General features: G+C 41.6%; 2 protein-coding genes across 3 annotated transcripts in view; both read left to right on the top strand.

The window, feature by feature from the left end:
- Positions 1–28022, top strand: part of dis3l2 (DIS3 like 3'-5' exoribonuclease 2) — a 40919-nt gene extending 12897 nt beyond the window's left edge. For both annotated transcript variants that reach the window (XM_036596085.1, XM_036596087.1), the window contains exons 7-22: positions 4736–4901; positions 9054–9142; positions 9554–9783; positions 11918–12091; positions 13506–13585; positions 13707–13819; positions 16818–16925; positions 17431–17664; positions 19056–19135; positions 20650–20833; positions 21598–21684; positions 23694–23841; positions 24450–24580; positions 25836–25940; positions 26164–26268; positions 26822–28022. In XM_036596085.1, coding sequence (XP_036451978.1) covers positions 4736–4901; positions 9054–9142; positions 9554–9783; positions 11918–12091; positions 13506–13585; positions 13707–13819; positions 16818–16925; positions 17431–17664; positions 19056–19135; positions 20650–20833; positions 21598–21684; positions 23694–23841; positions 24450–24580; positions 25836–25940; positions 26164–26268; positions 26822–26923 — 2136 coding nt within the window. In that variant the 3' untranslated portion in view covers positions 26924–28022. The remainder of the gene's footprint in view (positions 1–4735; positions 4902–9053; positions 9143–9553; positions 9784–11917; positions 12092–13505; positions 13586–13706; positions 13820–16817; positions 16926–17430; positions 17665–19055; positions 19136–20649; positions 20834–21597; positions 21685–23693; positions 23842–24449; positions 24581–25835; positions 25941–26163; positions 26269–26821) is intronic.
- Positions 28023–34277: 6255 nt separating this feature from the next.
- Positions 34278–61492, top strand: si:ch211-168b3.1 (arf-GAP with coiled-coil, ANK repeat and PH domain-containing protein 2). Its single transcript, XM_036596084.1, has 24 exons — positions 34278–34382; positions 39446–39503; positions 39855–39974; positions 40085–40138; positions 41772–41830; positions 42015–42198; positions 43386–43430; positions 43570–43665; positions 44258–44332; positions 44621–44632; positions 45653–45765; positions 46590–46641; positions 46932–47032; positions 48328–48436; positions 49155–49357; positions 51447–51516; positions 53449–53543; positions 53950–54143; positions 54380–54481; positions 55639–55731; positions 56360–56574; positions 58066–58175; positions 60933–61043; positions 61293–61492. Exons 1-24 carry the CDS (start codon positions 34330–34332, stop codon positions 61441–61443), a joined length of 2475 nt encoding a protein of 824 aa, XP_036451977.1. The 5' UTR covers positions 34278–34329; the 3' UTR covers positions 61444–61492.
- Positions 61493–62085: the final 593 nt, after the last annotated feature.

Genomic DNA, 62085 nt, shown 5'->3' with positions numbered 1-62085 from the left:
GCCTCTCTCTGCAGCACTTCCCCAGAGAAGCTTTCAATGGACGGATTAATAAGCATTTTTCTCAGTAACAAAAGCTTAAAAGGCTGCCAAATGTTGTGAATGTCCTCTATGTAAGATACCCTCGCAACTACCTGAAATAGCATGGAAACCACACAGCAACACCCTAGCAACCACCTGGAATACCATATCAGCAGCTTAGCTTCATGTTGAAGAGTCCTGTTCACCTGATACCATAAACAAACAGCTTTTAAACACAATAAAAGCACTTTTAGAAATGTTGAGTTGCTCACCTGTATTAATATTAGTATTCTCCATATCGAGTCGTGCTTTCAAATCCTGTTAGACTTGCAGTGGAGATGTTCTTGGGTGTTGTATCTCTTCTGGATCCTCCAATGGAACCGAATCGAGTTTATAAATCTCGTGTCTAATGATCCTCTAATGTAGAAACCATGAGTTACACATTACACAACAGCTGTTTTTTCACTGGACACGTTTACATGCAGCCTGATAATCTGTTAATAATCAGACTAACAGCTCAATCGGAATAGAATACATACATGTAAACACCTCAGTCGGAATAGTCTAGTCTGATTGAGGCCATTCAGAATACAGTTTCTATCCGTTTGATCGAGGTGGGTAATCCTGTAAATAATCCATTAAATAGAAGAATAATATCCGTGTAAACGCCTGTATCTGATTACATTCCCTATCGGAAAGTTTAAGTCCGGTCTGATCATGTTTGTCACGTCATAGTGAAAGTTTATACCGTTCAACATGGCGGAGCAGAAACTGGTCTGCAGAGGAGACGAAGTTTATGCTCTGATCTCTGATCTTTAAACGTCCGGCTTATGTGTCTCAGAACGCGACGTCTTCCTCTCGGCCTTCTTTAATAAGGACATGTGAAGGACGTTTTCCTGAGTCTGACATCATTTTAAAGTCATTAAAAACACAAGCACTGCTCACTGCTGCTCATCTCACTCTGACTGGACTCACGTGATGCTGGTTGTCATGGTAACATCTACACTAAAGATACATTTACACAGCAGGTAAAAGTGGGCCAAATCTGATTTTCCTCACCAAATCCGATTTCTTTGTTTGGCTTTTCACATTATCTTTTAAATGTGATCTGTATGTGACATCAGTCTGAACAGATCAGCTCCTAAACTGACCCGCATGCGCAAAAGAACAGTGCTTCACGCGGCGGCTCGTCCAGAGGTAAACAGTCATGACGGCCAGCGAGCGCCAGTCTCTCCCGGAGCTTCAGTTTCGTCTTCACCAGCATCACAGGAACCATTATAAAGTTCCAGTGGTTGACAGCTGGACTCATCACCCACAGTGTGTTTGAGTTCGCTTTAAAAAGGGCGCGTTATTCGGCCACTTCTTTGGTTTGTGTCCTCAGATTCTTTAAACTGTTCGGACATTTCTTTGGAAATCTCTTCAAACACGGAGGGGTTTGATGAGTCTCTTCTAATTTTTTAGTACAGAAACATCAGACTAAATGTTTATGAGTCTCAGCAGCGCCAAATTATGACGAATGTCGAGCTGGATTGACGTAAAAGTCGCATGAATTCCGATCTGGCTGTTCAAACAGAGTCGCATTGCTGCAGATCGGATACATATCGGATTTCAGTACCACATATGAAAGCGTCTCAAATCAGAATTGAAAATGACAGATTCAGTGTGTTTATCTGTTCACACTGACACACAGACACACATCTGTGTCACAGATGAGGAAAAAGATCGGATTTGGGCCACTTTTACCTGCTGTGTAAACGTAGCCTAAGTGGTTCTCTACGCATGCACATCATTTTGGATCTGATTACTTGTAGTGAGCATGTAAACAGAGATTTCCCATCAGATTGTTGAGTAGAGTGAGAATAAACACCTCAGTCTTAATCTGTAATCAGAATGGATTCAATCAGATTGGCAACAATCTTTGCATGTAAACACAGCATTTTAATCACTATTTATCTATATTTTCATTACCATATAAATCGTAGCTCCAGAGCTAAAACTAAAGACGCAAACTTCAGACACCAAACACGTAAATTCTTTTTCCTCTTTTTTTGGTGAAGTGTTCCTTTAATCGTGCAGTTTGAGTGAGCGTTTAATATTTTGCGCAGTCATCAGTAGCCGTCAGACATGCCTTGCGTGTCGCCTGTTTATTTTAGAAGGTTCCTGCCGTGAGCTCAGGTGTGTAGGCGTGAGTGCTGCGCCGCTGCGGGGCAGGTTGTGTCAGGAGAGGTTTTGTAAATAAGCGTAATTAAAGCAGAAGGAAACGAACCCTTTTCCAGCCCAGCGGCACAAACACTCAGCCATTCTGAGATCAGTCATTTAAGGTGAGCTGACTCTTACAGGTGAGGTGAGATACGGAAATTAAAAACCTTCCCCCAGATCTGTTTCAGTAACTCAGAGATATGATTGATATAAAAACGGCTCTTTTTGGACAGAGTTGTGGTGATGATGATGTGTTTATTTGTTCCAAGAGATGAGTCAGATATTCTGAAGATGACATGTAGTGAGAACTCTATCAGCAGGGCTGTGCTTTTTGAAAAGGTGAGGTGGGAAACCGCTGAAACACTGGAATAAGTCGAGCTCCGGTGTGGGGACGAATCTAATTCTATTCTCTTAACAGTTTCAGTTAAACTGTGCTTCTCTGAATGATTCGATTGTCAGTTCAATGCAAATAAGCAGCAGAAACTCAGGCTGAATCTCAAATGGCTCCCTAATGCCTGTGTACTGCACTGTATACACCATGAAGTAATGGATTTTACACCCAAACAGGGTGTTATGTTCAGCCTGTATATTCGGCCGTTAGCTGCATGGTGCTGTATCCAATATTTAGTTCCCTGTTTGGTCTAAAAGCCTCTGTTTCATGACTGACGCAGTGCACTATGTAGGGAGTAGGGAGCAATTTGAGATTCAGCCTTAGTCTTATTAGAAATGTTAGAGCACTGGGGGCAGAACTACCCAGAACTACCCAGAATTCATTGTGGTTTAGATTTCTTTTAATTACTTCTTAAGTTTTGTATTTTTTTTATTAGTTATGTTCATGATAATAACAATCATAATCCCACAATTTTGATACTTATGTGTATATGGTGGATCATTCTCAGCACTGCAGTAACACTGACGTGGTGGTGGTGTATTAGTGTGTGTTGCGCTGGTCTGAGTGGATCAGACACAGCAGTGCTGCTGGAGTTTTTAAACACCTCAGTGTCACTGCTGGACTGAGAATAGTCCACCAACCAAATCCAGCCAACAGCGTCCTGTGGGCAGCGTCCTGTGACCACTGATGAAGGACTAGAGGATGACCAACACAAACTGTGCAGCAGCAGATGAGCTATCGTCTCTGACTTTACATCTACAAGGTGGACCGACAAGGTAGGAGTGTCTAATAGAGTGGACAGTGAGTGGACACAGTGTTTAAACACTCCAGCAGCACGAGAATGATCCACCCCCCAAATAGTACCTGCTCTGTGAGGGTCCATGGGGGTCCTGACCACTGACGAACAGGGTAAAAGGGGGCTAACAAAGTATCAGAGAAACAGATGGACTACAGCCTGTAACTGTAGAACTACAAAGTGCACCTATATAGTAAGTGGAGCTGATAAAATGGACAATGAGCGTAGAAACAAGGAGGTGGTCATAATGTTATGCCTGAACTGTGTGTGTGTTATACACACACCACTGATTTCACAGTCAAAACAGGAGCTACAGTGTCAGCATCAGTTGTCACTGACCAAGCAGTATTGTATCAGTGTGTAATGATATGATGTTTCAGTTGATGATGATGATGATGATAATAATAATAATAGGTGTCTTTTTATGATAGTAGTAGTATTTAACGCCTTGAATTCCCAGGTTTACTATGTTATGAGGCATATTATTCAGTAACTACATAGATGGCATTTAAAAGTTAATGATCTATTAATAATTGACTAATCTTAATTATTAATAGCAGTTGTTTTTAGGTATCATGCTGTTGAATAGAAGCCTGGACCTGTCTGTGGCTCCTGCACATTTAAAACTCAACTGTATGGTAGAGAGTCACAGATAGATATGTAAGTAAAACATACACAGATGTACAGAGAAAAAGAATGACAGGAAAAATCCTACACAGAATAAAAAAATGATGCCAATACGCAAATGTAAATAAAGCACCGCAGATGACTCTGTAGCAAGAACATTACAATGTAGTACAAACGGCTACTGTGCCTCATGAGTGGAGCACCTGAATGTGTTGCATGCAACTTTGATTGCTTATGAATTGCTTTGTGTAACTGTCAGGGTAATTATGTTGAAAGCAGCTCACAGCATGCGTTGAGGTTTCATGTAAAGCCAGCCTAAGGGGAAAGAATAAAGAATAAAGGGCTCTGATGTTGAAAGTGATGCTTTTTAAATTTTTTTTGAATATTTTATTTTTTCCAGATATCCCGTTTTTCCTTTTAGTATATACAAGATATTGCAACACCCCCTATACTCACTCAGTTATAAGCCCAATACACACCACCCCCCATAAAAAAAAGCTGTTGGCGTTATAAGAAAAGGATTGCCGTAAGAATATGTTGTGAGGTACATGGTGAGAGAAGCAACTGACAAGATGAAATAAATAGTAGGACAATGGTGTAATGATGACACAGTATGGTGAACTAATTATAAGTGATTAGATAGGCTGTCTATCAGGAACAGTCAGTGAAAGTGATCATGATGTGTTGTGTTGATATGTTTGTAGGTGGTGAACGAAGAGGAATGTGAACCGACTCCTGCACGTAAAGGTCCAGCAGGTCAGGAACGGGCAGGAAACCCCTGCAGTCCAGATGTTATAGTGGAGGCCCAGTGTGACGAGGAGGACGGGGAGCTGGTCCGTAAACTGGAGTCCGTCAGTCTGCAAAGCAAAGGTACCAGGACTTTTTGACTACGTTCACATTACCAGGCTGAAGTGGCACAATTCAGATTTTTTGCCCTAATGTGACTCAGATCTGATCTTTTCAAATCCGACCTGAGCCACTTTCATATGTGGTCCTAGATCGGATACGTATCCGATTTGTGTCCATGTGACCTTAAAGTGACGCTCAGATCGGAAATCATGTGCTTTGTTTCCACTGTGCGTGTGCCGTCATTCAGCGTTACCATGGCAGCAGCAGCGAACAGTTAAAGTTAAAGCCTGTAAATGGTGGAAAAGCAGCTCATCTCACCTTTTTCTCCTTCGTCTCGCTCTAATAATGAAGCTGAGAGCTGATCAGAGTTAATTATCTTCTCAGCGAAGCTCGTTCTGCTCGTTAATTTGTGCTGATGATGAACGTGATTCATTCACGTGACGTTACTGAGTAGGATGAGCTCATGAGGGTCATTTCAGGACACCGGTTCACATTAATGACAGATTTGAATCACTTACCTAAACGAGTGTGAACCATGGTGTCAGAGAGATCAGATTTGAGCAAAAAATTGGATTTGTGCAACGAGGCTTGTAATGTGAGCGTAGCATTTCTTCAGGAGCTCATGAGCCAAAAGCTGTGCTGATAGATTACGTTTGAGGTGGAGCAGTTAGTACCCTGCTCCCCCTAGTGGCCACTTTATAGCATTAAAATAACAACCTCTGGAAAGAACAAAATGTGACAACGTCTTAATTTTTTAAGATGGTAGAATGATGTGACGCACAAATTATGTTCTGTATTTTTCTTCATTATAGTTATTATAGAAGATATTGATGCTCGTTTTGGTAAGTTACCGCAAATTAAGCATTTTTCAGGTTGTTGAAATATTACGCTCAAACGTGCTCATACATGCACACCACACGTGAGTGATCAAACAGAAATACCAAAGATGAAACTGATGAGCAAAATTTTATGATCAGATTTGACGGTACACAGCGTTGATCGAAAAGGCCAGGGCGTTTTTGTTGTGTAGTTTTTTTTTATTTACACTTTTATAGCTTTCAACGTTTATTCTGGAACAGGAGATGTGGTCATTCGAAGAAGTAAGTGCACCCTGTCTTCAACATATTTGGAGATACAGATATAAAATCTTCATTTAAACAATGTTAATAAATAAAGCTGACATTTGTTTTTTGTTCTATTACATAATGTTTACACATTCTGTTTTGGACTTTTTCACGTGACTGTACATCACTTATATAATCCAGTGTAGGCTCTGTTTTTTTGGTAACACGCCCTTCCGCAGCTTTAGTAAAACGGCAACAAGATTCAATCTGATAAAATACTCCCGTGTTCTATAAATTAATTAATTTATTGTTAATAATCAGTGTAATAAATAGCTTTCACGGCAAGAAGTGTCATTCATTAACAGTAGGCTGTAGTTGCCAACTATGACAGCGGTCAGAGATTACGCTGTGTACTGTGCAGTTGCTTTTAAAGGGCACATATCATGGAAAACTGAATTCTCAGTTCTTCCAAATAAAGAGGTTGATGTACACGCTAGTACATAGTGTGTACATCAGAGTTTCAAAACATACCATTAAAATTAAAGTTTAATTACATTATAGTCTCAAAGGTACCACCCTCCAGTCAATCCAGTCCATATATGGAAACTGCGCTGCCAAAATGTCTCGCATGCAATGAAACTAACACGTGCGTTTATCTGCCTGTTGAGTAGGGCCGTCCCGAATATTGTTTTTTGGGCTCTGGAGCTCCAGCAGTAATCAGCAGGCTCCTCAAGTCTCCAGGCTAGCTGCTTTCCTCGCAGAACGCTGCAGTGCTCACAGTGCGGCTTTACTCCATCTACCAGGCCTGCTCGCCTCTCTTAGCGGCAGGCTGGGGGGTAACAGCACAGTGCCTGCTCAGGTTAACCAGCCCTTCACTGAGGTGGTCTAACTGGAGGTACAAAGGTCAAACATCGCGGCCCTAGTGAGGGTCCAGTACAGCGGTGCGCTGTTTGCAGCCATATTGGGAATACACGTGCCAGATTTCAGGTGCCCAAATTAAAAATAAAAGTTGCGTTATGGACTGCGATGTCGAGTCGTCCAGGTTTCTCCGCTACAGTGTTTTGCAGTTCGCCTTTGTTAGCTCACATTTAGCCAAAATAACGAATATCTGAATCCCGAAATTAAAAAAACGAATACCTACCCAACCAACGAATATGTGAATAGTCGAACATTCTAGTCCAGACCCAGAATTCAGCCAACAGCAGTTTAGCCCCGCCCACTCAAACTGAAGTTATAAACAGTGTTTCAGTCTAAACTGCTTTCTGAATAAGGGCAACCAACTCACATCAGTCTTCAAGGCACAGTAACAAAAACGGCCTGTTTATTGAGAGTCTGGAAAATGGTCAGGTCAGAATGAAATATGGCTGTTTTTGGTTTATAAAGCCACACAGGTTTTATAAATAGACCTCAGTGGAAAAAAATATGATGCAAGAAAATTGTATGACAAAAGCCCTTTAATAACTTGGGGCATTAATACAGAATTGTTGTATGTGGTCATTGATGGCCAATCAGTTTTCAACATCAGTTTTATGAAACACCGTAAATCTCGTTATGAGCCCAGCGCTGACTCATCCGTCCAAAGGTTCCAGAAACGTCCTTGCAGTCAGATAAACGGCTCCAGCATGCCAAAGGTCAGGGATATCAGTGATGAGGGTCGGTTTCTGACTGCGGTCTGGCGCGGGTTTCGGTGTTTACGCTGGGTTTACTCGGCTGATGTCAGCGTGCTGAGCCACTCGCTGATGACTAAACAGCCGGAGGTTGAGGGAGGATGTAGAAATGTGTCTATTTTTCTGTTATCTGCTGTGAGACCCAGAAATATTTGTTCATACCTGCCTTCCAAAAATATCCACAGATTAAATCATTAAACACTTTAAAGCACAACAGTGAAGGAGATTCCACAGAGTCTGCTCCGATCAGGCGTGTGGAAACTGAAGGAAGCGCTGAAAGACCCGATTGTGTTGATGGAATGAATGAGCCATTCTCTTGGTACGCCTTAATGAATCGTTGTAGCAGCCTCGAATGACCCCTTTCTTTCGCTCCACTTTAGGTTTCATTTACAATTCAAATTAAAGAGCACAGAAGGTGTCCATTTCTTGCATCTTGATTGTTCTACAACAGGGGTGCTCGATCCTGGTCCTGAAGATCTACCGCCCTGGAGAGTTTAGTTCTAACACAAATGCCTCTATTCACATGCCTGTGAAGGCCTTCATGACCTGGATCAGGTATTTTAGATTAGGGCTGGCGCTAAACTCTGCGGGGCAGGAGATCTCCAGGACCAGGACTGGGAACCCCATTTCTGACAATCAGCATTTACATGGCTAAAAGATAGAATTAGCCTAAAATGTCCCAGTCAAACTCCTGCTGTGGTGAAAAGTCTCCTGTGGTCCAGTCAAACTCAGATACTGTGGTGAAAAGTCTCCTATGGCCCAGTCAAACTCAGATACTGTGGTGAAAAGTCTCCTGTGGCCCAGTCAAACTCTGCTACTGTGATCAAAAGTCTCCCATGGCCCAGTTTGACTCAGCAACTGTGGTGAAAAGTCTTCTGTGGCCCAGTCAAACTCCGCTGCTGTGATCAGAAGTCTCCCGTGGCCCAGTCAAACTTCGCTACTGTGATCAAAAGTCTCCCGTGGCCCAGTCAAACTCCGCTACTGTGATCAAAAGTCTCCCGTGGCCCAGTCAAACTCAGATACTGTGGTGAAAAATCTCCTGTGGTCCAGTCAAACTCAGATACTGTGGTGAAAAATCTCCTGTGGTCCAGTCAAACTCAGATACTGTGATCAAAAGTCTCCCGTGGCCCAGTCAAACTCTACTACCGTGGTAAAAAGTAAAAATCACAAACAAATAAAGAACAATAATCTGATATTAGGTGGCAGCAAAAATGGCATAACGTGTTAATAATATTTTAGACTGTAACTTAGCTGTTTTTAATAAGAGTGACAGATGGGACCTGACAGTCAAATCAATCAGCAAAGCGCTATTTGCCCTAAAGTACCAAGGCGAACCCAGTCCAACTCGCCCTCTGAGATGCTGTGTGAATCCTGGAGCTACTTGGTCACTCTCCTCATTTCACATTCAGCTTTTCTCTATCTCTGTCCCCCATTTGTTTCAGCTCCTGCCACTCCGAAAAATGGGAAACACTCGAATGTATGCAGTACGCCTGGCTCTACAGCAGAAAAGACTGTTCAGAGGACTGGAAAGGTAAATTATTTGTTTGAAAAGGCTTGTTGTGTGTTTATTTTACTTCGAGGTAGTCCTGCTCCTTTAATTCAACGTTGAAGTCAGTCATGTATATGGAGCTGAAGGGCTTAAGCCAAGAACATCTCGTCCTGTTTAATTTGCCCATTATGAAAGGCGTTGGGGCTCTGTCTGTGTTTGTGTGGAGTAGGTATATTATGTGCCAACATAATTCATTAAAAAGGCTAAATGTTTTGTTCTGATTCAGTGACTCAGAGTTAGTCACTGGTTTGTAGTTTGGAGTTATCTTGATCTATACTTGAACATGGAATATGATCTTACATTGCTGTATCCTCATGAATGTGAGCAATAGTGGACAAAATTGTATAATACTCACTCACATGTCATTTAGAGTCTTGCCTGTTTTCATTTCAGGTGGTTTACATTGTTGAGGAAAAGCACTCGAGAGCAGCTTCAGGATTTATAAAGTTCCTCCCAGACAAGCACTTTGCCATGTTCTCTCCTGTTGATCATCGAGTTCCCAGAGTGAATGTTCCGCTGACAGATTGCCCCCCAGAGTTTCCCTCTCGGCCTGGGGATTACACCAACACGCTCTTCATCTGCAGGATAACGCACTGGCCTTACGACAACACCTTCGCAGAAGGGTATGTACCCGAATCAGAGTCTGAATATGTAAACAGTACAGATGACACAATCCCACTTTTTCATTTCTTATACTGATATTGAAACCTTGACACGTACACACTTCTATAACCTCCGTTAGTTTGCATTGAAGTCCATGTAGTTAATGAATAATACACCCTAGCATGCAATAAGCCTGGCATGTTAAAGGGGTCAAGTATCGGCTGATACCGATATTGAGGTTGCACTTCATTTTACGGTACGGTAAATAGCCAGTACTTAATAGGTAAATACGTGGTATTTTCTGGTACATACTTTACGTATACATAGTACAGGGAGATTCACTCGAAACAGGCCCCGAATATTCTGTTGCAACTCACGTTAGGATGAAGCAATCTGAACCAAAAAAATACACTACATACGTTGACGTAAGTGTGATCAATTGCATTACATGCGATGCTGGAAGTGATCTCCGTTTTCTGCCAGACGCATTTCGACGCGGCGCTCAAGCATTACAGAGGGTAAACATCGCGACGGCTGTCCGGCGCCTACCTCATCGCTCCGGCACAGGGGCATCCCGGCTTGTTCAAAGCTCCATATACTGAGGAGCTCATTGCACCTTGTTTCGTTCAGATTGCTTCATCCTAGAGAGAGTTATTACAGAATATTCGGGGCCTCTTTCGAGTGAATCTCCCTGTACATACCATGTATACAGCAGCACTTCTGCAGAATTTAATGTCACAGAGCAATCATGTACTTACAAGTAATACTGTGTGTGTACTTTGTAAGTGTAATATAGAGATAATACTAAGGTGAGAAAAATCGGGTATATTTCACCAGTTAATGCTAAGAAGTTACATAATAGTGGACAGTACTACAGACTGCTTTATGAAGTACTTGTCTATGCGATAAAGAAGAGTAGGTCACAGGAACAGGTGACAAAGGTGTAGAAATGACAGGGTACCTACCACTGAGTACACAGGAACTACCTTTTTTTCCAGTACAGTAATTCTTTTCATAATAATTGGTATTTTGATGTTTGGTTATGCTCTGCATACCTTAAAGACAGGTAGTTACTACAGTGTTATTACTTTGTACCAAGTTACACCATCATATTACAGAGTACTTTATGGTATGTACCTACTAGTATGTCTGGTTCATTTCTGCATATGATGATGATAAGAGAAGAGGTAGTTACTGTGTAAATATGATGTACAGATTTTACCACAGTATTACAGACGACTTACTGCTAAACGTACCAATTAATATTTAATATTTACTGGACTGGACAAAAGGTACTTACTCAGTTTTTCTGTGCTTCTCTATAGGTATGCATGCATGTACTGTGTATATGCAATGTATGTACTAGAAAAATTGTAAATACTTCATATTTATCAATTAAATACAAGTTACTTATCTTACCATAAGAGAGACTGGTACCAGTGTCTGCTGGTCCAATATTTAAAGAGTTCATTTGCTAAAAGACAATAAAATCCATCCTTTAAAAAACGAGCTGACTGTGGTTAGTTATTCTAACACAGAGTGTTCCGAGCCCTAAATATGTTTCGTCACTACAAAGTCGGCAATGAAGGTTGAATGAAGTTACATGTATTTTTTATTTTTTTTTAACTTAATCAAAACAACCCAACTGCAGTTTGATTGACATTACATGGAATGCACAATAAAAAAAATTATGAAAATGAATTCAAATTGAGATTTTTTTGCAAATGAACTAATTTCTTCATTAAAATCTACAGATGTTTAAATTGGGTTTTCTAATTAAACAATTATAGGCTTTTGGGCTGAAACTACTTAATCACTCTTATGAACCCCACAGGAAGAACTGCACAGCTAACAACACACTAACAGAGCTATTTTAGGATAGATTTGTTACCAAATTGGATCACATACTTTCTTTCATTACTTCTCATAACTCACCTGGTGTTTTCTGATGATATCGGCCATATCTGGTGTTGAATCGGTGGCATCTCTGATAAGCAGCTTCGTCTGAAATTTGGAAAATGTGCTTTTGTTCTGTTTGTTTTGTCTTTATAAAAAATTGTCTTTATAAAGTTGGTAGTTGTTTTAAACAAGCATTATTATTTCAGACCATTTTCTGATAAACTGAACCCCCCAAACCTCCCCCTCTGAATACAGGCGACTGGCTAAATCGTTAGGCCAAGCAGGTGAAATTGAGCCGGAGACGGAGGGTATCCTGATTGAGTATGATGTAGATTTCTCAGAGTTTTCAGAGGAAGCTTTGGCCTGCCTCCCTCAAAACCTTCCATGGACCATCCCAGCTGAGGAGCTCGCCAAAAGAAGAGACCTGAGGTGAGTTCAGGCTCTAAAGGAATGATAAAGCTGTGTCTTCGTATTGGAGTTCCTCAGGGTTCTGTATTAGGACCGTTGTCTTTTCCTCTTAACTGATTTTTGTTACCACCTTTGGCGTTTTGTAGGGTTTTTGAGGTTCTCTTTCATATGTAGCACAGCGTGAAAGGTGATTTATACTTCTGTAAACTTGTGCCGCGTGCAGATGTTTGCAAAGGTGTCTGCTGACATGTTTGCACATATTGTGAATGTGAGCACTTGGAGGCAGGATCTAAACCAGACTCAACAGGAATAAAAGAGGGAAGTCTTACATTTTCCTCTCTTTGGCCCAGTCCCATTTCACCACTTGCCCTATCACTCGACCATTCTAGGGGTAGGGTGTCCTGATTCTTGTTGCGATAGAGGGGTGGGACGAAATGTTTGGGCTACATGACCCTCCAAACTGAGGATTTTCAGAGACTCCAAACAGAGTGATATGAGGAAAAAAGAAAAACCGGTGAGATGGCTGAACAAACGACCAAAGAAACCCACAAATGTGAAAATTTCTTGGCTAAAAATTATGATAACCATCATATTATCTTAGTTTAATGTTGTTTCAGTGTATTATGGTCCTTTTCTTCATAACAAGCATAAAAATCACAAATAGTATGCTGATGTCTCGGTAGGTAGCTAGCTAACTTTCCTGTTCCACCTTAAATGGTGCAGCAGCTACATTCTGGTGCCTCAGGCCTTTGAACTGCTGCTCCATTTAAGGTGGAACGGGAAAATTCAAACAAGAATCTGGTGAATATCTGACTTCAGCTTCATATCACTGAAGAATTAGTGGTGGATGATAATAAATAATTGCCCCCCTCTTTGATCATATGATGCCCTAAATGTAACTAAAGCCCAGCAGTGAGGAGCTGAACTTTACCCTCCTCTGCTGTCACTGCAGACTGGCAGGGTCACCTACAGAGCAGCGCTGGTAGCTGTTAATGACGTGATGATCTTTTTATTTGAGGGTCTCATTTCAGAAAAAATGTTTCAACCAATTCCTCCTAATAACTCAGTTCTAAGGGGCAAGGAAACACTCGAAAACAAGGGGTAGGGGTAAAAATAAGAAATGGGACTGGGCCTTTCTCTCCAAGAGTGAGCGCTCACTCTGCTAACATTTTGACAATGAGTAGTTATGCAAGTTCTGATTTTGCTCTAGTTCCGGTTTGGTTTAAGTGTTGTTTGGGTCTTGTTAACAGAGAGCGTTTGCTTGACGCACAGCTCTGAGGATTTGTACAAAAGGTGTGCGTGTCGTTATCCCTACAAGCTGTGCTTACCCATAAACCAGTGCTGTACAACATACTAAAAATGTAATAGGACAAAATTCAATAGAAGGAAATACAAGTACTTAATACATTTGTTGGCGTTTTTATCTACGTTGTAGAAAGGAATGTATATTCACGATCGACCCAGCCACGGCCAGAGATCTGGATGATGCTCTGTCCTGCAAGCAGCTTCCAGACGGTTAGTGTGCAGCTTTTCTCACCTTTCAGTAAAGCTGTGTTTAACAGGTTATTCACTGCTGCTGTAAGTTTATTCATGTCAGTTTGATGATGCACTGTGTCTTTTTTCTTCTTTCGTTTAGGAAATTTTGAAGTTGGCGTTCATATTGCTGATGTGAGCTATTTTGTGGAGGGTGGCACTGCTTTGGATTTTGTTGCCAGCAGAAGAGCTACAAGCGTGTATCTGGTTCAGAAGGTATTTAAATCTGTTGGCTTTTTGGTGATTGTTAGTGTTTTCCCTTGTGGAGTGTTTTAAAAATCACTGCATACAGTTTAGTGGTGGACACTCTTGCCCCAGAGGCCCGAGACTTGACTCGACTCAGACTCACACCTGATGCCTGAGGCTCGACTCGGACTCGCGCCTTAGGGACTTGAATCAGACTCTCACCAGATACACAAAGTTGGACACCTCAGAGACTTGAGACGCCATTCAGACCGCATCTCAGAGACTTGAGACTTGACTTAGACTCGCACCCTAGAGTTTAGAGACTTAAGAGTCAACTTAGACCCGCACCTCAAAGACTCTGTACTCAACTCTGAACAGCACCTCAGAGACTCAATACTCAAGTCCGACTCAAACATCAGAGACGCAAATCAGACTCGCACCTCAGAGACTTGTGACTGAAACTGGACTCACACCTTAGAGACTTAAGCCTCAGCTCAGACTCACACCTCGACTCAGACTTGGACCTCAGAGACTTGACTTGGACATACACTTTAGAGACTTGACTCTGGCTTCCCCCTCAGGGACTCGAGACTCGACTCAGGTTCAAATAATAGAGTCAGCAAAAGAGTTCCAATCTACAATCTACAGTTTGGGTCCAGAAGTTGCAGTCTCCCAAAATAATAGTGAATTTTAGTAACAAAGTACAATTAGAGGTTTTCCTCCGCTCTGTTGAAGCAATCACTGCCTCCCTTATGATCTCCGTACAGGAGTACAGGAGGAGGCTGAGCTTTCAGATGTTCCTAATGAATGAAACCTCTGGTTTTGCTTCGGGCCTGAATGCTTTCCTCCTGACAGGGTGGCACTTTGTTGGAAAAACTTCCATTAGTGAAACGAGCTGAAAGATGATCATTGATCTGAAACTTGTTATTGGCAAGAAGATAATGATGATGGAACCCACAGCAAAGCTTGTTTAGATGGAGAAGCATCAGCGCAGTTCCAAGTCATTTCTCAAAATAAATGCTGTCTCACTGAAGGTTTTGCCACACCACGTAATACATTGTTCTCTCGTCTTTCTTTAATTATTTTAATATTTGTAGCAGAGGTTTTTGTCTTGGCTTGTTCTTGGCCCCCATCTGGATCCCACGTCTCCAGCATGGGGCACGTAAACACATTCCGGGCCTGTTTTGCAATCTCATTCTATTATTGCTGTCTCATCTGTGTGCGCTTTATAAATCTCCCCACCGCTTGCTCTATACATAGCAACTACATGTCAATTCATTGAACATCATGAGCTCACTTTTATATACAAAATAAGATTACTCAGTTCATTGACTAACACTGTAATAACTCTTCGGCTGATGTTCGGTTTTGAGTCTAATAATAGTTCTTTTGTGGGGAGGAAACAATAACTAAATTACAAATCACTAAAACAATACCAGAGATTTTACTCGCTGTGTCTGTAGCAAAGCAAACAAACCGTCAGCTTTTTCTTTTTTTATATTGACATTTTTCTTTAATGACATTTACTTTAAACGAGGAGCTCCACCAAACGCCTACGGTCAAACATCCTGTACGAGTTTCCATTCAGGCTTGATAAGCTGTTGCACAATCCAAGGGCACTTGCAAAAAATTACCAATTTGCTCATTATGAGCTGCTCTTAGGTAAGCTAGTGAAGTACTGGATGTCTTCTGTTATCCATATTATTATTTTTAATCATATTCCTATATTTTGCTGTTCCTAAATGAACTAAATTGCTAGTGATGAACCCTAAACTACAGTGAAGAATGCCTGACGTCCTCTTTACCTGTTTTTTTTTAAAGTTCATTTTCTTTCTGAAATTCCTGATTTTTTTTTTTGTCCTAACTGCTTTCTGAAGTGCTCTGTTTTGTCCCTGTCCCTTTTCAAAATGCCTGATTTTTTTTTTTTCCGTACTGCTTTTTGAAGTGCCTGATTTTGTCCCTTTTGAAATGATTTTGTCCCCATGAACCTGTTTTTAATCCTTGCTGATTTTGTCCCTGCCCATTTTATAAAACGCCTGATTTTCTGATTTTTTTGTAAAGCCTTATTTTGTCCAGTTTTATTCCCGTCCTTTTAATGAAAACTCCTATTTTGTCCCTGTATCTTTTTGAAATGTCCTATTTTGTCCCCATCCCCTTCAGCAAGTTGTCCTATTTTGTCCCCATCCCTTTAACAACTTGTCCTTTTTTGTCACTGTCCCTTTTTCAAATGCCCATTTTTTTTTTCCTGTCTCTTTTATGAAATGTCCTACTTTGTCCCTGTCACCTTTTGAAATGCCTGATTTTGTCCAATTTTGTTCCCATCCCTTTTTGAAAACTCCAATTTTGTCCTTGTACCTTTGTCAAATGTCTGATTTTGTCCCCATCACTTTTTCAAAATGCCCAAATTTGTCACTGTCTCTTTTTTTAAAACAACCTGTGTGTGTCTAGCCCACCTACTCTGCACACCCTCAGTTATCCAACTAAACTTTCTAGCTAAAGCTGTTTTTAGTCTCATGCTGTTGTTAAAACATTTCATACACATAATATAGCAAGAATGTTTACTGCGAGGGGCCTGGAGACTCTTAAAAAATAACTTTTGCAATTAAAGTGAAACCACAAATTTTGGAAATTTGGACTTTAACTCTGTCAACATTTGGAAAGCTGGTCGCCTAGAAAGATTTGTGTATTTAAAGCATACGGCATATCAGTGCTGTCAGAACAAAACCTCTGAAAACAGTAACTTTGCAGAAGAAGCACAAAAACTGCCTAACTTTCAATATAACTTAATATAAAAAGATTGTATTTCAAACAATTTCGGACCATTTCTATTGGTCCATTCATCATGAAGAGTGTGTTGGGCAAAAACTAGAAACTGTGTTTGTTTTTCTTCGTCGACTTGCTTTGTATCTTTCATCTTTGCATTTTTTGCCTTTACTTTGAAGGTTGCGGTCGTGCCGCAACTTGCTTTTGACTGAAAATGTCAGGGTTAAGTCTGTTCTGTCTGTGTTTGTGGGTGCTTGTGCTGCAGGTAATCCCGATGCTGCCGCGTCTCCTGTGCGAGGAACTGTGCAGTTTGAATCCTCAGACCGATCGGCTAACGTTCTCCGTAATTTGGAAACTTTCTCCAGAGGGGAAGGTACTTCAAACGCACCTGTATTATGCGTAATCTTTATCTGCATTTATGTGCAGTTTATTTGCTTTGTCACTTGACGCCATCTTGTCTTTGAGGAAATGATTGGTTGTCTGCTGTTCCGTCAGCTGTTAATGTAAACATAGGGTTGCTGTTTACCTGGGGAAGCAATTAGTCATCAGTTAGCAATGTATAATTTGCATAATGCTAACTTGTGGCTTTTTGTTTTCATAAATTGTTAGCATTTTTTAACTGAGCTATTCATATAGCTGAAAAATATGGTAGGCATGAGTACACCAATGAACAAACACAAATGTTTGGTTGGTGTGCGAAACCTGTGTTTGATTGTTTAAAGACTCTAAGATGTTGTTTCCGCGATTCATTACAGTTACAATTTTACTGCTACAAACTGTAGAATGACTCTGTTTTCCCCACTGAGTGTACTCTGTCTTTTAGGGTCTGCTAATGGAAATCAAAGTTGTGTTCATGGTGTGTATGTACGTTTCCTCAGATCCTGAGTGAATGGTTTGGCCGTTCGGTGATCCGCTCATGTGTAAAGCTCAGTTACGATCACGCTCAGAGCATGATCGAAGCCCCTGATAAACAATTTAGTGCGGAGGAACTTCCAGCCTGCTCCCCCGAACACCCACTCCAGCGCATCCACCAGGCCGTCCTGCACCTGCACAGCATCGCCAAACACTTGCGTGCCCAGCGCTTTGAGGGCGGAGCCCTCCGACTTGACCAGGTAACCACAAGAGCTTTAATTCTGTCTGGCATTTCGATCTGAATTCAAGTATATTGTGTGAACATTCTGCCTGTGTCTGACCGAACACACGGCACCACGTTTACAATATTTTGTCGACTGTAGCCCCACAAAATTCTGTCTGAACCGACTGTAGCCCACAAAATTCAGTCTGAACCGACTGTAGCCCACAAAATTCAGTCTGAACCGACTGTAGCCCACAAAATTCTGTCTGAACGACCGTAGCCCACAAATTTCGCTGAACCGACCGTAGCCCATAAAATTCTGTCTGAACCGACCGTAGCCCACAAAATTCTGTCTGAACCGACTGTAGCCCACAAAATTCTGTCTGAACCGACTGTAGCCCACAAAATTCTGTCTGAACTGACCGTAGCCCACAAATTTCGCTGAACCGACCGTAGCCCATAAAATTCTGTCTGAACCGACTGTAGCCCACAAAATTCTGTCTGAACCGACCGTAGCCCACAAAATTCTGTCTGAACCGACCGTAGCCCACAAAATTCTGTCTGAACCGACTGTAGCCCACAAAATTCTGTCTGAACCCGACCGTAGCCCACAAAATTCTGTCTGAACCGACTGTAGCCCACAAAATTCTGTCTGAACCCGACCGTAGCCCACAAAATTCTGTCTGAACCCGACTGTAGCCCACAAAATTCTGTCTGAACCGACTGTAGCCCACAAAATTCTGTCTGAACCGACTGTAGCCCACAAAATTCTGTCTGAACCGACCGTAGCCCACAACATTCACATTCTTAAAATAGTTTAAATTACTGAGTTCATCCATATCGTCAATATGGATCAACCCTCCGCAGCTCGGTCACTAATCACAGTGGGTTCTTCTGTTTTTTTGTTCAAATTGCTCCTGTTGTTTCTCGGCCCTCCAGATTCCGGTGATTAAACACTATTATCTGTTACCAGTCGAGCATTTTTACCTGGAAATAAGTTCCATCATCATATGAAAGCAGCGTTTTGTGGATGTGTATCTGCATGTGTTTTGTATTTTCAGCGCTTTGATGTGGCTGTGCGCGTGGGGGGCAACAATCAGTAATATATCTAAATAAGCAGCATCTTAATTAACGTCTTAGTGATGGATTATGTTCTGATTAGTTTTGTAATCCTGATGATCAGCCGTTATAGAACAGCTTAACATTGCTTTGTCATGTTTCCGCTGTGTTTTGAAGGTGTTTATAAATCTCTACAGGGGCTGAAAACTCAGTAAAAAGGCAAAACTTTGATCTTTTTTCCTGCTTACAAAAACCATTAATAAATCTCCATTATAAATACCGAGTGACGGATGCTTGGATAGTTGTTCTCTGTGATGATTGTGCAGCATGTTTAATGAAATGGTGGTAATTTATTGTTCTTTTTTGCAGATGAAGCTGGCGTTTAGCCTGGACGCGGACTCAGGCATGCCTCAGGGCTGTTATGTCTACCAGTACAGAGACAGCAACAAGTGAGTAAAGCCAAGCGATCCTGGACGAATCTGCCTGCGGTGTCTTGTGACTTCGGACTGGCGCCGCTGATCTTAGCTATACATCGTTCTCCATTTCTAGAGATAATAGATGGAGTTCTGTAGAAAACTCAGAGAGAACGTTTAAAACGAGCTTTTGGGACGTAAGGATCTGCACAAGTACTCGAGTACTCTGGTTATCTGTTCGAGGTGCCAGTACTCGAACGCTGAAATCTCTATTTGGGTGTTAGTCACGTTTAATCACAGGAAGATCGAGAACATATCCAGACCAACAACAGTGTTGAGTACATTGTTAGCTTTGAAGACAGTGTGTATTAGACACTGTATGTTAGTGTTGAGTACAGGATGTATTAGACAGTGTTAGTTTTGAGTACAGCATGTATTAGATATGGTGTGTTCCAGTGTTGAGTACAGTATGTATTAGATACAGTATGTTGGTTTTGAGTACAGTAGGTATTAGATATGCTGTGTTCCAGTGTTGAGTACAGTATGTATTAGATATGCTATGTTCCAGTTTAGAGTACAGTATGTATTAGATACAGTATGTTGGTGTTGAGTACAGTGTATATTACATACTGTGTAAGTGTTGAGCTCAGTATGTATTTGATACAGTATGTTAGTTTTGAGTACAGTATTTATTAGATATGGTGTGTTCCAGTGTTGAGTACAGTATGTATCTGATACAGTATGTTGGTTTTAAGTACAGTATATATTAGATACAGTTTGTTCCAGTTTGGAGTACAGTATGTATTTGATACAGTATGTTAGTTTTTGGTACAGTATGTTAGTTTTAAGTACAGTATGTACTAGATACTGTATGTTAGTTTTGGGTACAGTATGTTAGTGTTGAGTACAGTATGTATTAGACATGCTATGTTCCAGTGTTGAGTACAATATGCATTTGACACAGTATGTTAGCTTTGGGTACAGTATGTATTCGATGCAGTATGTTGTGTTGAGTGCAGCATGAATTAGATACAGTGTTAGTTTTGAGTGCAGTATGTTTTAGATATGGTATGTTTCAGTGTTGAGTACAGTATGTATTTGATACAGTATGTTAGTTTTGGGTACAGTATGTTAGTTTTGAGTACAGTATGTATTAGATACTGTATGTTAGTGTTGAGTACAGTATGTATTAGATACCGTATGTTCCAGTGTTGAGTACAGTATGTATTCGATGCAGTATGTTGTGTTGAGTACAGCATGTATTAGATACAGTGTTAGTTTTGAGTGCAGTATGTTTTAGATATGGTATGTTCCAGTGTTGAGTACAGTATGTATTCGATACAGTATGTTAGTTTTGGGTACAGTATGTTAGTTTTGAGTACAGTATGTATTAGATACTGTATGTTAGTGTTGAGTACAGTATGTATTAGATACTGTATGTTAGTGTTGAGTACAGTATGTATTCAATACAGTTTTTTACAGTTTTGAGTACAGTGTGTATTAGATAAAGTATTTCCGCTGAGTGACCGGTGCTGTACGTCTGCTTTCAGGCTGGTGGAGGAGTTCATGTTGCTGGCCAACATGGCGGTGGCCCACCAGATCTACCGTAAGTTCCCTAAACTGGCCCTGCTGAGGCGGCACCCCCCGCCTCAGAGCCGCATGGTGGAGGTGCTGCAGGAGCTGTGTGATCAGATGGGGCTGAACATCAACCTGGAATCAGCCGGAACTCTACACGTACGTCCACTACCACACCTCCAACACTTAGAGCTCCACTCACTTTACCCCTCCTCAGAGATGCTCCTCAGGCTCTGATGACCTTCTCCAGGCTCCGCCCACAAGTGTTCTTTCATTACTACTGTCCTAAGGATGGGGGAAGAAAGAACGTATTTGTGGGCGGAGCTTGGAGCAGGCAGTAAGGGCTGAATGTACGTTTGTATGTATGTAGTCCTGAAAAACCTCCTGATTAAATTTCTCTCTCAGATCCTGATTCAGGTCCTTTAATATAGGGCATTGTTCAAAACAGAGTCCAGTCTGATATTTATATTTTGTAGATAAAACAGCCACACAGTGCGCACTTTAGGTACAATAAAGTGAGTAAAACCAGTTCACTTTTTCACCAAAAGGGTGATCAGCATGGTGTTAGGGCTGTACACACTTGTGATGTTACTTTTATGGTACCAAAACAGTCTACAGGGTTTATCTGAAGAACCTGATTGCTGTCAGGTTGCTAAAGGAAAACAAGATGAGCAGAAGAATGTTCTGTTGAACCTGTTTAACTGCATTAAATGTCCATGTTACATTGACTCCACATCAGTTTAATGTACCTTTTAATGTACATTCTGTTTGTAATGCAGCTTCTCACACCGTTCACTGTTCGTGTGTTCTGTTTATTGTCAGTGTTGGTGTCTAATGTAGGGCTGGTATTTGTGCTGATGCCAGCACTAAGAACAGCTGAATAAAGATTGTGACTAAAGATGTTAATGTGATTGTGAACACAGAGGAGTCTGAATGAAACTGTGGGGAATGACCAGTACAGCTTGGCCAGGAAGGAGGTCCTCACTCACCTGTGCTCCAGACCAATGCAGGTATGTGCCCTTGTTCACCTGGTTAACTGTTTACCTGTACAGGTGCATGGTCTCATTGATCAGCTGAAACGCTCCAGTCAAGAGTTTCCTTCATTGCTTTTTAAACACGCTTATTTAGTATAGCCTTTAAATCGGATCAGCGCCATCCTAGTGTTGTTTTATTTGACCTTTCAGTGAAATCATGTGTATTACTGTTTTTCCCATCTCCTTTCTATTCTGTGTATTTTAAATTTAAATTGAGATTTCAACTAGAATTGTTCATTGTTTTTGTTATTTTTTCTTTGATTTTATCTTGTAAACTTAATTTTAAAACGTATTGATGTTGATGATGATGATGATGATGATGACAATAATAAGAGGAAGAAGAACTACAAGTCAGTTGTTGTTGTTGTTGTTGTTGTTGTTGTTATTATTATTATTATTATTATTATTATTAATATTAATATTAATAATTCAAGAGACCTTACAGGATTACTGCCATTTCATAGCTGCTGCCATCTACAGGCGTTCAATAGGTACTGCATCCACTTTGCCTGTACTATAGCAATGAGCTTATATAGATACAGTTATATAGACTGACATGGACAGACAGACGGATGGATAGATAGTTACTCAGATAGCTACATTCAGTGAGATGGATGAATGGACAGATAAACAAACGTCAACATAAGGGTTCAGAGTAGTGATGCACAGTTGTGAAAAATAAAATCAGGATTCAGAGATTTATTATAATATCAGTCCAGCTCTAGTGTGAGAGAGGAGGTTGTAGTGATGGTGATATGACGGTGATGATGATGGTGGTGATTATGGTAGTGGTGATGTTGGTGATGGTGGTTGTGATGGTAGTGGTGTTGGTGGTGGTAATGAGGGTTGTGATGGTGGTAATAATGATGGTAGTGATGGTGATGATGGTAGTGGTGATGGTAATGGTAGTGGTAGTGATAGTGATGATGGTAATGAGGGTAGTGATGGTGGTAATAATGGTAGTAGTGATAGTGATGGTAGTAGTGTTGGTGATGGTACAGATGATGGTGGTAATGGTAGTGATAGTGATGATGGTAGTGATGGTAGCAGTGGTGATGGTGGTAGTTGTGTTGGTGATAGTGATGGTAGTGATAGTGGTAATGATGGTGGTGATGGTTATGAGAGAACTGATGGTGGTAATGATGGTAGTGATAGTGATGATGGTAGCGGTGGTGATGGTAGTGGTGTTGGTGATATTAATGATGGTAGTGATGGTGGCAGTAATGATGGTAGTGATGGTGATAATGGTAGTGGTGATGGTGATAATGGTGGTGATTACAATGGTGATGTATTTGATAGTGGTGGTGATGGATGGTGATAAAATTGAATTGATGATAGTGGTGATGGTAGTAATGGTGGTATGATGGTAGTGGTGTTGATGTAAATGATGGTAGTGATGGTGGCAGTAATGATGGTAGTGATGGCGATGATGGTGGTGATTACAATGATGTTGGTGATGGATGGTGATAAAATTAAATTGATGATGGTGGTGATGGTAGTAATGATGGTAGTGATGGTAGCGATGGTGATAATGGTAGTTGTGTTGGTGATAGTGATGGTAGTGATGGTAGTAATGATGGTGATGGTTATGAGAGAAGTGATGGTGGTAATAATGATGGTGATGATGGTAGTGGTGTTGGTGATATTAATGATGGTAGTGATGGTGGCAGTAATGATAGTAGTAGTGATGGTGATGCTGGTAGTAGTGATGGTGATGGTGGTGATTACAATGGTGATGTTGGTGATAATGGTGGTGATGGATGGTGATAAAATTGAATGATGATGATGATAGTGGTGATGGTAGTAATGGTGGTAATGATGGTAGTGGTGTTGGTGATATTAATGATGGTAATGATGGTAGTGGTGATGGTGATGATGGTAGTGGTGATAATGCTGGTGATTGATGGTGATAGCGGTGATGGTAATGTGATGGTTGTGGTGATTGATGATGATAGTGGTGGTGATGTATGCATGTATGTTTGCAGATGGCGGTGTATTTCTGCACGGGGGTCCTGCAGGATGAGAAGCTGTTCAGTCACTACGCTCTGAACGTTCCTCTCTACACTCACTTCACCTCTCCGATCCGCCGCTATGCCGACGTCATCGTCCACCGCCTGCTGGCCGCGGCCATCAGTGAGTCTCTCATACATTCACATGGTGCTCTTACGGAGCTCTGAAGTCGTGTCGTTCTGTGGTCAGAGTTGTGTCCATACTATAATCTCTGGATCTAAGCTGGTTTTCTCATTGGGGAAAAATTTGAACAGCATTTTCTGAAATTGCTGGTGTCTCATCCTGTGGTATGTAAGTGTGCCAAACCCAATATGTTTTTGCCCTACTTACATTTTCATCTGCTTGTCATTCAGCACAGATTAAAATCAACTTCTGGTTGATTTTCAGCACTTTTAAAAATATTTTTGTACCTCAACAAAACTATTTTAATAAAAAAGCTGGGGGAAACCAAAAGCGGTGCCACGTTCTTTTTCTGGCATCTTTATTTTTAAGACCGTAATTCGGAGGATCCTGTGACATTTGTTGAGCAAAAATGTACAAAGTGTATCCGTTTTAGAGGTTTTTATGCTGCAGTTTTCTTAGATCAGCTTAGATCCAGGGCTTGTCTGAGCTACAGAATGACGGCACGTCCTCAGAGTAGAAGTGAAATCTAGTCCTCAGTATTCTGTGCGCTCTTTATCTGCTGTAATACCGTCTTCTTAAAGCATCATGTGTGTGTGTGTCTGTGTTAGAGTGCGGACCCCGCCTGCGTCTGAGCGATGAGGACGTGCAGAAGCAGGCGTCTCACTGTAATGATAAGAAGACGGCGTCTAAAAGAGTTCAGGAGATGAGCGCTGAGCTCTTCTTCAGTGTCTTCGTCAGGGTGAGAGCACTCGCACAGCACTTCACTGAAGGATCTGCTGTGTTTATATACATTATGTGTAGTAATATATTCAGTATTATGTGTTATCGTATGTTTGTAATCTGTGTGTTTTCTGTGAGCTGTACCTGAGAGAACATCGTGAAAAGTTATTCCTGGCTGTTTATGTATAGGTTAGGAACAGATGTCGCATAACCGAAATGTTAAGAAGAGCAAAAATCAGTTCAACAATCAGTCCAACAAAAATCAGTTCACTTTGAGAGTCACAGTATTTTTTGTCGATTGTATTGAAGTAAGGTTTTACCATCTTGGCTGTAAATATGTCTCACTATGTGCTGATATCCTGGTTTAGACTAAAAAAAATACGATATAAATGAAAACATAGACTTACTTTGCTCTGCTTTAAGCTTTAGCTCAACTGTAGCGGCTTTTCTCGCATCTCCAGCAGGAAACTTTTAGTTTAGAACAGTTTCTTGTAAAATGTCTGTCAGCGTTTGTCTTTTTACGAGGCTGAAGTCGCTTCTCATTTTCCAGCTTCTTGTTCAAATTTTCCTGTTCCACCTTAAATGGTGCAGCAGTTACGTTCTGGCGCCTCAGGCACCATTTAAGGTAGAACAGGAAAATTCTAATAAGAAGCTGGAGAACAAGAAACTGACGTCAGCTTCGTGACTTTTTAGTGTTTGTCAGTTTCTCGCTGCAGTTTAAACGTATCAGGAAACCAGCTGGAGTGATTATAAACAAAAATAAGTCCATTCATCTCCTGTTCTGCGCTGATCTTCAGGGTTAAAGGGATGAATTAGCAGTTCTACATTAACTCCAGAGTTTAAGACCATTTATTGTTACATTTATTTGAACAACCATTTATTGAACGATCAGCACAGCTTTATTTTACTGTAAAGGAGGTTTATTTTATTTTTACCTACAAATCTGATTCTGCTGTGGAGCCACAACAGGGCAGTAAAAGAGCCGCATGTTGCCGACCCCTGAACTAGTCCTATATAAGCGGCCATTTTCTATGTTCAGTGGGTGAGCATGGTGTCGGTGAAGCAAGAAATAAAGACCAGCGCTCCAGAAGCAAGGCTGACCTCCTTCGATTAAGGAAGAGGGGTCTAAATGTCACGCAAACCTCAATTCCAAAGAAGTTGGGTGATGAAATAAGCTGTGTGTGTGGGAGTGAAGTGTAACTGAAGCTGTGCTATTCTGCAGTGCTGAGCTGTGTGTGCTGTGTGTGTGTGTGTGTGTGTGTGTGTGTGTGTAGGAGTGTGGTCCTCTGGACTCGGAGGCGATGGTGATGGGGATGCTGGATAAGTCCTTTGATGTGTTGGTGCTTCACTACGGAGTTCAGAAGAGGATCTACTGTAATGTGAGTGTCATGTATGTGTGTGTGTGTGTGTGTGTGTATATATATATATATATATATATATATATATATATAATATATATATATATATATATATATATATATATATATATATATATATATATATAATATGTGTGTGTGTGTGTGTGTGTGTGTAATGCGATTTATCAATTTATTTATTATTTATCAAATAAGCCCTGTTCTTATGTTCTTTGTGTTGTTTCAGGCTATAGAGGGTCTCCAGTCTTTCCATTTCCGTAAGGTGGGCAAACGACCTGAAATGACCCTCGTCTGGGCACCTGGGGACCTGGAACAGGACACCTTTACACAGGTAGGTGTGTGTGTGTGTGTGTGTGTGTGTGTGTGTGTGTGTGTATTATGTGCAGTGTAAATGTCTCCACATTATTTTTAGGCAGTACGTATTTTTTTTGTTTTGTTTTTTTTAGTTACTTCTAAAATCACAAAATATCAGTAGAATAAGTGCAAATAAACTTAAATACAGTACAAAATAACAAGAACAAACTTGCTTGAAGAACATAATTGGGTTCCAGATTTCTTCCAGCCATCGCCAGCTCGACTGAATTAACATATTGACATATTAATTAGATGAATCACATGTTGGATGATATGATAAATAATAATGCTCTTTCCACGGTGATATTTGGAAATGGTTAAACTGACACATTGAGATACTTAAAACCACTACTTATCACATTAATGTTATTTGTATTGTTCTTATTGTAATTTCATGAGCAAATAAACTCACTGAGCAGATAAACCTTTAAAGCTTTTTGAATATAATTTTCTCAGGTGCCTAAAACTGAAACTGCGCAGTCCTGTACGTACACGCGGATGTGTGATGGGTTTGCTCTGCTCTTCTGCAGGAGATCTCTCTGTTCTCTCTCGTGAACGTGCAGCTGAGGAGCGACGGAGCTCAGCTGAAGTACAGCGCAGTGCTGAGGAGACCTGAACGACCAGAGCCATAACACCAACACACACACACACCTGTACAGAACTACAGGAACAAAGCCCACACTGACCGTTTAGTGGTGTAGGCAGACCGCTAGCTCTCACAGTGATTAGCTTTAGCTTTAGCTGCACTGCCTCCCAGATTAAGCAATGAACTCCGTTTTAATTCAGCATGTTTTAGAGTTTTTTTTTTTATTTTAAGTCTATGAGTGCCCAGTTTGAGGGCAGGTGGCGCTGCTGCTGCATATCTTGTTGCTGCTTTTCCTCGGGTCAGCATTAACTAGCGCTAATGGAGCTCAGGGCTCAGGCTAACTGCTCTGCACTGTAGAGTGAGGAACTCCCGGGTGGGTTTCAATAGAATAGGACAGTTCATTGAGCTGAACGTGAGGATCGTCCAGTAGGAGAAGAGCTGTTGGACAGTGCTCACTTTGGGATACTCTAGTTTTTTCAACCTGCTACATCAGTAGAGTCCAGACGATTTGCACACACAATAACTGAAGTATATTGTCGCTGTTGCACAACAACCTTTTATCTCTATTTTGACGTTTTTTACTTCTTTGCATGTTTTGAAAAGCCTTGTGTTAAAATTTCATGATAAATGGACAAACAGAAATGGTCCAGAATTACTCAGAAAAAACTCATTTTACATTCATTTCTACTTCAAGCTAAGAGAGTTTTTTCCTCTCTTCTGTAAAGTGCCCACTTTGGAGACAGAAGGTTTTTCCCCAACACTGCCGATACAACAATACAATGAGCAGTAATGAGTAGTGAAGGTAAAGCAGCAGCTCATCGGCCTCTATTGGTGGTGAGTTTCGAGTCGGTGACTTTTCTGTTCTTTTCTAAGTTCAGGGAAACGTCTCGTTTTAGATTAGCATCTTTAGCATGCTAATCCGCCGTGTGCTACTGATGCAGCAGGTAGAGATTAGGATTAAAGATGTTGTCCTACTTCCAGAGTTGAGTCCAGAGAGGCCGTGAGGTAGTTATAATTGTTTAGCTTGTTATCTTGAGATAACAAGTTAATTATCTTGTTATCTCAAGATAACAAAGTTGTGATCTTGAAGTAGTGAGCTGTCCTATTATCTAGAGATAGTTATCTTGAATTAACGAGTTAGTTATCTTGTTAAACAACAAAAGTTGTTTTTGTGATAAGTTGTTTCGATATAACCAGTTAATTATCTTGTGATCTCAAGATAACAAAGTTATCTTGAAATAGCGAGTTAGTTATCTTATTATCTAGAGATAACAGTTATCTTGAAATAAGGAGTTAGATATCTCGACGCAACAAGTTGTGTCTTGAAATCACAAGAAATTATCTTGAAATCACAAGATAATTAACCCATTATTTCAAGATAGCATTCCAGAAAATTATAGCAGCACCTCATGGCCTCTCCGGGCTTCCGTATTATCCAGCTTTACTGCGTTTTATTAAAAAACTCTCCAGATCTGTTTTCCCAGCAGATCCAGTCAGGCCAGCAGCGTCAGCCTCATCCAGAGGCTTCAGCTTCGTTACCCAAAGCACAGCAGCTGTTCTTTTTTCCCGTATGAAGGCCAAAAACGACGACTGTGCATTGAAATGTCACTTTAGTGGTGGAAAAGCCCTCCACGTAGCTTTATGGCGACTCGTGCTGAGCAGTTTCTCTTTTCTCTGAAAGTCCACCTGCAAATTCAGCGCTGATATGTGTGCTAGTGCTGAAGCTGAGAGGTAGCTTTCATGCTCCACCCACGAATGCACTGTTTTGCAAGGTCACACTACGAGTGTCCAGTTTAAACGCTAACTGGTCTGTGTTACAGCTGCTCTACACTAAGCTGGAAAAGAACACGTTAGTGGGCGGAGCTTGGAGCTCCCTCAGCGTGAGCACATCATTAGCATGACGCTGTCCTCATTAACCACACTCTGTCGCTCCAGCACAGGCGCCGTATTAATCACGCTAAAACGTCACACTGAAAATGGCTCTTCGTCAACTTCAGAAGTTGTGAATCGTAGATAATTTTGTTCTCCCAATGGGAGGCGCTGTTTTACCGTGGATATCAGGGTCACCTGTGAGTGTTTATTCTATTTTAGTTTATTTTACTCTGCTTTACAAGGCACATACGATAACTCCAGCTTTATTGGCTGGGACTTTTATTTTCTTTTTTTATAATTTTCTCCTATTCTTTTTTTAGACGTGCCTCTTTTTTTTTATTATTTTAACTCCTAGTTTCCTGGAAATGCTCTACTTCAGAGTTTTAATTTAAAACGAGAGTCATGAAGTGCCAGGCTGTCTCTGGGGTTTACTGATATGTTCATCTGAGCGCTGTTAGGCGCAACGTGGGGTTCAAAAGTCTCAGTCTGGCGTTTTTGTCACGTATTCCTGGAATCGAATGACAGTTTTTACAATGTTGAGACATTTAAAACAAAGAAAAGTTAAGAGAAGTAAAACGAAGACAAAATAAGCACCAAGTCGAGCTCACGATTCAGATTTAACCACATTTGTGAAACTTTTTTTCTTCCGTTGAAGTCTGTGTTCAGAAGTATCACCAAATACTAAGAAATTCATGTTAAAATTTCAAAAATATGTCGCTCAATTTATCATTTGTAATGAAAAACATTGTTTTGAATTATAAAAGAATGCAAAATAGTTATTTTCTTCAGTGCTCTCAGACTTTTGGGCCCCAGTGTTTTACAGTACATATCAATATAAAATGTTAATGCTTATTAATGCTTTACTGAATGCTGATTCAGATCAGCCTGTGATGAAAGAACTTCCTCGTTACGTAGTGAATTGCATGAATCGACCTGTTAACTTTACCTAACTTTAACTAATTTTTAAAAAATTCCCCCATAAGTCAGTGTCTGAGATGTAAACAGAGTGATTCAGAGCGGTTTGGTGTGAAATGATAGGAACCAGGGGTCGCCATGACTACAACACAAATATAGACGTTTTATTTACTATCCAGAACCCCCAGTGAACCTACACGAGTCTTCTGAGTTTATATGAATGTTGATGATGAAAATAGTGGAAGATCTGAAATAATAAGTTTTCTTTGGGGACTATTTTGCCTCACAGCGCCCTGCATGTATCCCTCCACCATGAATGGAGTTTAAGTTCTCTAAACTATCATAAAACAGTGTCTCAGTCATCAGGCAGTGAATTCATAACCATTTCATGTAGGAACTTTCTGTGAGGGAGCTTTTAGAGGTGGACGTCTGGTTCCTATCACCACCACTGTGAACAATTCTGACTCGGTAAGTTTCTCTAGAACAGAGCGTTTCACACCAAACCACTCTGAACAGCTCTGTTTACATCTTAACCCTGAAATATTGAATTCACCTTGATCAAAATTATTGTTTTAATAAACCTACAGTAAAAGAGACATTTCAGCTGTGGAGTAGCTTTTTTGTCCTGCTGTTTCCAGAAACATAGAATTTTAAAACATTTTAATGTTGATAATTTGTAAATTAGTCTCACGTCTTTCTTTTGTATGGTTTTTGTTCATTTGTGGCCTTTAATGGTGAAAACATTCAGCTGTTTTTCTCGGCCACTGGTGTAGAAAGGCTCTTGATGATGTCATTTCTTGCCGATCGTGTGACGCGCTGGTCTTTCTCTTCACTTAGCAGTGAGAATAACCTTCAGGAACTCAGTAGAGCAGTTCAGAGTTTATCATAATTCATTAAAATAAGCACAAGTGGATGTTTTTTTCACCAGTAAAGAACCCATCAGCTTTATATGTTCCATCATTTTTATACTTTTTTTGTTTTTGAAGTATTTTAATATCCAACACAAACAGTCGTGTGCAAAAGTTTTGGCGCCCCTGGCCAAATTTTTTGTTGTTGATTTTCTGAGTGTGAGTAAGTAAACACCTCCTCTACAGAGACTCACTACTGCACATTTTAATTCACTCTTTTTGTTTATTGAATTTAACATATTGGGGGAAAAATGGAACATAAAGTGCAAAAGTTATGGCACATTATGTATTTTTTGTTTTATTGCTTTTCCCTCAAAATATTAAACTCAGTAAATAAACTGTGATTGTGTATTAAAATATGCAGTAGTGTGTTCTCTGTAGAGGACGTGTTAACTTGTTCACACTTAGAGAATTAACAAATACATGGAATTTGGCACCAGAACTTTTGCACGCTACTGTATATTCTTGGGCTGAATCTCGAACGGCTCCCCATTCCCTATGTAGTGCACAGTGAGACATGAAAAACTGCTTCTGCAGCCACGTAGTGCACTGTGTGTCTGATAGAAAGCCGTTTGGGACTCGACCGTAGAGCGCACCACTCGTTTAGTGCACTATTTGGGTGCACAAGCCATAGTTTTCATGGCTTGCTTAGTGCACTACATAGGGAACTTCATAGGGAATACGGAGCTGTTTGAGATTCAGCCTTGGAAACATGGTGACAGGACAGAAAAGCTACTCTGTTGCTGAACCGTCTCAGACAGTAAGTTCTGATCAAAGTCTACAGCAGAAATTTCACACAGACTTCACAGAGGAAAGCAACTGAGACAGAAAACGTCCAAATGAAATTCTTAAATTTTCTAGTTAAGTAAGCAGTGGATTTCTTTTTGTTATAATAAGATCAATTCTGATTAATTAAGTTGTGATTGTAACTGGCTGAACAAAACAAATCAATAAAATCATAAACGGACTTTGAATTTCTAAGGTTGTCCTGCATGTAATGTGAACACAATGATAGAACCGCTGTGCTTTAAATGGACGTATTGATGTACTATTTGTTTGATTTGGCGTGTTCTCTGTAATATCTGCTGTGATGTGGAGTGACTGTGAGACGCTGTAGATGTTGTGCACATAAACACACGGAGATAAAGGCAGCTTTTCTCCCTGATTTAGCGATTTTAGCTTGTGTGCTCATGACTGGAACACTATTAAAAGCCAGCGACCCCCAAAACCAGCCAGCCTGTGATTATTTACGTCAGTCTGTGATACATAAGACGTGTTAAGAGTCGCACGTCATCTGATACAATGTGTGAGAGGCAGATGATGATGATGATGGTGATTATAATAATAATAATAATGCTAATAAGTGTTTTTCATGCTTAAACATGTTAATTTCAAGCTTCATCATTAACACAGTGCATGAAAAAGGTGTGTTTTATTTAGGATTTCAGGTGTTTATCCTGTGTTCATATATACAGCCACTAAAGTTCAATCTTAAACTTCGTCCTGTTAGGATGTGTAGTTGTGTGCAAATGTTTTAGTGTGCAAAAGTACTGGGACACCTACACATCACACCCACAGGAGCTTTTATGACTTCCCATTCTAAATCCATAGGCATTTATATGGAGTTGGTCCCTCTTTGCAGCTCTAACAGCTTCCACTCTTCTGGGAAGCTTCTACAGATTTTGGAGAGAGTCTGTGGGAATTTGTGTCCATTCATCCAGAAGAGCATTTGTGAGGTCAGACACTGATGTTGGACGAGAGGGTCTGGCTCACAATCTCCAGTTCTAATTCATCTCAAAGGTGTCTGATGGGGTTGAGGTCAGGAGTCTGTGAGGGCCAGTCAAGTTCCTCCACACCAAACTCACCCAGTCAGGCCTTTATGGAGCTGCTTTGGTCACTGGGGCTCAGTCATGCTGGAACAGGAAAGGTTCTTCCCCAAACTGTTCCCACAAAGTTGGAAGTGTACAATTGTCCAAAATGTCTTGGTGCTGAAGCATTAAGATTTCCCTTCACTGGAACTAAGGGTTCTAGACCAACCCCTGAAAAACAGGCCCATATCATCATCCCTCCTCCACCAAACTTTACAGCTGGCACAGTGCAGTCAGGCAGGTAACGTTCTCCAAACCCAGACTCGTCCATCAGACTGACAGGTAGAGAAGCTGATTCGTCACTCCACAGAACACGTTTCCACTGCTCCAGAGTCCAGTGGTGGCGCTTTACACCACTCCAGCCGACACTTGGCATTGTGCATTCTGATATTAGGCTTGTGTGCAGCTGCTCAGCCATGGAAACCCATTTCATGAAGCTCGTAACATGCAGTTCTTGTGCTGATGCTGCTTCCAGATTCAATGGAGGACAGGCACTGTGCTCTTCACCACTCAGCGGTCCCGCTCTGTGAGTTTGCGTGGTCTACTGGTCCGTGGCTGAGCTGATGTCGCTCCTGGACGCTTCCATTTCACAATAATAGCACTTGCAGTTTACAGGGGCAGAACTAGCAGGACGGACATCTCACAAAGTGAATGTGGTGAAGGTGTCATCCTATGACAGGGCCATGTTTACAGTTACTGAGCTCATCAGTACGACCCTCTACTGCCAGTGTTTCTCTATCAAGACTGAAAGGCTGTGTGCTTAATTTAATCCACCTGGTAGCACCTGAACCTGTGTAGCTGAAACCCCTGAACTCAATAATTAGGAGGGGTGTTCCAATACTTTTTTCCATATAGTGTGTGTGTGTGTGTGTGTGTGTGGTATATATAATATATATATATATATATACACTGTATGCTCAGAAGTTTTCAGACACCCCCCTCTCATCAGTGAATTCAGTTACTTTGAGGTGCATCTGTTGTTGACACAGGTGTTTAACTGCACACACACAGTTTGTATAATCTCCATAGAAAAGCTCTGACCAGTCCAATGGGACACTCTGGAGCAGCTGTCCATGATCTAAGGTCACCATGCCCAATGCCAAGTGTGTCACTAATGTTCAATCAAATCCTCATAGGAATGTTCAACATCTAGTGTAAAGCCTTCCCAGAAGAGTAGAGGCTGTTACTGCAGCGCAGACTCATTATGAATAATAAATAGCCTTGATTTCAGAGCAGGTGTCTGCAAAGTGTATGGTATGTGTGTATATACACTATATGTCCAAAAGTATTTAGACACCCCTTCTCATGGGCTTTAAGATCCATTGTCGACACAGGTGTTTAATGTGTGTGTGTATATATATATGTATATATATATAAAAATATGACAGAGATCACTTTTCATGCTGGTGGCAGCTGAAAGTGCATTACAACACCTTAACAGTAATAGAAGATTTAGATGAAAATCATATCATAATGACACAATGAGCTTGACTGTCTAATAAAAGCTGAACTGAGCTCCACAGTTTAGAAGCAGAATAACTGAAAGAGTCTATATATATATACGTAGAGAGAGAAATATGAATAAATAGATACACCGAAAGTATAACATGCTTGTTTTATACATTAAACATTCTAGATTAGTGATTTATCTGCATGGTGATCATTTCTATTGCTGTTATTACTGATCAGAGCCCAGATCAGCGCTGTGAGCTCGTTCGTCCAGCAGGTGTCGCCCTCGCTCTGCGGGCGCAGCGCCCTCTGGCGGCCGACGGTGGAGCGGCGCTGCAGCAGCAGTAGCGGGGCTGAAGCTCTCAGCCCGGCTCCGGAGGCAGCCTCAGCAGCGCGTGCATCCCGGTTCTGTGTGCGTGTCCGCTCAGCTGCGCGCGGAGATGAAGGTGATGGTGGACTTTGAGGACTGTCTGAAGGACTCGCCCCGGTTCCGGTAAGGCGCGGCTCGGTCGGTCCCGGTTTACACGGAGCGGGTTCGTTATTATTAGCCTGTGTCGGGAGGCCGAGCAGGAGCAGAGGAGGAGGGGGAGGAGGAGGAGCAGAGCAGGCCTGGAGCGGAGGCTGATGAAGGAGCTGATCCTCAGGGACGCACCGAGGATGGGAGAACCCTGCCGGTTCCGGCCCGCTCAGCCTCAGTGTTCGAGTTCTGAGCGGTTCCGTGTTCCCCTGCTCCTCCTCACTGACCCCTGTAGGGCTGTGATCTGGTCCTGCTTCAGCCTCGCGCTGCTTTTGTTGTCCTGCATCCGCAGAAAGGAGGACCCTCACTGCTCCGACCCTGACAGCGAGGGTCTCGGTGAGGGAGTATTATGGGCTGCGGCGCCGAGTCAGATTATGGTTGATTACATTACAGTACAGTAATGTTTACATGCAGTGTTCACGTTATTATGTCCACCTGCCTTGTAGCTACACTGGCTGGCCATTTTATCGGAAACACCCACCATATAATATTGGTCCAATCTGTGCGCTCTTAAAAAAGATGGTTCTCTAGTGAAGGTGGTTCTGTTTGTAACACTGAGTTCTCTATAGAACCATTTGCATGCTTAAATAGTGAAAAGGTTCTTCTGATTGAAGAAGAATGTGTTGTATATGGTTCTGTCTAGAACCTTTTTGGAAATCGTTCTTCTGTTGTGTGTGATGTCAAGCTTGTAAGAACAGCAGAACCCTTCTTGGTGCTACATAGAACCATTTTCCATCAATCTGAAGAACAGTTTTTTTCGCTATGTGTTGCATACGGTTCTACAGAGAAAATGGTTCTGTATAGCACTATGATGTCAAGCTTGTAGGAATAGCGGAACCCTTTTTGGTGCTACATAGAACCATTTTCAAAAGGGTTCTCTATAGAACCATATACAACACATTCTCCGTCAGTCTGAAGAACCATTTCACCATGTGTGTATACATAGAACCTTTTTGAAAATGGTTCTGTATAGCACTAAAAAAGGGTTCTTCTGTTCTGTACAATGTCAAGCTTGTATGCAATAGCAGATCCATTTTTTGGTGCTGTGTAGAACCCTTTTCAAAAAGGTTCTCTATAGAACTATACATTCTCCTTCAGTCTTAAGAACCATTCCACCATGAATTGGTTCTATACAGAATTCATGGTTCTGAACAGAACCATTGCTTTTACTAAGGAATCTGTGAAGAACCTTCTTTAAGTGAACAGGTGGACAGTTACAGACTGTAGCCAGTTTATACACCATCCAGTGGAAAGAGACCCCCACAGGACCCCCACAGGACCCCCACAGGACCACCACAGGACCACCGCTGAGTGTTCACATTATTATGTCCACATCCCTTATAGCTATACCGGTTGGCCACTATATTGGAAACACCCACACCGTAGCTCTACTATGTAGGTGTACAGTTACAGACTGTAGATCATCTGTCTCCTCTGCCTCATTCATGATTGGTCAGTTTCTGACCACAGCGCTATTCGGGAGGTGGTCCATCCTCAGCACAGTGACTCTGAGATGGTAGTGTGTGTGGTGCTGGTGCGAGTGTATCAGCAGTTTCAGTGTCACTGCTGGGTTCAGAGTGGACCTTCCACTCAAAAACCTCCAGACAAGAGCGGCTCTGAGGTCAGAAACTGACCACTAATGAAGAGCTAGAGGATGAAACTGCATCTGATGGGCTGCAGTCTCTAACTGAGCACAAGGGGCTGATACACTGCAGATGGGCTGCAGTCTCCCACTGCACACCCACATCATGGAGCTGTAAGGTGGGTGTTTCTGATAAAATGGCCAATCAGTGTAGCTACAAGGTGGGTGGACGTGATAAAGTGATCACTCCTTGGGGGTTCTGTGGTGGTCCCGTTCCACTGGATGGGGTAGAGGGGGCTGATACACTGCGCATCAGCAGATGAGCTATCATCTCTGACGTTACGTCTACAAGGTGGACCGACAAGGTAGGAGTGTCTAATAGAGTGGACAGTGAGTGGACACAGTGTTTAAAACTCAAGCAGCACTGCTGTGCCTGATCCACTCAGACCAGCACAACACACACTAACACACCACCACCACATCAGTGTTACTGCAGTGCTGAGAATGATCCACCACCCAAATAGTACCTGCTCTGTGAGGGTCCATGGGGGTCGTGACCACTGAAGAACAGGGTAAAAGGGGGCTAACAAAGTATCAGAGAAACAGATGGACTACAGTCTGTAACTGTAGAACTACAAAGTGCACCTATATAGTAAGTGGAGCTGATAAAATGGACAATGAGTGTAGAAATAAGGAGGTGGTCATAATGTTATGCCTGATCGGTGTATTTTTATATTTATTATTATTCATATTCTTATTCTTGTTTTAATTACTATTATTTTATTATTATTTTAGGCATTTTAATTAATTTTTACTTTGCTTTTTGATCTTATTCTCCTTTTGTTTTATTTATCTTCTGTTGATTTTATTAGCTTTTCCATTTTAATAACGCTTTAATTATTGTTCCATATTCTCTACTTTTTAATGTATTTTTTATTATTAATGTTTCGTTTTTTATACTTACCTGATTTGAGTCATTATTATATTAAATGTACTTTTATGATTTGATATGTTCTTTACACATCATCAGTTTCCTATCAGCTCGGCAGCACTGTAAACGAGGGTCACCCTCAATGTTCTCCGAGGTTAAACAAAGGTTGATTGATTGATTGATTGATGATCAGGTGAGGCAGGTCAGAGCTCAACACACAGCTGATACACCTGAACCACAATATATAACCACACACCACTCACGGTCGCCTCTCACCTCCAATACTGCACTTTATTTGATTACATTTATTTAAATAGACAGTTTTAATGAAGTTAATAAAGTGAATTAATTTGTTCTTTAATTACATTAATTTCTATTTCAGTGTCGCTCTTTATTTGATTGATGTTATTTAAATAAGTTAATTAATTCATTTAAGTGAAGTAAGTTAGTTGCTCTTACTGTGACTGCTGCACTTCATTTGATTAAACTGGTGTTTTTGTATTTAAGACTTTAAAATGGCTCATTAGTGAGTTTATATTCAGGCCTCACACTGTGGGGATCGTGTTAGTTTTCCGTGGGGAGATGGGAAATGTAGTTTTACCACAGGAGCACAGGACTAATATAACCTGGGATTATTTCTCCAGTTTGTTTTATAGTACAGGATAAATATAACCTGGGATTATTTCTGCAGTTTGCTTTAAAGCACAGGACTAATATAACCTGGGATTATTTCTCCAGTTCGTTTTATAGTACAGGATTAATATAACCTGGGATTATTTCTACAGGATTAATATAACCATGTACCCTAATTTCGTCCCAGTTGTACCTAATAGAAGATCAATAGAAATGTTTAGCTTGAGGTCGTGAGGTGGATCAGTGTTCTTTGTGCATGTGGGTCAGTTCAAGAGTGAGATCTGATCAGACCAGCGTCAGATAAAGTCACATTAGACAGATAATGTCAGTGACCAAACAATGAAATCAGACGTGAGCAGGAAGTCAGATCTGGGCTGCTTTTACCTGCTGTCTGAATGCTGAGCTGCTTCTCAGTCTGCAGGCGGTTTATAAGCTCAGTGTTCCGTTAAAAATCCCAGATCCAGGCCTTAATTAAAACTGCAGCTCTTGTGGTTTGAAAGCTGCTCTGTTTCCCGTTGTGATGTTGATGAATAATGAATCTCTCAGCCCTAAAATGTGTTGGTTAAAATGTGTGTGTGAACGTCGTTACTGTGTGTGGCTGTTTAGAGAAGCCTGTAGTGTGACGCTCACAGCCTCTTACATCACCGGCCGATGGGGGACGGCTTTGGCCTACATTCACTCCGCAAATGACCTGCTGTTCTCACAGAACCCTCCACTCATTACTGACCACAGCCTGAACCTGTAATGTGTCAGAAATGCACAGTGATAACAGTCATTTCTGTACCAGCAGACGTTTGTTTAATCATTATCAGTATCGAATTGATGTTTATATTTGACTGATATTTCAAACTGATATTTGATGATGTATTTATATAAGAGTGTTTAGGTGATGCTGGGTTACTGCACTCAAATATCTATGTTTTATTCATTTTACTGCATTTGTATGGGGCAGTCGTGGGCTGGAGGTTAGGGAACCAGCCCTGTGACCGGAAGGTCGCCGGCTCGATCCCCAAAGCCAACAGTATGGCCCAATCCCATTTCTTCTTTTTACCCCTACCCCTTTCGAGTGTCACCCTAACCCCTTGGAAATGAGTAACAAGGGTAGTGGTTGAAATCTTCCCTCTGAAATGGGACCCTCAAATAAAAAGAGCATCACTTCATTAACAGCTACCAGCGCTGCTCTGTAGGCGACGCTGCCAGTCTGCAGTGACAGCAGAGGAGGGTAAAGTTCAGCTCCTCACTGCTGGGCTTTAGTTACATTTAGTTCTTGTGCTGATGTTGCTTCCAGAAGCAGTTTGGAACTCTGTACTGAGTGATTTAACAGAGAATAGGCACTGTGGGCTTCAGCACTCGGCGACCCCACTCTGTGAGTGTGTGTGGTCTATCACTCCGTGGCTGAGCTGTTGTTGCTCCTGGACGCTTCCATTTCACAATAGTAGCACTTACAGTTGTCTGGGGCAGATCTAGCAGGACAGAACTTTCACAAACTGATTTGTGGCAGAGATGCATCCTATGACTGGGCCATGTACGACCCGTTACGACCCTCTACTGCCAGTGTTTGTCTATCAGGACTGCATGGCTATGTCTTGATTTTATACACATTAGCAATGCACCTGAACTCAATAACTAGGAGGGTGTCCACATACTTTTGGCCACGTAGTGTATGTATAAAGGTGATAACAACATACAATTTCATCTGCAACTCGAAACTCCTGGATTTCTTTAAGCCCAGAACTGCAGCTTCCTCAGTAGTCATGCAGTCACTGCAGCGCTGGGGGCTCGTTTAGTTCAAGACTGCTTGGTTCAGTGTGTGAACAGTGTTTACTGCTCGTTTGTGAGTTCATTTCTGAGTCTGACTGTGTGATGATGATGAGATGATGATGATGTGTGCAGGGCCACCATAGAAGATGTGGAGGGGGACGTTGGAGAACTGGAGTGCAAACTGGACAAGGTGAGTTAGCCTTAATAAAGTATTAATGAAGTTTATATGTTACCATTAATAAAGGAAACAAGTTTGCTTTAATAAATTGTAATTGTTAGCATTAATGACATTAATAAGTCAGCATTAAGGTTAATGTGTTAGCATAAATAAAGTTAATGCATGAATAAAGTTAATGCTAGCATTAATAAACTTAGTAAGTTATGATAAATGAAGGTAATATGTTGCCTCAATAAGGTCAACATTTAGCAGTGAGGTTAATAAGCCGACATATTTTAGATTTCTTGAAATTTATAAGCATTAACAGCAAAAATCGATAGCATTAATAAAGATAATATGTTCAGCATTGTTTCTTATTTCCAGTTGGTTAAGTTGTGTATCGGGATGATCGACGCAGGCCGAGCCTACAGCCAGGCTAACAGACAGTTCGTTAACGGGGTCAGAGAACTGGCCCTGCAGTCCACCAGAGACGACGTTATCGGGGTAAGAAGTGCCCGAGTTTGCTTTGTTAGTCGGCGCACTCTTCAGCAGCGAGTCTAATTTTAGGGCTGTGTTGATTCTCACTCTGCCTCTTTCCTCTCTCCTCCCTCCAGTCCAGTTTAGCTGCGTTCGCTGAGACTCTGCAGGAGATGAACAACTACCACACAGTAAGATCGCTGGGCTGAGACGATACGTGACCCTAACTTTGTGTCCTTTCATTTGTTCAAGGCTGTAATGAAGTTTTCTTTCAACATTCAGCCGCCACTGTCCAAAAGTCTGCAGACTCCAGCGTTTCTTCTGAAATGCTTCTGCTTCCAGCAAGGACAATTCTGAAGGAGTATCGCCCCCCAAAAACACCCCAGCAGCAAATCATGCTCATCATTTGACCAGTCAATACAGTTTTGTTTCTGTGAGCCAGTCAGAACTAGAAATAACATCAGTGTCTTTCTGAGGATTTTAAGCCGGTTCTCATTTACTCTGGTTATTGTTGGTTGCCACAGCAGTAGTTTCAGCTTCAGATGTTTTCCTTAAAGCCTCATTTTATATCTCTTATGCCAAAATATGTTTGGTAATTTCAGGTTTCAGTCAGACGGCCCCTTCCTGTTAAAGTAGGTGGTTCTGGGCCACATCAAGCGGCAAAACACACCAGACTATCTGACGATAAGCAGCAGTCAGTCTTGCCAGACTACTAGAGCAGCAGACTGATGTGGAGGTGAACTTTCACACAGAGGGTTAAAATGAGTAAATGGTCCGCAGTCAGCTACAGTGTTTTTGGTTTGAAATTGATGGTGTTTTCCACAGAACAGGTGTGTCACCTTTTTCATGCCTTATGAGTTTGCATGTCTGATCTCATGTGTGGCTGCTCTGGTGTCCCATTCTGTTGGAAATGCTCTTCTCTGGAGACACAAGCTGTGTGAACACCAGTGTCAGCTGTAGGTGCATCTTAAAGTAGCTGATCTAATTAAAAAGGCTGTCTGGACACCACTTTCATTTCAGAAGAAACACCAGGGGTCGTATTACAGAAAGTTAAAAGTCTGAAATCTGTTTTGTTGTCATGGCAACTTCAGTTAAGACTGAAGTTAGAACAGAAGACATTACAGAACAACAGTTCTTAAGTCTATAATCTTATTTCCAGATAAGAAAACAGCAGACTCGATCTCCACCGCCCCTCTGATTACCTTCGTGTGTTAATGTTGATGATGAAATATTACAGTGATGGTGGTGAATAATGAGGAGACGGAGCTGAACGTGTGTCTGTTTATTAGGAGGAGTAACGTTAGCGCGCTCGGCTAAAGCGTTTGGGAAATGGAGACTGAAACTGGGGAGCGGCGACTCTGATAAACAGCAGGGGGCGCTGACACAACATTATTAACTTTCAGTTTATCGCGCTTTAGTTTTATTTGACTTTCTTTACATCAGTAACGGTAGCTAACGTTAGCTCTGTGGCTAACTAACTTGATTACATGTTTACATTTCAGCTGTGTGTGTACGGTCTGTTGCTAGGTTGATTGTCGACTTCAGTCGAGTAAGCTAAGATGTCCTAACTTGAGATAAGATGTCTGTAAGATAAGATTCCTAAATTTAGATCAGTTTTGCTTCTGTAATACAAATTTGTGAAAAATCTTATCTTGACCTGTCAGATCTTAAGTTAAGACAAAAAGATAAGAATTTTCTGTAATACGGCTCCAGAGTCTACAGATGTTTGGACATACAGTGTGTATCTGTAGATCACAGCTAATGAAAGATGTATTGTGTCCTTTTCTATGGCTCCTTCACAGACTGCCCTTTCTTTTCTCACAGATTTTGTTTGACCAAGCTCAGCGATCAATCAAATCTCAGCTTCACACATTTGTGAAAGAGTGAGTAGCTTGGTTTTTCCTTTTGAGTCGTTGCTCTTTGATTCCTAAGACTCTCACTGGCTGCATGAAAATCCCAGAAACAGTCTGAGAGAGTAAAGGCTGCTCATATTCTCTCGTCACTGAACATTTCCCATTGAGGTTCCTTCATTTATTCTTAATGAATCATTGGATATTTTTGTCTCAGGGACCTAAAGAAGTTCAAAGACGCAAAGAAGCAGTTTGATAAGGTGAGTGAGGAAAAGGAAGTGGCACTGGTGAAGAATTCTCAAGTTCCCCGAAACAAGCAGCACGAGGTGGATGAAGCTACCAACATCCTGACCACCACCCGCAAGTGCTTCCGGCACATCGCCCTCGACTATGTCCTGCAGGTCAGTTTGACCTTTGATGAACTCTAGGGTTTCACAGGTCTGTAGGGTGAATTTAACTGAGATCCACAAGGTACACTACCTGTTACATACATGGTACAACAGCTGGTATAGTTCCTAGTATAATGCTTAGTACAGTGCAACTAGAACAACTTGTGGTACAGTATCTAATACAGTGGTTAGTGCAGTACCTGAAAGTGCCTGCTACAGAATCTGGTATAGTAACTGATACAGAGTCTGATACAGCACCTGTTACAGCACATAGTGCAGCACCTAGTACGTGTGGTACAGTATTTAGCGCAGTACGTGGAACAGTGCCTGGTACAATGCCTAGTGCAGCACCAAGTAAAACTTGTGGCACAGTATCTAGTACAGTGATAAGAGTGGGACCTGGTACCACACCTAGTGCAGCACATACTACAATGTGTGGTACAGTATCTGGTACAGTGCCTGGTGCAGTACCTGAAACAGTGTCTAGTGCAGAATCTGGTATTATATCTGAGACAGCACCTGGTATAGCACCTAGTGCAGCACCTAGTACGACATGTGTTACAGTATCTAGTATAGTGCCTGGTTCAGTACCTGAAACAACTTGTGGTACAATGTCTAGTATAGTGATTAGAGTAGTATATGGAATAGTGCCCGGTACAGAATATTGTACAGTGACTGATAAGCACTTGGTACAGCACCCAGTACAACACCTAGTGCATTGCTTGTTACAGTATCTAGTACAGTGCCTGGTGCAATACCTGGAACAGCACTTGGTGCAGTGCTTGATGTGGCACCTGGTGAAGTACACCATCTATTACATCTCAAAAAATGTATAGTTGGGAGACTTCCTTTAACAACAGCAGCAGACACAAGCTAGAGAGAAATTCAAGCCTTGAACCTGTGCTTAAAGAATATTGTATGAATCATCATGAACTCAGAGGTATGCAAAGGCATTTAAACCTGCAGAGGTTTGTAAAGAAACTGCTCACCAGCCGCCTTTGAAAGAATACTTTAACAAAAAGAGATTGACAGTCTTGAAACAATCTACGTAAATGCTGCTTGACATGTTGTTTCCCAACGTGTTGAACTTAATACAGTTCTAAGTGTTGCACAAATGTTTGAATATTTTCTGGGTTCACTGTATATCGGTCCAACAAAAATAATGAAAAGTTGTGTTTAATCTGTTTCGTTTGTTTCAGATCAATGTTCTTCAATCCAAGAAAAGACTAGAAATCCTCAAATCGGTAGGAACTTGTGGAGTCTTCAGGTTGATTTATGTCTTATATTTGTAAATTGCAAACCAAAGACAGTCACACTTTTTTCAGGGGACCTCCCCCAAAGCTCAGTTCTTCAGTAAACTGTATTTTCTGTTCTTTTTTTCAGATGCTGTCGTTCATGAATGCCAACTTGAGCTTCTTCCAGCAGGGCTACCACCTCTTCAGTGACCTGCAGCCCCTCATGAAGCAGCTCGGGGGACAGGTGCCATACACAGCATACGCAACATAAAGCCTTTGAGTGCCAGTGTAGCTCCCCCTAGTGGAAAATCTTTAGCCTGCTAAAGTGTGTGAGACCAAAAGTTTGTCTACACCTGATCCAGAGCTTCTTCTGAAGTGAAGGTATTCATAGTGAGTTTGTGCTGCAGTAACAGCCTCTACTCTTCTGGGAAGCCTTTACACGAGATGTTGAACATTGCTGTGAGGATTTGATTGAGCATTGAGCATTAGTGAGGTCAGGTACTGATGTTGGATGGTCAGTTCTGGATCACTCCAACTCATCGCAAAGGTATTGGATGGAGCTCCATCACTCCAGAGAACACAGTTCCACTGCTCCACAGCCCAATGCTGGGGGACTGCATACCACTCTAGCCCATGCTTGGCATTGGGCACGGTGACCTTAGGCTTGTGCAGCTGCTCCAGATCATCCCATTGTATTGATTGCTTTCTATTAGTCTATTTTCAATGAAGATTATACAAACCGTGTATGCTTAAGTACCTGAAATTACTAATTAGAAGAGGTGCCAAACAAATTGGGGGCCACTACTGACAGTTCCTCTCTGTGGTTTTGTTATCAGTTGGATCAGCTGGTGGTGGACTCAGCCAAGGAGAAGAGAGACATGGAGCAGAAACATTCAGCCATCCAGCAGCAGGTACTCAGTACAGACACAATTCTAGCTGTTGTGTGTAATTATTGTTTATATCCAAGAGGGAATCTATGCTTTCCACACAATTTCTTCCCTTGTTTCAGTGAGATATGTCAAAAATAATGATATAAAATTACAGCATTTGTTTATCGTAACGTCTAAAGACTGCATTACTGCTGACTGTAATCAAAGTCCAGTGCTGACTTTTTGACTTTTGTTACCACTGACGTGACGGACTCCTGTCTAACACTGTTTCTCTGATTTTATTCTCTGCTTATCAACCTGCTCCCCCAGGCTGCCCTTCAGGTAAGAGCTACAGAACTTTTACTCTCTCCCTCTCTCTCACCTGCTCTCTCTCTTTCACTGCTTCTCTCTTTTTCTTTCTTCTCTTTCTATGACTCTGATTCTCCGTCTCGTGTTTTCTCTCTTTTTACATCCTTCTCCTACTCTCTATTGCTCTCTCACACTTTTCTTTTTTCTCATTCTTCCTGTATTATTCCCTAACTTATTATCAACATGGTAACCCTCAGGTCATTGGGATGGTACCCTTAAGCTTACTGAAGTGGAACCCTTTTAAGTCATGGGTGTGGTACTCTTCAAGTCAATAGAGTGCTGCTCTCTCAAGTCACTGGGGTGGTACCCTTCAAGTCACTAAGGTGGTACCCCTCAGGTCACTGGGGTGGTACCCTTCAAGTCGCTGAGGTCGCCATTGAAATCACTGGGGTGGTAACCCTCAAATCACCTTTCAAGTCCCTTAGTTACTTGGGTGGTACCATTGAAGTCACTTGAGTGGCACCCCTGAAGTCACTAGGGTGGTACCCTTCAGGCCAGTGGAATGGTACCCTTCAAATCACTTGGGTGAAAACCCTCAAGTCACTGAATACTGACATTCAAGTGAATGGGGCGGTACCTTCAAGCCACTGGCGTGGTACCCTTCAAGTAATTAGGGTGATACCCTTAAAGGATACATCTTCAGCACCTTTAGCAACGAAACATAATTATACCGTATTTTGTTGCAATGATATTTTAAGTTGCTTTGACTGTGTATATTATATCTTCACTCTTTGCTTTCAGTTATAAAAAGAGACAAATAGGCCCCTTTCCTCCGGAAAAAATGAATGTAGAGTACTTTTAATTTAAGGTATAAAATTGGACCATAAAGACCGTGTTGTACCTTTGAGGGTACAGTTACACTGTTCATGCCTTGTGGGACACTATGTACCTACACAGTACCTTTTTTTGACAGTACGCTCTTAACATTAAAAAGAAATGCAGTACAGTCTGTGTGTCTGGTTAGACCTGGTCTGAGTTTCTGCTCCACCACAGGACTTTTCCACTGATGACACGAAGCTGGAGTATAACATAGACACAGAGAATGGCATTGCTATGGAGGGTTATCTGTTCAAACGAGCCAGCAATGCCTTCAAAACCTGGAACAGGTACAGCTCACACACACATACATACACACTCTCTGGGGTTGTGCTTTCCGACTAAGTTTGATATTGAGTGTCCACAAGAGTTCATGAATGGATATCTGATTAACTATGGAGAAGGGACCAAAAGACAAAATGGATTTTGGTTGAAAATAATAGTTGTGGTTCACCCTTTTAGGCAACAGCACTGGTGTTTAAAACATTCAGTGTCAAGCAGAGAGATACATCTCTGAACATTTATTATTCAAAAATAGTGATGGGGAATCAGTAGGTTTTTCTGGTTGGATTTTTTGACCAGTCACATAAAAGCAGCTGCCTCAGATGAGCTAATGAGCTAAAACCACAGCTAGCCGGTAACACTGTATGCTGGTGTTGACTCTTCGTCTTCCACAGTTGAATAAACATTTGAAAATAAGTAAACAATCACTGTAAAAAGTGGAACAGGGCAGAAGTTGATTAGAAGTGCTTTTGAGGTTTGAATTAATGTAGAGTTGTGCTTTGCATTGTTTCATTCAAAGGGTTTATTTGAATTGAGTAAGTTTTTCTTTAGAGTAAACTGACAAATCACTTTGTATGGTGTTTGTAAGAAGTCATTCTACTCTAACAGGACAGGTGTTAATGTGAGATATTAGAAAGCTTTCTAATGAAATTTTATCTGACCTTACATCACTGGCAAACACGGTAAAAAAGTAGTTTTGGTTACTTTCATGTTCACTTTTCTGGTGTCCTTTTCTGGTTCTTCACTTTGGAAAACTAGTCCCATCTCTGAAAGAAGGAATTTGCAGCGTAATTTAATAGTAGTAGTTAACTGTTGTTTTTCCTTTGAACAGGCGCTGGTTCTCCATTCAGAACAGCCAGCTTGTGTATCAGAAGAGGTTTAGGGTGAGTCAAATTTAACACCTCATTCAGAGAGTTTGTATTAAAAGTAATTATTAAAAGTTATTATTGATTGATTGACTGAAATGTGAAGTGTAAAATTGTTTCTGACAATGAACATCTAAGATTTTTTGGCTTTTTGTTCTTTTCGGATCAAAATATCAAAAGCACTGAGAAGTCATGTTATGAAAGGAGAAGAGTAGATTAAACAGTAGAAACTGACTGATTGAGTTGACCCTAAACAGTTAAAGCGCAGAATCTCAGTCTGATCTTTCTGTAATGTGTTTGTGTATCAGGATAATCCCACCGTAGTGGTTGAGGATCTCCGGCTGTGCACGGTTAAACAGTGTGAGGACGTGGAGCGGCGATTTTGCTTCGAGGTCGTCTCTCCTACCAAGTGAGTGACCGACTATGCAGGTAGTTTATCAGAACCACAACATGGACCTTACTACAGGGGGGACAGTGATGAAAAAGGATTATGTTGTGACATTAAAAACCTCAATCCCCAGTGATGCCACAGCCATACGTAATCAGAGTCCAAGAGATTATAATTGTCCGGTCTCTCTCTGGGTGGGTCAGATGATGGTCACTGTCCCTGCATCGTTCAGCATGATAGTAGATAACATGGACGTCTGTTAGCCTGACGGGGGCAGTTGTTGACTGGAGCCCTGTTACTGGAAGGTTGCCAGTTCTATCCCCTGAGCCAATAGTACGTGACTGAGGTGCCCTTGAGCAAGACACCTAACCCCCAACTGCTCCCCGGGCGCTGTGGATAGTGCTGCCCAGCGCTCCGGGCAAGTGTGCTCACTGTCCCCTAGTGTGTGTCTTCACTAGTGTTTATGTGGTGTTTCACTGCACAGATGGGTCAAATAGTCCCGTCGTGGGACTAATAAAGGTCACATAACAGAATTAGCAGTTAACATGCTCCTCCAAATGTGTTGAGCTCCAGTGACATTATGTTAGCAGAAGTGATGTAGCTTTCTGTATCTCGGAGGCAGAACGTGCTAGTCTTCACCCACCCTGCTGTGTAGCATGGTGTTATAGAGGAAGATCTAGCTCGTGACAACATCGTTGGTGCAACTATTTACAGTCTGAAAAACATCTGAAATGTAGGAAAACCCATTTTAAATTTCATTTAAAGAGGAATTCCATAGATTTTTATGAAATCTTTCCATAATTCAGTGTTTTGAGATGTAATCAGAGAGATTCAGAGTGGTTTGGTGTGAAATGGTTCAGATGTCTTTACAGTGGTGGTGAAGGGAACCAGGGGTTGCCATGACTACAACACTAATATAGACATTTTATTTACCATCCAGAACCACCAGTGAACCTACACAAGTCTTCTGAGTCTATATGGAATGTCAATGATGGAAAATCTGAAATAATAAATTATAATTATTTCTGTGGGGACTGTTTTGTCTCGCAGCGCCCTGCATGTACTTTCTCCTTTAAACGTTTTAGGCCAAAATCTTCTCAAACCTATTGTAAACCAATGTCTCAGACATCAGGCATTCATGTAGTAACTTTCTGTCGGGGAGCAATTAGAGGAGGACGTCTGGTTCCTATCAACTCCACTGTGAATGACTCTGTTGACATCTTACCTGTTTAATTATGTAGAAAATTAGAAAAAAAAATCTGGCTGTTTCAAACAGTTGTTTGGTCTGAGTGTGTGAACGGCATGGTGTGTTGTAGGAGCTGTATGCTGCAGGCTGACTCAGAGAAGCTCCGTCAGGCCTGGACCAAAGCTGTGCAGAACAGCATCGCCACCGCTTACAGAGAGAACGGAGACGAGCCTGTTGCCGTAAGTAAAGCATACAAGGCCTGCAGATGTTTCACATGAACTGAGCTTCATTTAAAAATAATACAATGTTAAATGTTTTATGTACGAGTTTCATACTCAAAAAACTATTAAATGGCATATAAAATGGCTAAACCTTTACAGTCACTAAGATTGCAGTGTAAATATAAAGATATGGAAATGAATGATTATACAAAATACACACGCAAACTCAGATTCTGAAGAGTCTTTTCACCAAAATCAGGGAACTACTTATACACTAAAACTAAATCTAACGATTGTGGACCTAATACACTAAAAGTGGTGTTCTTTATTGAAACAGCACCTTTCTTACAAACAGTTTTAAATAAAAATGCTTTACAGTTCGACACACAGGTCAGTTTCACCCAGGTTCACCCAGAAAAAGCAAAAGAGAACGAGAACATAAAATATATGCAATACATTACATACAAAAAAGAATAACAATGAAATGAAATAACTAGCAAGCTAACAGCCCCAGACACCATAGAACAGGTGAGATTCTGTCTTCCTGTCAGTCCAGCTGCAGTTACTTGACTTTGCTAGCTCAGGTTTGAGTCTTTCTCCTCTAAACGTGTGTCAGTGGTTCATTTGTTAGCTGGAATTGAACCTGCTTTGTGGTGTGTTAGCCTGCTAGGTAGTGCTAGCTTCTTGTGCTCACTAGGATAGTAAAGTAGAGCTGTTTGTTGGTTGTGCGCTGTAGCCGCTGGACCGCCAGGCGTCGGTGTCGGTGGGCAGTCTGGACTCTCTGGGCGAGGGCCGGGGTCTGAGGGGTGAGAGCGCTCTGCACCGTGTGCTGGCCGTCAGTGGGAACGATCGCTGCTGTGACTGTGGACAAACAGAGCCACGCTGGGCCAGCATTAACCTGGGCATCACACTCTGCATCGAGTGCTCCGGAATACACAGGTACTAATGCGCACACTACACTGTATACATACTACGCCCTCAGTTACAGCCTCAGTAACACAATCTACTACACCTTCTACGTCCTCTACTACACCCTCTACTACATCTTCTACACCCTCTACATTATCTTTTACTACATCTTCTACACCTTCTACTACATCTTCTACACCCTCTACTACATCTTCTACACCCTCAGTTACACAATCTACTACACCTTCTACAGCGTCCATTACACCCTCTACTACATCTTCTACACCCTCTACTACACCTTCTACACCCTCTACTACACCTTCTACACCCTCAACTACATCTTCTACATCCTCTACTACATCTTCTACACCCGCTACTACACCTTCTACACCTTCTACATCCTCTACTACATCTTCTACACACTCAACTACATCTTCTACACCCTCTACTACACCTTCTACACCATCTACTACACCTTCTACATCCTCTACTACACCTTCTACACCCTCTACTACACCCTCTACTACATCTTCTACATCCTCTACTACACCTTCTACATACTTTACTACATCTTCTACACCCTCTACTACACCTTCTACACCCTCTACTACACCCTCAACTACATCTTCTACATCCTCTACTACATCTTCTACATCCGCTACTACACCTTCTACACCTTCTACATCCTCTACTACATCTTCTACACCCTCTACTACACCTTCTACACCCTCTACTACACCTTCTACACCCTCTACTACACCTTTTACATCCTCTACTACACCTTCTACACCCTCAACTACATCCTCTACACTCTCAACTATATCTTTTACACCCTCTACTACATCTTCTACATCCGCTACTACACCTTCTACATCCTCTACTACACCTTCTACATCCTCTACTACATCTTCTACACCTTCTCCATCCTCTACTACATCTTCTACACCCTCTACTACATCTTCTACACCCTCTACTACATCTTCTACATTCGCTACTACACCTTCTACATCCTCTACTACATCTTCTACATCCGCTACTACACCTTCTACATCTTCTACACCCTCTACTACACCTTCTACACCCTCTACTACATCTTCTACATCCTCTACTACTCCTTCTACATCCTCTACTACACCTTCTACATCGTCCATTACACCCTCTATTACATCCTCTACTACACCTTCTACATCCTCTACTACACCTTCTACATCGTCCATTACACCCTCTATTACATCCTCTACTACACCTTCTACACCCTCTACTACACCTTCTACATCCTCTACTACACCTTTTACATCATCTACTACACCTCCTACATCGTCCATTATATCCTCTACTACACCTCCTACATCGTCCATTATATCCTCTACTACATAATCTACTATACTTTCCACACCTTCCATTATACCGTCTACTACATCTTCTACACCCTCTATTATATCTTCTATATAATCTACTACACCTTCTATATCCTCAATTACACCATTTACTACACCCTTTTAGTACTTCTATCTTCTGCACACTCAACTACACCACCTACAACCTCTACAGCCTCTACTACACCCACTACACCCTGTACACCTCTACTACACCCACTACACCCTGTACACCTCTACTACACCCACTACACCCTATACACCTCTACTACACCCACTACACCCTGTACACCTCTACTACACCCACTACACTCTCTACACATCTGCTACCCCCTCTACTGCACCCTCTACTACACCCTCTACACCCTATACTACACCCTCTACTACACCTTGTATATCTCTACTTCATCCTCTACAACACCGACTGCACCTTCTACACCCTCTAAAGCCTCTACTACACCCACTACACCCTATGACAAAAAATTTTAAGTTGTTTTATGTTGGTATAGGTGGTCTAGTTTAGAGTGATGACCACAGGCAAAAAAGCAGGAGAGTCATGGAAAAGTGGTGCTTCACATAAATGACGCAATATTTTTGGAATATTTGAATATTATTTGTTTATAAATTAGCCAATTAGAATAACAAACATTTCGAACACAGCAATTCCTAATAAATGCATGTTAAAAGCATGTTTTGTGTTTTTAATAACAGATTCATATTTTACGTGTTATGTTGTCTTGCAGGAGTTTGGGTGTTCATAACTCGAAGGTTAGATCTCTCACTCTCGACTCGTGGGAACCAGAACTGCTCAAGGTGAGTGTTATTCAACATCAGAGGTAGTTTAGAGCGATTCTACACAGGTTGGTTTGTCTCAGATAAATAAAAGCTCTCCAATAGAACTTTTTCCACACCTGATGCGCTGCCATCTAAAAAACAAATAAACCCCAAAGATCACAGCCTCTATAATATATCATTGACTTTGTATAGAAATTGTATTGAAATTGTTATACCTTTAGTAAATAGATCATTCTACTAAACTGAAAGTCGGAGTTGAAAATATATTTTGGACATTAAACTGATCTTGGGACTAAAATCCTTCTGCTTTGAGTGACCGGATACCTTAATTATGTTTTTTTTATTAAAATATATGATTGAACATTCCATTTTGTCATTTACAGTATAATCATAACTCTGCCTAAACTTTACCAAATGTTTCAGCTCAAAAACTCAAGAACTCAGCCAGTAAATGACCAGCAAACACAGCTTTGAACAGCTGATCACACAGAAAATCATCATATTTTACATTAAAACACAATCAAGTTTACTTAACCCCTTAAAATCTCAACGCAAACTGGTTGAGCAGAAAATCTGTTTCGGTAGTGACAATTCTTAATGTTCCACACTGACTTAGCGACACATTTACTTCAAAACAATGGGATCTAAGGCCCAGTCCCATTTCACCCCTCGCCCCTACCACTGAGCCCTTAGCCCTCTGTTTAGCGTGTTCACATCTAGGGGTAGGGTGTCCTGATTCTTGTTGAGATAGAGGGGTAGGGCGAAGTGTTGGGGCTACATGACCCTCCAAACGGAGGATTTTCAGAGACTCGAAACAGAGAGTTATGAGAAAAAATGAAAAACCGGCACGATGGCTGAACAAACGACCAAAGAAACTCACAAATGTGAGAATTTTCTCCTTTAAAAAATTATGATAACCACTGTATTATCTTAGTTTTAATGTCGTTTCAAATGTATTATGGTCGTTTTCTTTCATAACAAGCATAAACAATCGCTAATAGTATGCTAATGTCTCAGTAGCTAGCTAGCTAACTTTCCTGTTCCACCTTAAATAGTCCAGCAGTTCTGACACCTGAAGTGCCAGAATGTAACTGCTGCTCCATTTAAGGTGGAACAGGAAAATTTGAACAAGTATCTGGTGAATATCTGACTTCAGCTTCATATCACTGAAGAATTAGGGGTGGGTGATAATAAATAACTGCCCCCCTCTTTGAAGGCATATGCTGCCCTAAATGTAACTAAAGCCCAGCAGTGAGGAGCTGAACTTTACCCTCCTCTGCTGTCACTGCAGACTGGCAGGGTCGCCTACAGAGCAGCGCTGGTAGCTGTTAATGAAGTGATGCTCTTTTTATTTGAGGGTCCCATTTCAGAGGGAAGATTTCAACCACTACCCTGTAACTCAGTTCCAAGGGGTTAGGATGACACTCGAAAACAAGGGGTAGGGGTGAAAATAAGAAATGGGATTGGGCCTAACTGCTCACCAGGGATCAGGGATACAGTCTAACTTCCTGCTCTAAAATGGAGGGGCGTGGCTAAAACAAGGCTCCACCCACAAAACAAATTCTTGTGTTTCGGTGGTGACATGAAAACATGGGACAGTAATGTTTACTTAAAAATTAAACTCATGATAAATCTACATATTTTAACTTCACTTAAATAGAAATCAAAAAGATATTTAAAAAAAATAATACATTTAAAAATGTAAGTATAATTTTCAGAAGTGTAAATTTGGGGGTTAAGGTTTGGGACAGACACCTCACAATAGAAAGAACCCCATAAATTATGATTTTTTAAAATATATTTAGCTTATTATTTTAATGAATGCCTTGGAGTTTAAATAGATCAGAACAGAATGTAAATATCTAAGACCTGAACACTTCATTGTGTTTTTAAATAGTTTCTCTACTGTGGAGCTGCTCCAGATAGATGTGTCTGTTCTTTGTGTTGTAGCTGATGTGTGAGCTGGGAAATGGAGTTATTAATCAGATCTACGAGGCTCGCCGAGCAGAGATGGGCTGGAGGAAACCGCAGCCGGGAGACCCCAGGTACTGAACACCAACCTTCCTCCACCCTGTGTTAGATCAGGGTCATTCACTGACTGCTAAAATTTGCCTTCAGCACTGATACGAGCTTTGCTACCTCGTTATTGATACCAAATTGATCCCTTAATATACATGCTATAATAATAATATTGATGTGGTGGTGGTGTGTTAGTGTGTGTTGTGCGTTGTGATGGTACGAGTGGATCAGACTGAGTGGGTTTATCTGGTTTCGTCATTCGTCAGACACAGCAGCACTGCTCCTCGACTAGTCTACTCCTGCTCACAGCGCCCACTAGTGGATATATTAGTCGATTGTTCTATGAATCTTCTACCTCACAGTATATAGTGGTGGAGCTGGATCTAATTTACCTGGTTATGTCTGTTTACTGACTGTCCGTCTTCGTCCCAGGCAGGAGATTGAAGCCTACATCCGAGCCAAGTACGTGGAGAAGAAGTTCGTACAGAGGCCTGGGACCCAGGAGCAGAGGTCGAAGGTCATGGCGCTGAGTAAACACGACAAGCGTCTGAAGGGCAGCGTGGAGTTCCTGCCCCCCCGCCCGCCCCCTCCCACGCCCAAACTCCGCACCGCATCCAGCACCTCAGGTGTGTTTGTTTACCTGTTCTGAGGATTGTTCCGCGCCGCCTGTGATCTGCTCTGCTTATGAGGCTGTTCTTCCTCTCTGGTTGCTTCAGCTGATGTACTAACACTTCACTGCTTCCAATCTGCTTTTTATCTTCATCTTCTTCTGCCTCCCTTTCTTTTTATCCTCTGCTTTTGTGCTAATAACGCTGTTGGCTTCTTTGACCCCTGTCCTGCATCGTGCCCTGGCTGTGAATAGCACCCCTTAGTGGCCAGGAGGTGCGGCGCGACTCGCTTTTCTGCCCAGACGAGCTCGATTCTCTCTTCTCCTACTTTGACACTTCCTCCAAGCTGCGGAGCTGTAAGTACTGGATTCAGAGTGTAGGGGTTAGGGTTCTTAAAGCGACAGGTTGGCAAAAAAAAAAACAACCTTAAAACCTTCCTTAAAATTGTAGATCAGTGGGTATTTTAATGACTTGTAGTCATGATTTATGCTATTCAGTATTCAGAATGTCTAAGGCAGTTCCTTTTCTCACCAGAGGGGACGATAAAAGCTTATGATGATTAATCCATTCAACTAAAATTAGGAATCAGGGAACCCTGAGAGACACGTAAGCCTTATTATGGTGTACACATCCAGTCCTATTAAAATATGTTGTATAAACCAAACAAAATGCTTAATTTATTATTAAAATTTGACAAAATCACTACTAGTAGGGTGTCGTTTTTGTTGTGGCACCATATTGCAGTCTCTCTTGTCCACTGAATGAGGAACAGTGAGTTGACGATCTAATTAAACTCAAATATATTATTCAGCCTTTAGCTAGAACGTCACATTACCCAAGAGAAAAAACTTATTTTCCATACAACTCCACTGCAACCACGATACATCACAGTGCGATAGTGGTGCCCTACTAGCATCAGATATTGTCATGTTTTATATAATAAACAAAACATTTCCATTTGGTTTATACCTCATATTTTTATACTGTTGGACATATAGACTATTTTAAGGCACACAAATCTTAATAGTCAGGGCTCCCTTTAAAAGTACAGTTGGCAATATAAATACAAGCCTGTTATTTCTAAGAGAACTGTTCATATTGGAAACACCTACCACCATGTAAAACTACCAAACAAAATTAGTTTGTTCAAGAATAGTTTGATAATTTGCCTTCACATTCTTCAGCCTGCCAAAAAAAATTTTGTACGCAGGAAAAACAACCTGATAAATTTTACCCATCAGTTTCACAGCCGTTATTGATAGTAATCAATAAATCGATAAGTCGTCCCAGCTTAATGTAAGACAGTATCCTCAAAGGCAGATGTTTCTCCGGATTAGTAGCGTTTATCAAAGCAGGACTAAAGCTGTGTGTCAGGTTTCAGCTGAGTGCTCTGTCCTGTGTGAGTTTCTGATACAGTCTGTCAGAAGTGCTGATGTCATGGCTGTGATGATGTACTCTGTGATAATGTGATGCTGGTTAGTGTTGATTATTAAGACTGTTGTTTGTTTGTCAGTGAGAAGTGCGGACAGCGGCATCCAGAACAGCGCTGACGGCAGCCGAGAGATGCTGGCCTCCACGCCGTCCAGCAACAGCCTGAGTGAACCAGGTGCGACTTCTGAACTTTAACCCTGGTTATGAGCCTAAATTACCACAGTAACGGTAATCTCAACCCCACACAAAGAGGAGCTCCAGCTTTCTGCTTCAGTAGCGCAAAATAAAAATAATACTAAATAAATAACAGCTTTATAAAGTGATAGAAAAAGTGTAAAAAAAATATACAGAGCTGTAGAAGAACCTGAAATGGCTGAAAAAGCTGTAAAATTAACATCCAAAATGAAGTTCTGATAAAATTGATGTCAGAATGAAGTTCTGATAAAATTAACAACCAGAATAAAGTTCTAATAAAATTATTAATCAGAATGAGGTTCTGATCAAATTAAAATCCAGAATGAAGTTCTGATAAAATTAACGTCCAGTGTGAAGTTCTAATAAAACTAACATTCAGAATGAAATGTATTGTAAAGTGACTCAAAATTGTTAAAATATTTAATAAAACGTCTAAAATTACCTTTTGCGTTTGTATTTAAATCTACGTTGTGTGAGTTTGTAATCGTGTCTCGGCTGATGGACGTTGTTTGGTGTTAAGAGGATGTTTGATTAGATTTGTCTGATCTCTTTAATGTGAGCTGGTCCTGATTGTGTCTGATGTTCTGAGGATCTCGTCCGTGTCTCAGAGCTGCAGGAGGAGTCTCCGGTGTCCCTGCCTCAGCGAGACCCTCCGCCCGTGTTCTCCGAGCTGACGGAGTTGTGTCCGAGTCTGCTGCTCTACTGGGCCTCGTGCGCCTCCAGCCTGCCGGACATGGCCGAGGCCTTCGCCCTGGGAGCCGACGCCAACTGGGTCAACCCGGAGGACCAGAACCGCACCCCTCTGATGCAGGCAGTGCAGGGGGTGAGCTGGAGTTTTTACTGCCGTTCTGCTGTGCATTCAGTATCGATACATACAGTTCTGTGCAAAAGTTTTGGCACCCCCTGGCAAATTCTGGGTTGGTGTAAATAAGTCAGCACATCTTCTACAGAGACACATGTTTGTGCATTTTAATATACAGTTACTGTTTATTTGCCGAATGTTGGGGAAAAATTAAATAAAATGTGGCCTGTGCAAAAGTTATAGCACATTTAATATTTTATGTTTTATTGTTTTTCAGTGTGTTAAATTCAGTAAATAAATATAAATTGTGCTCTACAATCTGCAGAAAGATGTCATATTCAAGATGATGTGTTGATCTATTTACCTTTTTAGAATAAAGTTTTTTGCACACAGCTGTAATTATGTAACGGTGGCTGTGTAATTAGTTAAATATAATTATATAAGGAATTGATCACACAATGGAATTAGTTTTCAGTGCAGCTCTTATCAGTGTAGTTTCATAAACCATCATGGCAGTACATTAAATACAATGCAGTACAACACAGACCAGCTTCACAATACACATTACATACATAATATCGTATTCACAGTATGTACTGAGATCTCTAGCGCCTCCTAGAGTGCTTTCTTTAAGCCAGTAGTCTTTCTCATAAACAGACTGGCCCTTATTCTTGAACGTTGGGTAAAACAGAGAGATTTGACCACTTTTAATGAAGTACAAACTATCTGTGTCTGATTCGTGAGACTTTCGTATGACATGGAAATAAGTTTTGAGCGCTGCAGTGCGTGAAATCAAGCACCAGCACCTCATTTACATACCATTAACATGAAACGGGACCTAATTCATGCAGATGTTTTAGTAAGAAGCCAATAAAACGACAGCGTTCAGTGGCTTGTGAGCCAATAACTGTGCTTGTAGGCGGAGATTGAGGTGTAATGATGAGTACACTGCTCCCCCTGCTGGCCAAACTTTATAGTGTTAAAATGATGACCACTAGAAAGAATAAAACATGAAATAAACAAGATGTCTCGGTTTTTTGAGACAGTAGAAGGATGTGATTGTGCAGTGTGATTATTTTCATAAAATCACATTTAAACGCTGTGTTATTGCAGTGTTATTACACTAACTGTGCTGTGCATTGCTTATTTTGTGGGCAGAGTCAGTGTTATAAAACAAAAACAGTGTAATACGTCTTTAAATAGAACATGGAATACTTGCAGCGTGTATTTATAGTGTACATCCACTTTTGGACTGGATTGCTATGAGCACACAGTATTGCTGTTATCTATTATGTTTTTTCTCTTTATTGGTGTTAAAGATGATATTGATAACAGTTTTGTTTAGTTAACCACAAATCAAGCATATTTTTACAGGTTGTTAAACTTCAAACACTCAAATCTACAGATATGAGTTTGATACAGATACCGATGAATAACAAAACAAAAAGATTTGGTCTTACACAGTTTTTCAAAAAGGCCGCTGTGAATGAAGTGCTGTGGGTGTTTGTGCAGGGCTCTCTGGTCACCTGTGAGTTCCTGCTGCAGAACGCTGCCAATGTGGACCAGCCGGACGCTCGCGGCAGAGCAGCTCTCCACCACGCCACCATACTGGGCCATACAGGGTAAAACACACGCACACAGCCAAAACTACACCTATATAACTATAACTATAAAAACCTTTGAAGTCAGTGTTATGCATGTCTTTATTTTTTTAAATAATTAAAAAATATCATAATAATTCTGGCGTCACACCACCTGACCAGCTTAGAAATCATCATTTAATTGGTATTTGTAGATACTGACCTTGTCAATGAGCCACAAAGATCACTTGAGACCTTTTCAAGATGCATGTCAGAATAAAAGTCCTTTGTTGTTGTGCTGAATGAGGACAACAGAAGTTACAGCCAAAAGTTTTCTGATGTGTTGAATACTTTATGGTAAGAGTTAGCGCCTGAGTATTAGCTTAGTTAGCCCACCATAACTTTACGATTACAGTTAGCACACCGTAAATTTACGATTTACGTACATGCCGTCACTGTACGGTAAGAGTTAGCGCACCGTCGCTGTACGGTGAGAGTTAGCGCACAGTCACTGTACGGTAAAAGTAGCGCACAGTCACTGTACGGTAAGAGTAGCGCACAGTCACTGTACGGTAAGAGTAGCGCACTGTCACTGTACGGTAAAAGTAGCGCACAGTCCCTGTACGGTAAGAGTAGCGCACTGTCACTGTACAGTAAGAGTTAGCGCACAGTTATGGTACGGTAAGAGTTAACACACCGTCACTGTACGGTAAGAGTTAGTGCACCGTCACTGTACGGTAAGAGTTAACGCACCGTCACTGTACGGTAAGAATTAACGCACCGTCACTGTATGGTAAGAGTAGCGCACTGTCACTGTACGGTAAGAGTAGCGCACGTCACTGTACGGTAAGAGTAGCGCACAGTCACTGTACGGTAAGAGTAGCGCACTGTCACTGTACGGTAAGAGTTAGCGCACCGTCACTGTACGGTAAGAGTAGCGCACAGTCCCTGTACGGTAAGAGTAGCGCACTGTCACTGTACGGTAAGAGTTAGCGCACCGTCACTGTACGGTAAGAGTTAGTGCACCGTCACTGTACGGTAAGAGTTAGTGCACCGTCACTGTACAGTAAGAGTTAACGCACCGTCACTGTACGGTAAGAATTAACGCACCGTCGCTGTACGGTGAGAGTTAGCGCACAGTCACTGTACGGTAAAAGTAGCGCACAGTCACTGTACGGTAAGAGTTAGCGCACAGTCACTGTACGGTAAGAGTAGCGCACAGTCACTGTACGGTAAGAGTAGCGCACTGTCACTGTACGGTAAAAGTAGCGCACAGTCACTGTACGGTAAGAGTTAGCGCACAGTCACTGTACGGTAAGAGTTAGCGCACAGTCACTGTATGGTAAAAGTAGCGCACAGTCACTGTATGGTAAGAGTAGCGCACAGTCACTGTACGGTAAGAGTAGCACACTGTCACTGTACGGTAAAAGTAGCGCACAGTCCCTGTACGGTAAGAGTAGCGCACTGTCACTGTACGGTAAGAGTTAGTGCACCGTCACTGTACGGTAAGAGTTAGTGCACCGTCACTGTACAGTAAGAGTTAGCGCACAGTTATGGTACGGTAAGAGTTAACACACCGTCACTGTACGGTAAGAGTTAACGCACCGTCACTGTACGGTAAGAATTAACGCACCGTCACTGTATGGTAAGAGTAGCGCACTGTCACTGTACGGTAAAAGTAGCGCACAGTCCCTGTATGGTAAGAGTAGCGCACTGTCACTGTACGGTAAGAGTTAGCGCACCGTCACTGTACGGTAAGAGTAGCGCACTGTCCCTGTACGGTAAGAGTAGCGCACTGTCACTGTACGGTAAGAGTTAGCGCACCGTCACTGTACGGTAAGAGTTAGTGCACCGTCACTGTACAGTAAGAGTTAACGCACCGTCACTGTACGGTAAGAATTAATGCACCGTCACTGTACGGTAAGAGTTAGTGCACCGTCACTGTACGGTAAGAGTTAACGCACCGTCACTGTACGGTAAGAGTTAGTGCACCGTCACTGTGTGGTAAGAGTAGCGCACTGTCACTGTACAGTAAGAGTTAGCGCACAGTTATGGTACGGTAAGAGTTAACACACCGTCACTGTACGGTAAGAGTTAGTGCACCGTCACTGTACGGTAAGAATTAACGCACCGTCACTGTATGGTAAGAATTAACGCACCGTCACTGTACGGTAAGAGTTAACGCACCGTCACTATACGGTAAGAATTAACGCACCGTCACTGTACGGTAAGTGTTAGCGCACCGTCACTGTACAGTAAGTGTTAGCGCACCGTCACTGTATGGTAAGAGTTAGTGCACCGTCACTGTGTGGTAAGAGTTAGCGCACCGTCACTGTACGGTAAGAGTTAGCGCACCGTCACTGTACGGTAAGAGTTAGTGCACCGTCACTGTATGGTAAGAGTTAACGCACCGTCACTATACGGTAAGAGTTAGCGCACCGTCACTGTACGGTTAGAGTTAGCGCACAGTCACTGTACGGTTAGAGTTAGCGCACCGTCACTGTGTGGTAAGAGTTAGCGCACCGTCACTGTACGGTTAAAGTTAGCGCACCGTCACTGTACGGTAAGAGTTAGCGCACAGTCACTGTGTGGTAAGAGTTAGCGCACCGTCACTGTATGGTAAGAGTTAGCGCACCGTCACTGTACGGTAAGAGTTAACGCGCCGTCACTGTACGGTAAGTGTTAGCGCACTGTCACTGTATGGTTAGAGTTAGCCCCTGAGCATTAGGTTAGCGTTAGCGGCTGTATGTTAGCTCGTAGCTGCTGTGCTCTGACCTCTCTCCGTTTTGTTGTTTTCAGGCAGGTGTGCTTGTTTCTGAAGCGTGGAGCTCGACAGGGGGCAGTGGACGTAGACGGACGAACTCCTCTGTCCATCGCTGTGGAGGCAGCTAATGCTGACATCGTCACCCTGTACGCCTCACACAGACACACTGCCAGTCAAAAGTTTAGGCACCTGTAGATTTTGAAGCGATCTTCATACAAATGAGCCTTTAGCGTTTATTGATTTACAGTAACCTGATATATTTAAGCCAAATCAGGTCAAAAGACACGTTTGTTTCTTTCTCTTTCTTATTCTCTTTCTCTTTCTCTCTCTCTGTGTTTCTCTCTCTCTCTTTCTCTTTCTCTCTCTCTGTGTTTCTCTCTCTCTCTCTCTTTCAGGTTGCGTCTGGCTAAGATGAATGAGGAGCTGAAGGAGTCAGAGGGCCCGTTGGGTCAGCCAGGTCAATACGTCCACTCTCAGAGCAACGCGGAGCAGCAGTACAGGAAGTGCATTCAGGAGTTCATCTCTCAGCAGCTGGATGAGTCCTAATGAGTCCACAATAACAAACACCACAGCTGTGTTAACACCTGATACCTCAGCTGAGCTCCATAGGATTATTACCCTCGTAGACTTCAGTGAGCGAGACGAGTACTTGGGGGGAGGTTGTCACACTGTACACGTTTTTTTATTTTTTATTTTCGTAGTCTGAGACGCTTTTTTGGAACTGATTTCAATGGGAAACGTGTGTTCTGCTCACTGTTTCTGGACGGGGCTGCAGGAGCTCCAGATCTTTTTTATTTTTAACTCAAAGCAGTCAGAACCCCACAAGCATTTTTCTCTGTGCTGACCAATCAGTTGAAGGGAAGGAAGGGCTTCAGTGTAAATTTGGAGGAGAGTCTAGCGGTCGCAGTCGCTAATCTTCATTTTATTTATTTACTTTTTTCTGAGCCTTCTTTTATTTATTTATTTTTTTTGTTTATTTATTTAATTTATTTTTAGCCAGGTCTTCCTTTATTGCATGCTGCCAAGCTGGGAGTAAAGCTCCACTGCATCTTTTCCCCCCCGTTAGCACAATGTCATTGGATCTCAACATGCTTGGAGGAGAATGCTAACTGCTAATTCTGTTACAACAGCTAGCAGGCGCCTGTGTTGTCTAGCATGGCTAGCTGAGTGTTTCGCGATGATAGGGCC

This window comes from Colossoma macropomum, unplaced genomic scaffold (genome assembly GCF_904425465.1).
Source record: "Colossoma macropomum unplaced genomic scaffold, Colossoma_macropomum, whole genome shotgun sequence".
Classification (NCBI taxonomy): domain Eukaryota; kingdom Metazoa; phylum Chordata; class Actinopteri; order Characiformes; family Serrasalmidae; genus Colossoma; species Colossoma macropomum.
The sequence above is the reverse complement of the archived record's forward strand: the minus strand, read 5'-3'. Positions and strand labels throughout refer to the sequence as shown.

Bases quoted from the DNA above. Each gene is read 5' to 3' on its own strand.
- si:ch211-168b3.1 (XM_036596084.1), top strand. From the start codon at position 34,330: ATGAAGGTGATGGTGGACTTTGAGGACTGTCTGAAGGACTCGCCCCGG. The intron at 41,831-42,014 runs GTGAGTAGCTTG...TTTTTGTCTCAG, and splicing joins CTTCACACATTTGTGAAAGA to GGACCTAAAGAAGTTCAAAG. The intron at 56,575-58,065 runs GTGAGCTGGAGT...GTGTTTGTGCAG, and splicing joins TGATGCAGGCAGTGCAGGGG to GGCTCTCTGGTCACCTGTGA.